The sequence below is a fragment of the Papio anubis genome, chromosome 11, assembly GCF_008728515.1.
Source record: "Papio anubis isolate 15944 chromosome 11, Panubis1.0, whole genome shotgun sequence".
Lineage (NCBI taxonomy): Eukaryota > Metazoa > Chordata > Mammalia > Primates > Cercopithecidae > Papio > Papio anubis.
The window spans coordinates 10764943-10831577 of NC_044986.1; the positions used below are offsets into that span (position 1 = coordinate 10764943).

General features: G+C 49.6%; 1 protein-coding gene across 1 annotated transcript; it reads right to left on the reverse strand.

The window, feature by feature from the left end:
• Nucleotides 1–7538: 7538 nt before the first annotated feature.
• On the reverse strand, nt 7539–60358 carry HTRA1 (HtrA serine peptidase 1). Its single transcript, XM_003904368.3, has 9 exons — nt 59726–60358; nt 33669–33768; nt 33039–33243; nt 15681–15875; nt 15171–15203; nt 13654–13768; nt 12281–12338; nt 10351–10446; nt 7539–8255 (listed from the first exon to the last, which is right to left on the reverse strand). The coding sequence occupies exons 1-9, from the start codon at nt 60327–60329 to the stop codon at nt 8087–8089; spliced, it is 1575 nt and encodes a 524-aa protein (XP_003904417.3). The 5' UTR covers nt 60330–60358; the 3' UTR covers nt 7539–8086.
• Between the last annotated feature and the right edge of the window lie 6277 nt (nt 60359–66635).

Consider the following 66635-nt stretch of genomic DNA (forward strand, 5'->3'; position numbering starts at 1 on the left):
TGACTTCCTTGGGCTTCTCTTTGTTGAGGTTCCTAGAGCCTGTTTATGCTCAGCATCCATGCAAGGCCTTTGGTGATGGTGCCCATTTTCTACACTGGGTATCATCTCAGACTTTGTGTCCGAATGTAATGACTCATCAGAAGAGAACACAATGGAAAATGCACAAAGACAGACCCAATACTCAAGAATTAACAGAGCCAGGCATCTGAGATGGGGAGACAGGTGTCCCCACGGGCTCTCCCTCTTATTGCCTACAGCATTGATGACCTTTCACAGGAGGTGATGCCCATGGAACGTGGTGTGAACTTTTCAGTCTTACAAAATTATTCTTACAAATCAACCACTAAGCTTGTGTCAGGCCGACTTCACCACTTCAGAGTTAGACCAGTAGAAAATTACACCATGGTGCAAAGTGGGTCTTCAGTCACAAACATCAATGAGCATCACACAAAGGGGAAAATGGCATGGGGGTTAAGAGAGAGGGCTCCAGAGCCAGACATCCTGGGTTCCAATGTGTCAGCCACCCCTCCTCCCTGCTGTGTGACTTTAGGCTGGTTACTTAACAGCTCTGTGCCTCAACATCCTCATCTGTAAAATGGCGATTCTAACACAATCTCATGGGGCAGCTGTGAAATGCTGTGTGTACATCACATGTCATGGTGGTTGGAGGTGCTGACAATGGTGGTGGGTGAGGCGAGGAGGTGGGCTGAAGGAGGACCAGCTGGCGTACACAAACGCTTACCTGACCGGGTGAGACACAGTTAACTGAACGCTGTTTCCAGACAGAGTCTGTGCCACTTTTTATCCTTTTTTAAAACTAAAACCGCGTTTGTTAGTGTTTATTTCATTTGATCCTTGCTGATTCTTGGCAGAGCCCTACACTGAGGCAATGTCTTTTAAAAGTTCTAAATGAAACAACTGCCCACTGGCAGGAAGGCCCCTCCTCTGTGTGTGCCCCACCCACATTCTGACGGAAGCAGCAGAGCCTCGGCCTCCAAGTTGGGAGCTGGCACTGGCAGCAGTGAGTCAGCGCAGCTGGACCCCCCGACACAGGATGCTGAGGGGGCGGGCAGCCCAGGTAGGCTCTCCCAGAACCAGGCCCAGTGCCCTGAAAAGACTGGGGCCCTACTGACGGGTTTCCAACCTGCAGACATGATTTGATTCCAAAACTGGCATCCCCTTGGCAGTCAGACTCCTTTCTGGGGGCCGTGGCTGAGCGATGTCACCCCTCGGGTATTTCCCAAGATCTCCAAACAACAGAGGAGCCTGGGACCCTGTGCGTGGTGGAGAAAGGTGGGGCCCAGGGAGAACAGTCCACACCCAGACACACCACGGGGTGACTTGAGAACTTTTTCATGGACATCTCTGAAGGAAGCTCATCCAAACAGATCAGATAATGACTGAGGAGGTGGGAGAAAGAGAGAGGCAGGCAACATAGTGTTGGAACTTTGAAGAGTCTTTGGGGTATTGGCAAATCAGCAGTTTTTAAACTCAAATGACCATGACTTTTATTGCCTTGTGAAATACAGGAGCTAGATAATAATTATAGGGACAGTAAAATAGACAGAGGTGAGTGTGGGACGGAACCTGGCCTGTCCTCCTACTAGCTCCAGGCACTTCTGTTTCCCTATGTGCTAAAATAAATACTTGATCTCACAGCAGACAGCCCCCAACTTCCAACGGTTGTGGCGTGGAAGTAATATGCTTTCAGCAGAAGCCACACTTTGAGTCCCAACACAACCATTCTGTTTCTCATGTTCGGAACAGTACTCAATAATTGATTACACGATTTATTCCACAATTTATTGTAAACAGGCTTTGTGTGAGGTGATTTTGCCCAGTGGAAGGCCAACGTCAGTGTTCTGAGCATGTTTAAGGTGGGCTACGCTGAGCAATGATGTTCGGTAGGTGAGGTGTATTAAATGCATTTTCAACTTACAGTATTTTCCTTTTACAATGAATTTATCAGGACAGAACCCCATCCTGAGTCAAGGAGCACCTGATCTGCTCACAAGGTGCCTAGAAGAAGTGATGTAAGACAGCCATGGTGGTACCACTTATGACCAAGATGAGCACACGGCCGGCGCCCACACACCGTTCCCCGGCGCCTCAGACCCGAGGAGGGGCTGACACCGGCCACTGGACACTTTTTACAGATAAGGACAAGGAATCTCAGAGAAATTAAGGGACTTGCCCCAAGTGTCATGGTCAGTAAAGCCCAGAGCTGGGACCGAACCCACGATGGGGAGTATTCCCTGCGCTGGGCCTTGCCCGCAGTGGTTTTGAGAGCAGCTGTTGAAAGCAGGGATGGGATCAATGGTAGACCCAGAGATCCCTTCTTACCTCCACCCGAGGTCCCCCTCCCTTCCAAGGTCAACGTGTGAGGCCCCCACAGGTCCTGTTGTTTATCCCTCACAAACCTCCCAGTTGCACTACTCTGAGAGTGAGGCCCCCTTGCTTGAGCCCCTGGGCACCCCACTGGCCTCTCTGTTCTGGGCCCCGCTCCCTCCCTCTCCAGCCTCACCCCCTCCTCACACCCCCACTCTCAATGTGCCCAGCACAGTCCTGGGTGCACTGTGGTTACACAAAAAGATGGATTCCATGAAAGAGTGCTTGCTAAGAGGATTCATTCCTCTAATGGCAGATGTGACCATCCAGGGAGGTGTGGGCCCACCTCAGCTGTCGGCTAATCTGTATTGATTGACACCTGCTTTCCAGGCTGGGCTTGGCCCTATGGCCTCAACAGTGGAAAGGCAAATGGACTTGGCCCTGTGGAGCTGCAGCCCCAGAGTGAGTCCCGACAAGGGAACGGGCAGTTAGGACAGCACATGGCCAGCGTGTGAGCTCCTGGCAGGCGAGCCCTGTGGGGCAGATGGTGAAGAGATGAGGAGGAGCTTCCATGCACAGGGCAGGGAGGGTACTAGGATTTAGGTGTAGAGACAAGAGAAAGAACAGTCTGTTCAAGGAATGGAAGTGAATTCCACACTACAGAGCATTGAGAGCAGGAGAGGAATGGAGAGGTGAGAGGGGAAGGAAAGTGGGAACCAAGTCGGGAAGGGGCTCAGATGTCCCAGAAAGGTGTTTAGACTTGTTCCAGGGAGCTGGGGGCGAGGCAGGGCTCAGTTGTGTGCTCCTGACCTGTCGCAGACATGGGAGCACTTGCCTCCTCTGGTCAGACACACCAGGCCAGGGGCTTGGGGCCCCCACTCCCATTCTTTCCCACTTCCCTGCAAAGGCGTGTCCTACCCCCGCCAGAGATGAGCTGGGTGGCCTTGGGCAAGTTACTTAATCTCTCTGAGCCTTCATTCCTTCATCTATAAAATGCTATAAAAATAGTTTCTGGCCGGGTGCAGTGGCTCAAGCCTGTAATCCCAGCACTTTGGGAGGCCGAGACGGGCGGATCATGAGGTCAGGGGAGGATCGGTGACCATCCTTACAATACAGTGAAACCCCCGCCTCTACTAAAAAAAAAAAAAAAAAAAAAAAAAAAAAAAAAAAAAAAAAAAACTAGCCAGGCGAGGTGGTGGGCGCCTGTAGTAACTTGGGAGGCGGAGCTCACAGTGAGCTGAGATCCGGCCACTGCACTCCAGCCTGGGCAACAGAGTGAGACTCTGTCTCAAAAAAAAAAAAAATAGTTTCTATTCCCTGGCATTACTGAGGGGACTAAGTGAGATATGTGTGTAAAATGCTTGTACTGTGCTTGGCACAGAAAGCCTTAGCGACAGCACCTGCTGCCACCTTCCACACCCTGCACGCCACATCCACACTCATTCTACGGTAGCATTTACTACATGACACTGCCATTCTATTGTTAACATCACTCCTCTCCCCTGTATGCAGCTCAGATATGACGCCCCCTCTCACCGGCCCTCCCTTTACCATGGCAAGGAAGCCTCCAGCGCCCAGCTGTTGGGCTCCAGAATGCTAACCAATGTGCGCACCTGTCCCAGCTGGTCCAGGGCAGCAGTGAGTGGGCCTCCAAGGCTGGAACGCTCACAAAGGTCATGAAAAACACATGTCTCTAAATGGGAATGGCTCTCCAAGAGAGATCTGATTGTTCTCATGCCTCAAGAATAGAAAAGAGCCCATCTCCTGAGCAAGTTACCTTTACCCTGGAGGTGGGGGCAGTGCAGCGAAAAGCAGCCCCCAGGGCAGCCTGCCTGCTCCCACGAGCATGTTCCAGACTGTCCTCAGCCTTGGCTGCTCCCTGGACTCAACCAGGGTGCTGATGGTGGACACACACCCAGAGCAGGGACCTCATCAGAAGGTCAGGGAGCTGAGAGGGAGACCCAGAGAGCAGGTCTCCATTTTTTTTTTTTTTTTTCTTTTTTTTGACAGGGTCTTCCTCTGTCGCCCAGGCTAGAGTGCAATGGTGAGATCACAGCTCACAGCAGCCTTGACTTCCCAGGCTCAAATGATCCTCCCAGCGAAGCCTCCCAAGTAGCTAGGACCACAGGCACACATCACCATGCCTGGCTAATTTTTGTATTTCTTGTAGAGACAGGGTTTCACCGTGATGCCCGGGCTGGTCTTGAACTCCTTGATCCACCAGCCTAAGCCTCTCAAAGTGCTATTACAGGCATGAGCCACCACGCCTGGCCACAGGTCTCTTTTAAGCTACTTCACACTGAGCCTCAAAATCCGCCTCAACCCAGTGCTCTAAATGGTTCCCACCAATGGATCAGCATTGGCAGGATGGACGACAGAAACCTATCTGCCCTCGTGGCACTGAGCCACTCTGATGCTGTCATACCTCTGACCTTACCTGTAACCACCTTCAGAGGTGCAACCTTGAACTGGACTGGCCCGTTCACCCAGACATATGTCCACACAACCTCAGCGAGGCCTGGCCCTGACTCCAGTGGTATTTGCTGAAATGGGCCAAGCATCCTTGCCAGCCCATGGAAATGCTACCGCCCAAGGTTCAGACCTGTCTAAAATATTAACCAGGTGGAGACAATCACTGTGCAAGTTCTGATAACAACGCGTGCCGCTCCTCACCACGCCCACCAGACAGGAGCATTCTTCCAAATTTTCAGATGGAGAAATGGAGTCAGAAAAGACAAGACCCCCCAGGCGTGGTGGCTCCTGCCTTTGGGAGGCCAAGGCAGGCAGATCACTTGAGCTCTGGAGTTTGAGACCAACATGGGCAACATGACGAGACCTTACCTCTACAAAAAATACAAAAATGAGCAGGGCATGACAGTGCAAGCTGTAGTCTTAGCTACCCAGGAGACCGAGGTGGGAGGATCACATGAGTCCAGGAGGTCGAGACTGCAGTGAGCCATGATCAAAGCAGTGCACTCTAGCCTGAGGAACAGAATGAGACCCTGTCTAAAAAAAAAAAGAAGAAGAAAAAGAAAGATAGAGGACCCTGTAGACCCTGTGTAGAGCTGCCCAGCTCAGATTCACTCAGCCGAGCCTGAAAGACACAGCAAGGAGGCCCCTGCACACCAGGCCCTCTCTCCTGGCCAGTGCATCAAGAGAAGCACCTGGCAGGGCAGGCTGGGGACAGTCACGTGATGCAGCGTGCTGGGGAAGCCCAGTCACGTGGTTGGCTCACAGTTTTGCAGAAGCTGGAAGCAGAGGACTAGAGCCGAGGGAGCCAAGATTGGAAGAGGCACTGTTGAGCCCACATTTGGTGAGCAGGAGTTCTCCAGGAGCCAGAACAGGGGGCAGGTGCTGGCTCACCAGCCAGAGGGCTGTTCGAGTGACCTTGAAGGGACCAGAAATGGCCAAGAGGAACTAGAAACTGAGCTCCATGGAAGCAGAGATGACAACTGAGGACATTTTATAGATGAAAAACAGGCAGAGAGGTTAGGGACTTGCTCAAGGTCACACAGCCGGTAAGATATATAGACACTGGATTTAAGCCCAAATCCATCTATAACTCCAAAAGCCACGCTCTTTCGACTCAGTGCTCTGCCTCCAGGCTTTAGGACTAATTTATGTTGCAAAATCCCGCATCACAGCCTAAAGCAAGCAGAAGAAACAACGATTCTGAAGGTCTTCAAATGTGAGGTGGGGGTTCCAGGACAAGCAGCCCCCATGGGACACAGGGTCTCACGGGTAAGTGCAACCATGTAACCAAACATGTAATATGCAACAAAGTGGCAAGCTGCCGCTTCTGTCCTGTATGGGACCACACATGCAGGCAAAACTCCAGCCCCGTCCAGTGTCCTGCAGAGATGTTGCAGAGGTTCACAGAGGCCTCAGGCCGGTCCGTCACCAGGCTAGTTTCTTCCAGCAGAACCATCTGTGATCTCCCAGACGCCTGACAGGCTGAACACCGATAGGCTCAGGCCAGGACTGGGTCTGACCTCAGTGCCACCCAGGGCATCCTCCCCACCTGTGGCAGCGCCTCAGCTCCGGGGACCACCCAGGAAAGCAGGCCCACATATAAAACATCTGAGAATGAACCTCTGAAGCCACAAGCCATTCTGAGTCATTATCTTTCATGGAGAAGGGAGGGAATGCAAAACACACTTCCAGAGCCGAAGGACTCGCTGGCTCCTTCCTGACTCTACTAGGTCATCCAACCAGAGAGCAGAGACACGCCAGTGTCGCAATGGGCCACAAGCTGCTCAGATGACGAGCACCAACACTGATGAGAACTGTGCTCAGCTGGACTGCCCCTGCACTTAAGTTGGCCCTTTGGCCTTCTGCAGCCTCCCCAGTTATGAGCTGGACCTTATACCTCTGTTGATGGAGGAAGGATTCAGCTCTCAATCGGGGGAACTGAACCTCCATCCGGTCCAAGGCCCTCGTTTTGACTGCTGACAGTTGGAAAGCTTTGACCCGCTACTCTTGGCGTAAACAGCATCCTCTCTGGTGTGTGCTCCCCACAGGGACATAGGTCTGTGCAAACTTCCAAGCTAAAGTTGTGCAAGTCCTCTTGGGTCAGCTTTCCACACTTTTGGAAAGCTTTCATGGAGATAAAGGTGCCTACAGCTGCTTTTGGTTGCACCTGTTTGAGGGCATGTCAAGGGGAGTCCTCCTCTAAACTCACCAAGGCTCAAGGCCTAGTTCTTATTTCACAACCCAGGACGAATGAGGTCAGCTGCAGCCTTGTGCATTCTGGGCCCATTCTGGGGTTGCATCCTGGTCTCCTGAGCTGTCTCCCTTTCAGAAAGAGACTTGGCTTCTGAACTGAAGCTCTAGGGAGGGAGAGCCTGTGTCTTTCCTGCTCTCACTGACCACACACTTAAAATGCCTGGCACAGAGCAGAGGCCCAGAAAATCTTTGTTGACTAATTGCATGCTGTATGATGTCAACAGACTGTCTTTCATTTGACAAGCTCCGGATGCAAGTGCAACTGTCCTCAAGTCCTGCTTCATAAAGCCAGGGGGTCCGAGCAGAGTTGTTCATAACCCCGGTAAATCCCATGGGATGATTTTGAAATAACTCATAAGACTAAGAGCTCAAACCTGCATGGACAATGCAGTTAATGAGGAGCCCACTAACATTAGAATCATGAATCATTCCAAAAAGACTGCAACAAGCTGCTCTTGGGAAAGGAAAATAAGCACTGCAGAAAGCAATGTGTAAGAAGTACTTTAATAGCTCAAACTCAGAGTCATCGTGCTCCCAGTTCCAAAGAGATTCCTAAAAGAGTCAACTCTGGCCATTTCAGAAGCCAGTGTTCACCCACCCGGGGTCTCTGTGCATTGACCTTTGGGTGCTGACTTGGAGAAAAGCACAAACGCGCCCCGTCCCATCCCGGCTCCCGTGGGGCTTCTTCTATCTACGCATTGTATCGACTGCATTAGTTGGTCTAAGATGATGACTCAGTTAAAGGAGGAGACAAATGCTGGCTGTCTAAGCAAGAATGGCCCAAGCTGGCAAGAAAAAGCACACTGCATACATAGGATACAGAAGGGCAGAGCTTCTGCCTGCGGATCTGCAACATTACATTTGTTTTGCCTGCAAACTATCAAGAAGGATTCTGTTGGCCAGGGAGTCTCCACTGAACAAACAAAATGGCGGTCAAAAGTCTTGAGTGTCCTATTCCAGCAGCCCAGAGTCCTCATCCGTCATCCACGGGAGAGTCTTTGAGGGAAACATGAAGTCCAGCTCATGCCTCTGCCTATGGGTCGATTTCTTCGGGAATCACTGTGATCATGATGTCTTCATTACCTCTACGGACCACCATGTTCAGGGTGCTTTCCCTTTTAATGACATCGCTGACGTCATTGGCGGAGACCACCGACTGTCCATTGATACTGATTATGACGTCGTTTTCCTTGAGACCACCACTGCAACACAAAGGGAAACACAATAGCAATGTTTCATGTTTCCATTCCTCCTGATCTGACTTTACATGGACAGAGGCACAGTTTAGAACCTAAAAGCCCAGAGCAAACAGGATTGGATGGTGGTGAACTTAGAATAATTCAAACCATCAGTGGGCCGGGCACAGTGGCTCATGCCTGTAATCCTAGCACTTTGGGAGGCTGAGGCAGGTGGATGACCTGAGGTCAGGAGTTCAAGACCAGCCTGGCCAACATGGCAAAGCCCTGGTTGTACTAAAATTACAAAAAAAAGAGCCAGGTTTGGTGGTAGGCACCTGTAATCCCAGCTACTCAGAGGCTGAGGCAAGAGATTCACTTGAACCCAGGAGGTGGAGGTTGCAGTGAGCCAAGATTTTGCCACTGCACTCCAGCCTGGGCAACAGAGTGAGATTCTGTCTCAAAAAAAAAATAAAATAAAATAAAAAATAAACCATCGGTAGACTGGATACTTATCAAGGTTTTTATTATTATTATTATTATTATAATGTTCTTCCCCCACCTTTTTTTTTTTCTTTGAGATGGGGTCTCATTTGTTGCCCAAGCTAGTCTTGAACTCCTGGGCTCAAGGGATCCTTCTGCTTCAGCCTCCTGAATAGCTGGGATTACAAGCAGGTGCCATGATGCTGGGCTCCTTTTGAGATTTTTAGGCTAACTCATCCATTATGTCCACTCTAGAAATGCCTACTAACACTTGTATGGCCTTATGACCCCAAGGAGATCAAAGGTCAAGATTGACCCCAAAGTGGGGAAGGATGTACCAGGTACTATCTGCCATGTAACGTGACCATGGCCAACTTGCTTATAAAGGGTATTGCAACTGAGAATGCAGTTCCTACAAGGGTGGGCAGAATGCTTCTGTTAAGAGGCACTTCCTTTGTGTGGTTGCCACTATAACTGTAGCTCTTATAGGTCAGCGTCAAAACGCTGTCATGGTCCTTCATATGGGCCAGCATAAGGGTCTGCAAACTTTTTCTGTAAAGAGGTCCATAGGAAATATTTTAGGCTTTGCCGTATATATAGTCTCTGTTGAAACTACTCAACTCGGCTGCTCCAGCACAAAAGCCACCAAAGATGTCATAAACCAAATTTCAGTGGACACTGAAATTTGAATTGCATACAAATATAACAAGTCACAAAATACCATTCTTATTTCAGGATTTTTTCAACTATTTAAATGTTCTCACTCATAAGTGGGAGCTAAACTATGAGGATACAAAGGCATAAGAATTATACAATGGACTCTGGGGACTCAATGGGAAAGGCTGGGACAGGAGTGAGGGATAAAAGACTACAAATTGGGTTCAGTGTATACTGCTTGGGTGATGGGTGCACCAAAATCTCACAAATCACCACCAAAGAACTTATTCATGTAATGAAATACAACCTGTTCCCCAAAAACCTATGAAAATAAAAAATTTTTAAAATAAGTAAAAATAGAAATAAAATGCAAAAATTATTCTTAGTCCACAGCTCCATATAAAAGCAGGCAGTGGGCCAGATCCAGCCCCAGGGCACAATTGCTGGCCCCTGGTCTAGCACTTTTTTCTGGATATTCCAATACAGGTAACAAACCCTGATGGATGGTTGAGCTACTTCTTGTCATGTTACTTTGATATCACTTGGGTTATTTTTCTGGAGGTGTTGACAGGTATGGGCCTAACTGTCAGAGACAATCTGGAAGACTCCAGGAGGAGAAGGGTCCCGAAGCCTAGAACAGGACCACCACATGAGGGCTTGGGGACACTGTTCCTGAAACCCTCTCTCTGGCCAGCCAGAGACTCATTATGAGTCTGCTATTGCTCTGTCCATCTGGAGGGTCCTAGTGGAGCAAGGACTTTTGAAGACAGAAGGCACCCTCCTATGGATGAGTCCCACGCCGAGCCAGGTCAGAAGGCCTGGCCAGCAGGAATGACCAGCAACGTCCGACCACGTCTGTCAAGGATCAACACCATCATCTGAGCCAGTAGAAAAGGAACAGCGCTCCCTCTTCCTGCTACCCCCACAGGAACAACAAGAATATTAGGAAAAGGGAAAATAAGGGAAAATGACTCTAACTCACGCTTCTGCTGGGGTATCAGGAATTACTTCAATGATATACGCTCCTGAGATCACGTCTGGGAAGTCCCGGTGCCGGTCCTTCAGCTCTTTGGCTTTGCTGCTCCAGAGAAAAAGCACCCGTGTTAGTGTGAAGAGACACCAGTCCTTCCTCAGGCAAAACTCAAGCTCTCACCAGTTCCCTTCTTCTCCCTGGGTCTAATGTAAAATTCCTCCAGGAGTTCTGATCCTATTTTAAAATTGCCTCTCTACCAGAGTCAAAGATTTACTTGGTAACAGCAAGGAAAGTGCTTTCATCATTATTATTATTTCTTTTCTTTTCTTTTTTTTTTTTTTTTTTTTTTTTTTGAGACAGAGTCTTGTTCTATCACCCAGGCTGGAGTGCAATGGCGCGATCTCAGTTCACTGCAACCTCTATTTCCTGGGTTCAAGCAATTCTCCTGCCTCAGCCACCCAAGTAGCTGAGATTACAGGTGCCTGCCACCAAGCCCAGCTAAATTTTTCATATTTTTAGTAGAGACAGGGTTTCACAAATTGGCCAGGCTGATCTCCAACTCCTGGCCTCAACTGATCTGCTCACCTCAGCCTCCCAAAGTGCTGGGATTACAGGTGTGAGCCAGCAATGCGCAGCCATCATCATTGTTATTATTTCTTAATTAATAGTAGCTATTACTAAGGAGTCCGTAAAGTATAGTGGTTGGCCTGGTTTGTAGCCCTAGCTCTGCTATTTGCTAGCTATGTGACCTCAGACAGTTGCTTAACCTCTCTGTGCCTTCATTTCCTTACCTGCGAAACGGGGATAATAACAGTACCCTACAACATGAGTTGTGAGGATCAGAAGAGGTCACCCCAGTAAAGCACCCAGCCTAGTACATGTGATACATAGTGGCTGGCATCACTGCGGCTGGTGATCACCGCTACCACTCCCTGATCTGAGCCTGGCCACACACCAGAAGCACCTGCGCTGTCATCCCCATCCTGAAGAGGAGGAAACTGAGGCACTCAGGGGTCATATCGTTCCCAAGGTCACAAGGCAGGAAGTATCAGAGCTGGAACAGGAACCCAGGAAGCTGGGCGCCAAGGGCCTACCATCTTTCCCTCCACTTTCTAGTTCCAAAGGCAAACAACTGAGGAGACACTTTAACCTTGACAAGTGGCTCCATCTTCTGGAGTGCTAAGAAAGGGACCATCATTCATAATGTGTATCAAAATATATTAATACTTTCACAGTGAGTGAATCATTAATTCATCATAGTAATGAACACATTAATCTACCTGTTAGTATATTTTAGTCTTTTCCTACTTTACCTCTGACAGTTTTAGCCATGCCAGTTGAGTCTATACTACCAGGACTCACGAGATCACACCAGAATTTTTCATCCAGGTTAAAACACCAGGATGCCGTGAGCCTGCCAACCACAGGCCGCAGTTCCACCAGCTCGGGGAAAACAAGCACATCAGTCATTCACTTCCCTGCACTGGGCCTGCCCTGGCATTCCTGCAGCCACGGCCCACAAGCTGCTGCAGAGCGACGAAAGCAGAGTGCCTAGAGCTGTGGGAGGGGCTTGGGGCCCTCCTGGAATGTGGGTTTCAACAGAATGTGGGGTAAGGAAGACATGAGCCAGAGTGAATCAACAGCCCCACCACACACGCACTGCTCAGGCCTGCCTTCAAAGAGGAGGGCAGAACCTTCTACACTGGAGGGCCAGCCGCCAATGAAGAAAACCAGCTCAGAATGCAGAAACACAGGATAAAACCAAACAAAGGGGCCAAGGCTGATGACCTGTGCTCTTTCCTGATGCTACTTCATTATAAGCAGAAACTGAGATGTCTTAAGGCTGCATAAGCTTTCTCTTTCAGGGGTGCCCGTGAGCACCTCCTGAAGTTCAGGTTTATTAACATTTAAGACACAGACACGCATCCTGTTTGCCCACCTGGACGTGAGTGACATCATTCGGATACCAATATACTTCTTCTTGGTGATGGCTTTTCCTGGTGAGACAACAAAGGGACGGCAGAAGGTCAGCCCAGTTGGTGGGCATGCTGGGGACACCAGGGGCTGGGGGCCCAATCCCCCAGGTTGCAGGAAGGGCCACAGAAGGGCACACTGAGGTTGCGGCTCGAATCCTGGTTTGGACCCCTCCCCTCTGGGGGACCTCGGGAAAGTCTCATCGTTCAGTTAATGGTCAGATACCTGGGCATGATCCTCAATTCCTCATGGCCTCATCCTGACAGCTGGCCCTTCCCCAGGCTTGCGCTACCCCCATGTATACCTGGAATGTGACCCCTCTGTCCCACCTCCACTGCCACCACCCTTGTCTGAGCCCCCAGCATGTCTCATCCAGATGACTGGGAGAGCTCCTTCTCCGGTCCCCAACTTCCAGCAACTCCTCCAGCAGACTCCCCCCAGCCATCAGAGTGTCCTTTCAGTGACATCAATCAGATCATGAACTTCCCTGTTCTTAAATGCGGTTAGGATGCAACCCAGGCCCCTCACCATGGCCCGCTGTGAGCCTGCTTGCCTGGCCTTGGCCAGCTTTCCACCCCAGAGACCTCTATGCTGTCACTGTGCTCCGGCCCCCAGGCCACTCCAGGGGCCTTGTGCTCACTCAGCTATGCTGAGTCCTCTGTCTTTCCTTCTGGAGTGTTCCCCCCACATCCCTGCCTGCTGGCTCCTCCTCACTCAGACCTCAGTTTGGGAGGCATTTCCTGGCCACACCATCTCCACCAACTGCCTGTCCAGTCACTCCCTTGCCAGCCACCCTGATCTGTTTTCTTGGGAGCACTAATAGTATCTAATGTGTCTGATTATTTACTGTCAGCCTTCCCATCCCCCAACAGAACATAAACATCACACCGGCAAAGGCCTCAGCGGAGCCCCAGGCTCCAGTTGGGCAGTCTACTGCCAAGCTGCCTGCTTGACTTAGGCAATAAATGTTTGTAGAATGATCTCCCTGAACCTGTTTTCTCATCAGCAAAATGGGACTAGTAATTCCTAACTGACAGGGCAAAAGAATTAAGTGACATACATAAATAAAGTGAAATAATGGACAGAAGTCACCTAGGATCATGTCTGGTACATATTAGACTGACTCAAGTGACACTGTCACGATCAGAGGACAAAAATGGCGCAATGTCTGTGACCTTCTACCAGGGATTTAGTAATGTTCATTCCTGTTCACTTCTGGATCGGAGACGGCTTGGCTAGTCTTAGGGGCTGCCACTTTTCCCTCCCCCAATTCCCAAAGGGCAGCTGAGCTTCAGGTCGAATTTCCGGAGTCCCCGGGGCTATGTGGGCCTTGCCTACCTTTGGCCTGTCGGTCATGGGACTCGGTGAGGAACTTTTTAATCTTATCAGATGGGATTGCAAAGGAGATTCCAGCTGTCACTTTCAAAGTGTTAATTCCAATCACTTCACCGTCCTGAAAAGCAAGAAGGACGCGGCTTGCTGAATCGTGAAGGCTTACCGGCAGGTACACACCCAAAGAGAATGTGCATGAAAGAAGTCACTGAAAAGCGGCTCATCCCAGATGGCTGTGGGGTCAAGTACATCCCCAATCGTGGTCCTCTGGACAAATGGCGGGCCCTGCACTCATGAGGGCTTCCAATATGCTGCCCCCACTTAATACTCACCAATAAATTCTACTTCCTGTCCAAAAAAAAAAAAAAAAAAAAAAGAAGTCACTGAGCTGTTTCAGAGATTGAAGCGGGGAGCTGCACGGAGGGGATCCCCGGGGGAGCAGGGAGGGAGGCATCAGGACACCCAGGCAGCGTAGGCCACGCGCAGCTGTGGAAGAATCGCACACACTCCAGGTCGCCACTGGGTGCTCACCTCGTGGTCAGCACAGATAGTTTCAAAATGCACGACATTATTTGCTCCTGTTTCACAAGGAATACGTTTCCAAAGGCTCAGAGTCCTCTAGGTGGCTGCCTACACCTTCCTGCTTCTCTCATTTCTAATGATCTTAAGATGACTCTGCTGACTTGAGGGGGAACAACCCTAGAGCTTAGGGCTGTCATGCTTCATTACCTGCAAAGCCGTCTCCACTCCATCCCCAGGGTGCTGCGGGGGAGGTGTAGGGCAGAGCTGGGAGCACAGCTGCCCCTCTGCTGGGAAGGGAACGCTGCCAAGCGGGGATACATCGCCCCGTGCGCACTTCCCACGAGTGCTGGGATGTCAGTACCTGATGCCAAGGCCTTGCTAAAGATGACCCCTACAAATGGCCCCGGAACTGCCCTCTATAAATGGCCCCGGAGCTGCCCTCTATAAATGGCCCCGGAGCTGCCCTCTAGCGCTGATGGTCTAGTTCTAAGGCTTCACTTTTTCTGCTCAAGTATTTAAGGGTAGACTTAAATGATATCTTCGTGGGTGGGTAACTCCTCCTCATTCCAGCCAGGCCTTAAGGGAGGATTCCTGGCCAAGAGAAAGTGTGTATGAGCCCAGCCAGCTCCTTCAGCAGCCCAGGACATTTAATTTGGAGGCACTTTGAGTGACCGGCCAGCACTTTTGGTGACCTTCACCTTACTCCTGCATTGGCCCTGAATTTCACAGTGTTTACCTGTAACTCTGAGACACAAGTGTGTTCTCTGGCATAACATTTCCAACCCTCACCTCCAGCCTGCCTTATACTTTCCAGAAAAGATCCATAGGGTCATTTGCAAGCATGCAGTACATTCACAGAGCTCATTTTAAAGAAACTTGATAACACGCTTTGGCAAGCTTATGTTTGAAAAGACCCCCTGCGTCAAAAAACAAAACAAAACAAAACAAAAACAGCGTGTACATAAATAAAAACAAACGACACAACGTTTAAAATACGTTACCAGGTTTACTAACGGGCCTCCCGAGTTTCCATACTGCAATTAAACAGAAATGGAAAGGTTACAAATTGTGTCATAACGTGGTCCAATCTATGTCCCTGCCTGGCCGTCTCCTGAGCACGGTGTCTACAGTGGGGGGCATGATTCTTCTCTGAGATTCATTCCCATTAACCTAATATTTTGCTGGAAAAAAATGACCTTAACAATTTTCAGAAAGTTTTAGAGGTGCCGTAAATGGGGAGATTTTCTCTCTGAAGCCCAGAAGCCAACTGCAATCACCCTAAAGCACCCAACACAACTTCTTCCTCCTGGGAGGAAGCTGGCTGTCCACCTGCTCCAGCGTCACTGTCCCCACCGTGTGACCCCTGTCGTGCTGCTGGCACTAGAATCCACATGGCTTGGTCTAGTTCCATCCTTTCACCCAGACTACAAGGAAGTCAGAGACCGATGCTGACTCCTCTCCTCTGGCAAAACCCTGCCCCAAGCCCCACCCGCAGAGGGACAGAGGCTCACGTTGATGATGGCGTCGGTCTGGATGTAGTCCATGTCTGAGTTCCGGAGCCCCAGCTCTTTGCCGCCTCGCTGGGTGGTGCTCACGATCCCGGTGGTGACTGTGTTTTGAAGGGAAAACGGGCTTCCGATGGCGACCACGAACTCTCCCGGCCGCAGCTCTGAGGAGCGGCCAAGCAGCAGGACAGGCAGCTTACCCTGAAACCACAATGGCTGGCATTGCTGAGTTTGTTCAATTTAACCAAATGGGTAAAAGCACAGATATCATGGAAAACCAAGCAGGGACAGTGCCGGGCCATTTGGAAACACCAGGCCCGGTGGGGAACTGAGTTCACGACTAACATCCCTTTGCTGCAGGCAGGACCGGACTTCCCTCCCACCCATAATCCACACATTACAAGCTGTGTGGGAGCCAGTGACCACTGAAGCCGCACACACGCCAAGGAAACCGTGGGGAGGGAACTGGAGGCCAAGTCGGGGTCTCATCACATCTTGAAGCTATCAGCACAGACTCACTCTGAAACCTTGAGGCCAAGAGACAGAGGAAGACAACATGAATTTAGGGTTTGGGGTGAGACTGCTTGGGGCAGCCTTCAAGAACCAAGCCCCGGGAAGGATCCCAAGCCACAGGCGGTGAAACCTGCCGGGCTCATCATGTGCACACCCATCCTGAGGCCTGGAATATTTGGGGTGCTCTGTGGACAGGGAATTGCACTGACTCAGGTGCATGCCTATGCTGAGTACAGGGCCACATTGGTCAGGGGCCCGGATGGAGCATGGGGACAGCAAGGCTTCCAGGACCCAAGACAGCAAGACCCAACAGGCGGGCCGTCTCTCCTCTCCTGAAAAGGCCCTCCATCAGACACCTGTGCTCCCTGGTCTGGGCGGGCTAATTGGCCAACTCCAGAAGCCCTGATCTCCAGTGGCCCACAAAGGCCAGGCAGAGCCAGGAGCCCCAAACAACTCTGCACAACAAAATGGAACAGAAGCCAGCTCCAGGGTCACCCAAGCCAAGGAGCTGGGGGGAACCACAGAAGGGCCTCCCCAGCTCTATCAGGGAAGGCATCGGCACCCCTTCCCTCTCTGCCATCCTTGGAGCTGAACAAACCTCCTGAGTTCTTTCAGCCTTTGTTCACTTAGAACGAGCAGCTGCCCTGGAAAACAGGGACCAGACCCAGAAAGCAGAGAGCCACCCCAGCCCTCGTGGGAACTGCAAATCCAGAGCCTCACGTTTGTCTATCTCAAAAAAGAAAGAGCCAGGGGACCAGTCGGGTGGGGCAGGTGGAACCAAGGGGTTACTTGAGCCATCTCCTCCACCAGGGATGGAGCAGACACCAGCTGATGAGGTGGGGTGACCACCATGCCCATTTAACAGATGAGGAAACTGAGCCTCCAAGAGTCTGGGTGACTTGAGACAGAGCAGGGATTGAAACCTGGGACTGAAACCGAAAAAACAGACTCTCTCATCCGCTACACAGCACCACATCATGCCACAAATATCCCCCAACACATACTAGATAAGGAAGGCACTGGGTGAGAGAGCTCCCGAAAGGAGATGTGAAGAAAGAGTCTAAGACCTAAAACTGACTATACAAGACTGAGGAGGAGGAAGGTCCCTCAGACCACAGATACCAAGAGGACCAGGAGAGCACTGTCCATGGTCAAGAGTACAGACCTGGGGCCAGGCTGTGTGATTTAGATAGGGGCCTGAGCTTACGACCACTCAGGTCCTCAGTTTTCCCATCTGGAAAATGGGACTAACATACAGCTACCTCAATGGTCCACTGTGAGAACGAAGCAAATGAAGATCTGAACAGCTCTTTGAATACCCGTTGGCTCCTATAAGCATCATCTAGGTGTTAGTTTTGCTGTAAGCATCTGGGCCTGTGCAAATCCAACAGGGGGAACCACCAACCCCCTTCCCACAGCCAGCCCATATCACCCAGCCATGGTAAAGGTCTGCCCTGACAGTGGGTGACCCTTTCCCTGTGGGGTTGCCTGAGGCTGGAGCGTGCAGGGCAGCTGGGGGGAGATGCAGGCCTGCTCGGCCCCATACTCACTTCCCACACTCCTCAAGCTCATCAGCATCCAGCAGCACACCAGCGAGCTCAGCGCAGCCTGTTTACTCTGGGCCCGGGCCAGCAGCCCCTGCCAGGCATGACTTCAGCATTCATGGCGTGCAGGCAGGGCAGGAGGCAGGGCTGGGATGTGCGCTACGCCATGCTGGGGGAGGTCCACCAGGGACACTGCCATCCCTTCAGGCCCTGGACTGGCTGGAAGGCCAGGCCTTTGAGGCCTTCGGGGCTGGGCTTGGGACAGGTAAAGGGACGGGATGGCACAGGTTGCTGGAGCAGGGTGGCCTGGCTGCCTAAGGAGACAGACAGGAGGCAGGAGATCAAGCTCAACTCAGGAAGGGGGCCCAGCAGGCGTCTGCTTCACCACACATTGAAAACCCATCAAAAAGTTATGAGGCAGGGCTTGCTGTGGTGATCCTCATTCACATCTCACTTATCCCCTATCCTTACCACCCATCGGCGCCTCCTAGAAAGGGAGGCAGGCCCAGCCTATATGTCTCAGGAGACCTCAGAAGGCAGACAGACCGAAAGGCAACTCTCCTTCCAGCTCTTCTTTTCCACCATCTGAGCTCAGGCCCAGAGGATGCGGCAAGGAGACAAACACTTTTGGAGAAGCTGCGAGGCTGGGGCGGGGGAGCCCCCGGGCAGGGAGGAGGAGATGGAGGCTGCGGGCTGCTTGTCCATGGGCGCTGCTCTCCATGCTCCTGGGGAGGGCCAGGCCTCCAGGGAATGCTGCCTGCTGCCAAAAATGGGGCCCAGAGCACCCCGTGGTTCAGTCACACTTGGGTGACCATATGGGCTTCGACAAGATAGACACCCATAATGTGAACCCAGGGAGTCTCCCCAGGAACCAGTCCTCACCTGAACACAGACGAGAAAATGTGGCTACGTAGTGGCCATTTAGGCAAAGGCTGCACCAATGGGCACTACCAGTGATCATCTCGTTTACGTTTTTATTCACTCAGACATTTCCTAGCTCATGTAGGGCAACCCTAAGACAGAAAAAAGCAAGCAGACACATGCGGCGAAGTAGGGAGGGGTCTCACATTGTAAACCTTGCATTTCTGTGAAAGGAATGAGCCTTTGCCTGGCAGGTGACAAAGTACTTTCACGGCACCCTTAGGAGTTGAGCTGTATTTTCCCCCCATTTTAAAGATGTGGAAACTGAGGCTCAGAGATGGGGGCACTCCTCACAGCCCATGGGCAGCCTGGCTAAACAAGAGAACAGGCTTCCCAGCTCTCAGACCCACATGCCCAGTACACGTTCACCCAGAATTCCAATCACAGGCAGAAATCTTTGCAATGGAATGATGTGTTGCAGAGATGTTGACCAGGTCAGATTTATGGCGCTCCATGAGATCAAACTGCCTTTTGGGGGTCACTGCCCCAACTCCCCACAGGAGCCACTGGCTGCAGGAGCATGGGGCCCCTCAGCTCATTCCAGAGCCAGGTGGGGCCCATTCTCAGCCGTGAGCCTCACCTCGAGTCTGTCTGCTCCGCAGCTATACCTCTGCTGGCCAAATTCCTACTCGGTAATTGAGCATTTAATTCCATAGCTGTCTAGACATCAGCTCCACAGGGGAATGTGGAGGAGATGCAGCACAGATAAGGCTGGAAATGCACAGCCACAGGCGCCGTGAAGCCCCGTGGGGCCCACGCACTCTGAGTCCAAGGCCTCTGCACTGCTGTCCCCACGCTGGTTCCTGCGCCACCCACAGCAAAGCATCTCTGAGTCTCCCTTTAAAGCAGCACTGGCCACAGGCCGTCTTGAAGGTGGCAGCTCCTCTCCTTGGCCACTTCACCATCTTCCTGGAGCCCCACAGTGAGCCTAGAAGTAAATGGGGCAAACATCTGTCCTCCACTGACAGATGAAAAGGCCAAGGGGAAGAGGAGAAGAAAGAGGGCACGTGAGTCCCACTCCTCATACCAGATTCTCACACTGCTGGGGAGCGAAGAAAATGCAAGTGAAGTGTGGGCATGACAGCAGTGAGGGGGCAGAAACAGCCACTGCTGCTCTCACAGAGCCCAGGCGGAGACCTCAGGCCCCGCTAAAGAGCTTGTAGCTCAAGTTTGGCACAAGACCTTTGGAGACAACAGTCTTTCTGCAGTGAGCCCAGCACGGGCCAGTTCTCACAGTCTCAGGAGCAGGAAGCCTGGGAGGCCAGAAGAAGAGAGGGGACATCTAGAAGGAAAACGCCCACTGGCCCCCAGCCTGCAGGGACTCACAATGCTAAATAGTGTCCTCTCAACAGAGCCAGAAGTCTCTCAACAGAGGGACTTTAGGAAGACACGAATCCCCTAATGTCCTAGACAGCCACCCAGGGTAGATGTAGAAACAGCTCCAGTGAGGGTGTCAGAGTCCTGGCCATGGGCTCCCTGTCTCCCCAGCGTATCTATGTAAATTACAAAGTCCTAGCCATAGGCAGGATGCTGAGCAGGTAGTGGGAGTCATGCTAATACCTTGGAAGAGGCTGGTCCACAGCATGATTAAAGATGGCTCTTTGCATTCATGCAGATTACAACCAACAGACAAACAACAAGCAGGCCTGGCAGCATCGTTTCACAAAACACCACCTCCGTGAAAGAGAACTCTCTCAACAACCATTCGTTGAGCGTCTCCTATGTGCTTGGTGCAAGGAACATCCAATTAAGAAAATCCGCCCTTGCCCTCTAGGCTTTTGCCTCATGGGCAGAGACACATACAAGCCACCAGGACACAGAGCAGTAAGAAGACACGAAGTCCGTCTCCCTCACCATGGGCAGCTCAGCCCAGAGTCTTCCATAAGGGCCAAACACAGACCCGCACTAAAAATAGTTTGTGTATATCAGTTAGGGTGCCTTCAACTGCAAGTGACCAAAAAACCCAACTCCAAATGGAGTATGTAGAGTAGACAGGTGTCTACTCCAAGGGCTGGGTGGTGCCAGGGCGATAACCTGAAGGCTCACAGACAGCGTCAAGAACAAGGATCCTTCCTTCCCTCCATCCAGTCAACCTCAGCCTGTTCTCACAGCCACAAGACGGCCACCACCATTCCAGACATCACATCAAGACGTGACTGCGACCGTGCTGTGGAAGCATCTCTTCAGAAGAGCAAAGTCCCAAAAGCGCCCTGGCGCCCTCCTCCTCGCAGGTCATCAGCAGCATCCAATCAAGCAGCGACCTCAGCACCCGTTGGAGGAGGGAACGTGGCCCCCTGACTGCACTGGACCCTGCGGATTTGCCTGAGTCAGGAATGCAGTGGGGTCGGGGGTGGAACGAAAACAAACCCAGGGTTCTGCCAGCAGGGAAGGAAGTTGGAGGGTGGGCAACCATGAGTGTCATCCAAAGCCTGGGGAATATGGTTCATTTTAAAAGAAGATCCCAATACCAGCACTTAACAGTGTTTAGAAAAGACTGTATAAGTTCATACTCCTTTAAGCACGTTTTTTGTTTGTTCATTTGTTTGTTTGGCGGGGTGGGGCAGGAGATGTCTGTTAACCTGCTTAAGAAGAAAGCAATGGTCACAGCAGTTCCGTGGTGGTGACAGGGAGGTTCAGATGATGGGAGCAGAGTCTGGGCAAGGCAGGGAAACCACTCCTAGTGCGCATGTCCAGCATCTTCCCAGAGCTTCTCCAGCTCTGCCAGGTATGCAGCTTTCACAACCCACCACCCTGTGGACGGGCAGGATGGCTTCACAGCTGTTCTGCTGATGAGGAGACTGCAGGTCCCACAGCAGGTGGTGGTGGTACCGGGACTGGGGCCCTCCCTGATCCCAACCTCCGCTCCAAGTGTTCTTCTCCCCAGCCCGCTCCCCACCTCCCAGATGCTCGGGGCACACAGCGGCCAGCAGTGAAACAGCTGCCCTTGTGCCCTGGATCACTCCACAGGGACAGGGGACCAGAGTGGGTATAACACAGAGCAGGGCAAAGGAGAAGTTTAGGAAGAATCCAAGCAGGGGCCCACCACGAGAAGGGAGGGGAGGTCTGTGCATGCAGCCTCGGCTTTGGGGGCGCTACGTGTGGTGTGGGTTCCATAACTGCACCACAGATGAACCATGACTGCTGGAACTCCCCCAGAGCAGAAAAGTTGGGCCTGTGCTGAGTGAAGCCCCCAGGCTGACAGCGCACCTGCGCCTCGGGCTCATTCTCCAAGATCAACCAAGGTGGGGCAGAAGTGAAAACTTAGGCAAAACACCTATGTGTATATGAGTACATGTACACACACACACACACACACACACACACACACACATATTACCCCCTCAGGCTCCACGTGTGCTGGGAGAACACTGTCCCAGACAGCAGGACATCAGGGCTGGGTCTTGGTCCTGTATGAACTCAGTCTACGACCTTGGCCCACTTGATCAGCTTCTCTGGGTGGCGGTTTTACCACCTCTAAAATTAGGAGTTGAGCCCAGTGATCTCCCGTGGTCATCTCAGCTCTGACAATTAGCTGTTCTTTACAGAAAACCTGGTTGCTTTCCAAAACATCCATTAGCAGACAATAGTTAAATTGGTAAGATCCAAACAGGCAACAGGGTCCCTACTAAATCCCTTTTTTCATACAACTCCCCAGTGGGGTGAGATGATTCCCGCAAACTTATACCGCTGCAAGAGGAGGGGGGATTCCCAGAATTCTCCAGATGCTGGCTTGGCCAGTAATCTTTCATAGAGGACTGTGAAAAGCAATGACCCATTGGTATTTCAGCCTCCTTCCACTCAGGGTTCTGCCTAGTAGCACTTGAGTGCTCATTTAATCTCATTCCCTGAAGCTTGGAGAAAAGAAAAAAAAAAAACAATAACAACAAAACCAAAGAAAAAATTGGCAACTCTTTTTCAACCTAATAAGCCAAGTCAATTACTTCTTTCTCGCCTTTGAAAATGACGAAGTGTTCCTGAGTTACAAAAATATTTTTGTTGCTGAATCTGCAGAATCCACTGCATCGTTTCCGGAGGCTGGGACTTCCAGGCTGGTCCTCTGTTGGTTCAAGTTTGCTTCAAAGGCTAACGCTGCAGCAACTGGCTGGGACTCAACTGAGTGATTCAATGTGCCTTCTGGAAACAGTTATGCTAACCTTTCATTTTCTTTAAAAAATATGCAATGGACAAAATAGCACATCCTCCATACCCAGCAAGAAGCAGTGCCATAGAACTTGCACGCCTCCTAAGGACAATCAAACCAGGCCGCAGAAGGGTTGTTTAGGGGGGATGTCAGCATCCAAAGACTCGCTTGAGAGAGTGAGCCAAGCTGGGTAAGGAGGGAAGTGAGCACATGGGCAGGGGAGGAACTGTGAAAAAGGGCGGGTCAGTGCACTGTGGACTCAGATGAACCAAAGATTTGCTGACTCGGGCTAGTAGGGAGCAGGACCAGCAACAAAATTAGCAGAGCTCAGTGCAAAATGCAAATGCAGGCTCCTTGTTCATAAAGCATACAGAAAGCACTGTTAAAGGTTCTAAAATATAAAGCTTTTCCCCTTCTTCCACATTCTATCTCTCTCAACCTATCACACTGGTTTTGGTTTGCTAGTTATTGCTGTGGTTATTTACGGGACAGTGAGTGCAGACGCTGGAGGCCTCACGACTTGACCTCGTGCCCACCAACCCCTGGACCTCGGATCGTGCCCTGGCTAGGGGTGGGGAAGTTGAGCCAAGCATCTTCCCTAAGGGCCCACTCCTCCAACACATGGATAATGGATGACACCAAGGACACTGCCACTTCTGTGTCAGGGTGCATTAGGTACCTGGATCAGGGTGAGAGCGGCTTGACCCTGCCCAGTAGCCCACAGAACAACCATGGCATCATCAGCCTGAGCTCTGCACCACTAAGATGTTATGTGGTGCCCAAGTTGGAACCTAGAACTGCCCTGTGCCTACACCCCTTCCAGGGATGGAGGGTAGCAATGATCGCTGCATAGAAACAGGGAAGGGAAGGTCAGGTGGGGCTGGAGGTCTCAGGGGACCAGGGATTGGGGAGGCAGTAGGAGGAATCCAGCCTGAACTAAATTCCCAAGTTCTCTGAGCATGCTCCATTAGCTCATAGGACTTTATTCACAAAAATACAAATTCAAAGATAAAATTAAAACAGCGAGCTCAAGGCACAGGGCCTGTGAGTACATGGGTCACATGCCCTATGCAGCTGGCTCTTCCAGCTTCTCCAGACAGGGAGGCGGTAGACCAGGAATTCTCCAGATGCTGGCTTGGCCAGTAATCTTTCACAGAGGACTGTGAAAAGCAATGACCCATTGATATTTCAGCTTCCGTTCAGGGCTGTCAACAGCTTCAGAACCCTTCCGTTCAGGGTTCCATTCAGCTTCCGTTCAGGGTTCGGAGCGGATGAGGAGGGGAGGTGGTGGGCCAGGACTGAGAAGCTTGGGATTCAGATTAGAGAAGGTGAAGGTTATCAGCGATCACAAAGTCAAGGATGGCTGTGGTGAGCAGAAGAGCCAGGGAAGGAGGGATCTGCCAGATGGGCACGGAGATCACCAACATATACAGACTGAGAAGAACGGTGTGACCAAGTCGCCATCATGTTTCTCCAACTGACATGTGATTACTACTGTCTAGGGAGGGAAGTAGAGGAGGTAGGATGGATGGGAGGGCAGCAGGGTAGAAGCGGTTCAGGTGGGAGAGATCAGAGAAGTGGGGAGATGAAGGGAGAAAAAAGGAAAAAGAAAAGGAGAAGGAGAACAGAGGATAATGTGCCATAACAGAGAGAGAGAGCACACAAATGAACAAAATGAAACGACTTTCCTCCTCAGTGTTTATGAACACCACCAAAATATTTAGTCTTCTTTACACTATATCAGATGTTTGCCATTTCCAACATTCCCTTACTTTTCAGTGTTTAAACCACAAAATGTCAACAGTCTTCATGGGGGCCCAACAGCTAATGACTGTATATATTCGTGGCATCCAGAGGAGGAATAAGATTGTCTTGGTCAAGTCTAACTTGTGTCTCCTCCATACATCAGCCCCTTTGATCTGTCCCCTTTCATCCACCAACTTCAGGGTGGCTGATGCTGCTACAACAGCATGTAGCACGGCAGATGCTCCATAAATATTTACAAAATCAATGAATAAGTAAATAAATGAAAGAATGAACAAGCCAGGTCTTAAAAGATACATTAGGATCTTGAAATTAGGTAATAACTGGGGTTAGCCAAGGCCTGGCATTTGGGTCTGGGTAACTGACGGGGTAACCGATGCAGCCTGCTTTTCAGCTGTCTATAGGCTATAAAGCTCAGGGCTCAGGGAGGCAAAGGGAACAGCTTGTATCTCCAGGCTGTCATGGTGGGCAGGGGCTCAGCCCTACTCTATTTAGTGGGATCAGAGTCCAGCACACAGTAGCCTCTCAGCATCTGCTGAACTACACTGAAGGCACTCTGACTCCGCCTTACCCATAACCACATAGAGCTTCTTTGAGCCCCATATGCGGGGAAGTTGCCCAGGATGTAGTATTCTTTTCAGATTTATTTTAAAATGTTTAAAACATGTATAACCTCTTCTATATAAGAATAATTTGATATGGTCCATGACAAAGGGCCTTTTATAATAAGTTAATTAAACATATATTTATGACATAAAACGGGAACACAGGGAAGGCCAGTGGTTTCGTGAGCTGCCTGGTAGATAAAGCAAAGAGGGAAATACCGTGAGTCACATGTTCCCATTATCAGATTCTGGTGCTTTGTTTAACCAAAGGAACTGTTAATTCACATGTTTATTAGGATAATTAGTCCTCAGTTCACCAGAAGGTCTTATTTCTCTCTTGCCACAGAAAGAGGTCTGGATGGCTTTAGGAAACCAGCTACGGAACTGCATTGATGCTGCTATGACTGAGAGGTGATCGTATCATTGTGAATCTTTGTGCTTTCAGACTCTTGGGAGACTGACTACTTAAGACATTGGAGCTTTCTGGAGTATGAGTAGGAACCCCAAAGAACCAGAACCAACAAGAAATGAGCAACACACAGAGAAACTAGCTAACCAGAAACTTGTTCTGGAGGGTTCTAATAAACTCACAAGGAAATGACAGTTTGCAATTAGTCCAAGATCTAGGTTCTGCAGGCTGAGCAGAAATGGGAAATTAAGCAATTCCACCTGCAACTCTTGTCACCCAGCTTGTTTCCTTGGCTGGCTCTCACTGTCCTTTCTATCTCAGCTTAGATGTCACCCCTCAGATAAGATTCCCTGCCTACACTATCTACTATCTTTGCAGCCCGAGGCCTTCTACCCCTTCACCTGTTTGCTTCATGCACTGTACTTATTGCCATATTTACTTTACTTCACCCGTTTCCCACGCTAGATCTTAAGCCTCATGGCTTTGCCCACTGTGGCTGCATCCTCAGCACTTAACAAGTATTTGGCCAAGACAGATGTTCAACACACATTTATAAAATCAGGGAATTAACAAGGAATCACTAAAAGCATGAACAAACTAGAACTTGAAAGATCCATTAGGATCTCAAAATTGGATAATTGCCAAATAGCTTGGAATTCTGACAAACTCCTTTCTACCAATGTCATAGAGAAATGGACAAAAATAAGGACTCCCTCTGCTATTGTGGCAAGACCAAAGCTTCATCTCTGAAAAAAAAAAAAAACAAAAAAACAAAAAAACAAACAAACAAACAAAAAAAAACCCCACAATCTCTGGCAAAAGAAAGCGCAAACAAAATCAGCTAATCAGCTTCTCTTCCTGCTCCCCGCAGCCACCTAGTGCTTCACCTCACTTGGTTCTTATGAGCATTCCTGCCTCCAGCCACTTTCAGCTCCTCTAGGACAAGGTGTAAATTGCCTACCACTGGGGCTGGCAATTTTCTTCCTATAAAGGGCCAGGAAGCAAATATTTTTGACTTCATGGGCCATGTGGTCTTCATCCCAACTATTTAACTCTGCTGGTGCAGAATGAAAGCAGCCATAGACTCTACCTAAATAAGTGAACATGACCAGGTCCCAATAAAACTTTATTTACAACAACAGATAGAGGGCCAGCTTTGGACTACTGGCTGTAGTTGGCCAACCCTGGACTCTAATACTCTGTCACACACTTGATAAACTGTCAAATGGAACCAATTTGTATTCCCCCCTCAATGAAGAGGACAGGAGACATTCCTAAACAAATCCAGTCCCACCAACTTGGGAACTGCTTTTTCAGAACCATAAATAATAGTCTTAATCCGATTCCCTGAAAAGAGAGTGCCAGAGTGAAAAAAGCCATTACCATATTAAGAGAAAAATATAGCCAAAGAATTTCCTTGACAATCAACTAAGTTCTTGAATCTGGGCCAGAGAACACACAGGGGCTCCAGCTCTGAGAGTTTGGGGAACTGAAGCGTTTCCCATGCCAGAAGGAGCTGCAGTCAAGAGCTGAGGAGCCACGTCCCCACCCGCCTCTGGACAAAGCCTGGCACAAAATAAAAGCCAGCTTCTACTTCACTGTCTGGCTTCACATGCCCTCATGAAATATTGATTCCTGTCCCCCTAAAAATGGTAACAATCAATACAGTAATAGAAGCCTCATAACATCAACACCGTCTGTGGCATCATTAGCAAATGCAATGGTAGCCCTCAGAGTTCTCGGAGAAAAAGAAGAGACCACAAAATGCCCAGTACAGAAGGAGTGGGGGGAAAGAATCCAAAATGGAAAAACACAGAAACAAGAGGGGAGCTGGGGCGGTGCGAAGTGCATTCCAGGCTCCCAGGCACTTCCTTCATGAGGATGAGTGACAGATGACTCCAGGAGAGGGCAGTGGGTGAGCCCAGGCCCTGCGTTCTCTGATTCGCTTTTGGACGAGCTCAGGCCACTGAGTCAGCACATCTGACCATCAGCTTGCCTGAGAAGAACCGGTGTGAGTCATGGCACGCACCAGCCCACTCCCATCCCCAGCCACTGCCACGTCCCGGGGGGCTGCCTGAACCCCCCTCACTCAGCTGACTCAGGAAAGATTCGCCACATGCAGGGCCAAGTTCCGGTGGCCTGGAGAAGAGCGGCCTGCTCAGCAGCTCCCAGGACATGTAAAAGGCCCCAGGCCCCTCACCCGCGGTGACTCCCCTCTGAACTTGATGAGGATCAGGGGTGTCGGCCTCCCTGCTGCACCAGCCAGCTCAGCAGTAAGAGGACCCTCTGCAAACACAGCGGCCCCAGCGCCCAGAGGGCTCCCTGTCCAGCCACTTCAAACAGGTCTGTGGGTGCCATCTGGCCTGAAGGTGGCCGGGGGGTTGGAGGGGTGGCGCAGGCCTACAGCAGAGGGAGGGAAACCACCTCACAAGCCTCAACAAGGCCGTTTCCAAATATTTACCTGGTTGTTGGCGTCAGAGAAAAGCACCCACAGGAAAGCTCACTGTTTCCCCAGCGCTTTGCATTACCAAAGACCACAGACCTGCTGCAGCCCTGACAGGACCACATGTCCATCAAACTCCAGGCAGGCAAAGCGGGATGGCAGGGGCATCTGCAGCCAGCCTGCTGCAGGGTCATTTCCTCATTGAATATAGGACGGAAGCTCGATGCAGGAGCCGCGGGTGCCTTCCCCTCAATTCCATCCACGTGGTGGGTGCCCTTGCTTCCTCCAGGGCAGACAGCTGTGAACGTCCTACTCGGGACAAAGTTGCCAAGCACCTCCTACCTGAGGACCGATCAGCCGGATGTGTCCCCAACCCCACAGTCTAGCTGCAGAAATGGACTTCATTTGACAAATGACTGAGAAATGAGTGAGGCGACTCTAAATTGTGATCAATAAACAAGGAGGGAAAAACCAAGAGTGGAATGCAGTTGTCCCTGGGGTGATGTGTCCCCAGAGTGACGCGGTGGGATTGAGGAGACTGGGGCATGGGGCGTCACCTCACACAGTGGGGTGGGGAGAGATGTCTAAGGCAGAATTTAATCAGAGGCCTGAAGGATGGGAAGGTTGGCTCCATGAGGAGCTGGAGAGGGGCGCTCCTAGGAGGGGAACAGCCAAGGCCCCAGGGGACAGCCCTGGCCTGTGGGAAGTAACCGAGCAGGGGGTGTCTGAGCAGAGCAGGTGGGGGCAGAGAAAGGAGGGGAGGAGGGGAAGAGGAGGAGGGCCAGAGGGAGGGAGGGTGCCCAATCAGATGGGGCCCTCAAGGCCCTGGTAAGCAGTTCAGATCTCTCTCAGAACCGCAGGAGATCTGCAAAGGCTATATACAAGATGGGAAGGACATGATTCCAGAGATGCTTTTCTCCAAGTTTCTTAATCAGCACAGCTGGACAAACAGCTGTAACCAAAGTAACTTTCCCTCCTACTTTCTTCAACACATCCCATTATCTCTACCTTGTACTCCAGCCTGAAGAAACCAAACTGCTCTCTTTTTACTTTTCTCTCTCCCTCTCCCCACCCCTGCCCCAAACTGCTCAGGAAAAAAAAACCCACTGGGACAAAATGCCACCATTGGATGAAAGCTTGACATATGCTGCACACTGGCAGTGGCTCATGTCAAACACATTTGGAAAGAGTTTGTAACTAAAGCTGAACTAGTTTGCCCTCAAAGCTGCTTTCTATTAACATGTTTACACGCACACTGTCCCGACTTTCTGCAGCTGGGATTCCCTCCCCAGGCAGGCTGGCCACGGTCGTGGGTCCCAAGGAAAGAGGAGTTTCAGATTTGGGCAGAAGCACATTAAGGGATGCCCAGCCAGGGCTTCTCCTCTCCTGCTTGGAGGGAGTCAGCAGGGCTGGCAAGAGGGGCCTGCTCCATGAGCGTCTCCCAAGAGCTCTTCCAGGTCCCAAGACTCAGCAGGCAAAGTGAGCGCACATGTGCCTGCTCAGCAGTGAGAAGCAGAAAAGGAGTCATTTGGTCACAAGCCCAGAAACATCTCTGGCAACTTCAAGCCACTGGAGATGTGAGGGGAGCTCCAAGAACGGGAGGAAAAGCAGATATGAAACTGGACTCAGAAAGTGCAAGAACTCAGACAGTGCTGGGGTCTCAAGAGCAGGGCCTACAGCAGCTTCACCATGTTAGTCTCTGTGGGTGACATCCAGCTTCACTTTGCAGTTCCAGGGGGAGCCTCTGCTTGCCCTAACTTGGTCATGTGTCCGCTCCTTGGCACCAGAGGGTAGGACACCATGACTGATGGGCCCACCTACGCTGTCCGATGACGGAGATGTGAAATGCTGGCTGCTGCTGCCAGTAAGGGGGGTAGGTGGGTGGCAAGTGGACAATGACCACAGATGTCCATGGTAATTTTTATTTCACTGAAAGTCTCAAGAATATCACATTTATAGCCACGCACAGTGGCTCACGCCTGTAATCCCAGCACCTCGGGAAGCTGAGGCAGGTGGATCACCTGAGGTCAGGAGTTTGAGACCAGCCTGGCCAACATGGCAAAACCCTGTCTCTACTAAAAATACAAAAATCAGCCAGTCATGGTGGTGCGTGCCTGTGGCCCCAGTCACTCAGGAGGCTGAGGCAGGAAAATCACTTGAGCCCTGGAGGTGGATGTTACAGTGAGCGGAGATTGCACCACTGCACTCCAGCCTAGGCAACAGTAAAACTCTGTCTCAAAAAATAAAAAAAATAAAATAAACACGTTTATGAAGGACAATGGAGGACCCTCCAAGTGAAATCAGGATGCCAGGGGAGGAGCTGGGCCCAGATGATAAGCCGCCAAGCTAGTCACTGGGCCCAGATGATAAGCCGCCAAGCTAGTCACTGGGCCCATGGACGCGGCAGGCAGTCTCACCAGCTTCACTGGGTTACTCTTCAGTGGCTTTGGGGGAGGCTGGGCCACAGTCTCATACGACAAGGAGCCATGTAGGTGATTTTCATTCCTCAAGCACAGTTTCTGCTGGTTCTGTTCTGCCTTCTCTGTTTTCCTGATCTCTTTCATCCTCTTTGTTATCCCTAAGGTGACACAAAGCAAGGCCAGCCAGAGCCTCCCCCGAAATAACCCATCATCAAAACAAGGGAACAAAAGAGAAAGAGCTGGAAGAGATGCTGTTACTCTCCCTACTTCCAACTACTATCAGCAAAAAAAAGCAGTTTAGTCAGTGGAAACCAGTCTTTTGTGTGGTTGTCTGCAATTTAATATCCTTTCATTTCCAATTCCATTTAGAAAAGCCACATCAGTTCAATTTTAAATTTCAAGCACCTTTTCTTGGGGGACTTGAAACACATGTCAAACAGCACGCTGCTGGCTGAAGAGCTCAGCTCCCAGGACAGCAGGAGTCAGGTCAGACGCACTCTGCAAAGCTTGTCTATTGAGATCGTTCGTGTCTTGCCAGGACATGCCAGGGATGACACGAGGAGACAGTCTCCACCTTGGCTCAAAATTGGAAAAGAATATCCGCCGGCCAGAAGCAGCTGCACGGTATGTGCCCACGCATTCCAAACACGAAGTTACTCAGTGGGGGCGGTGTCCAGGCCAGCGCCTTGCCTGCACACAGCTCATGCCCTGCTGCTGGCTGCCTCCCAAAGGCTCTGTGAGGCTGAACAGGCCCCACGCGTGGCCACAGGCTGTGCTATTCTGACTGGCTCCTTCCGGTGAGACTACCACATCCTGGATGCCTTTCTAGCAGCCTGTTCCTAAACCAGATGCACCCACCTTTCCATGGGCTGTTTAAGGTCAAGCTGTCCCATCATTCCATGGGGCCAGCCTGTATCCCTCCAGCAATAGCCATGGGCTTGGACACGTTGGGAGCAGTAGCCTGGCTGCCTTAGGAGGGCAGGGTCATGACGTGTTTGCTGTGTGGTCTCAGACAGGTTACTAGACTTCTCTGAGTCCCTGTTTCTTCTTCTCTAAAATGGGGATAATACAGCTATTATGCAGATTAGGTGAAAAAGAACGAAGGCAGAGGCTGGCCCAATGATCCTGTGACCAATAAACACACTTTGAAAGATTAGTTGTTGCTAGAAATTCCACAGTGACCTAATAGAAATAACACACAACTGCAGCCTCACTCAAGGCCAGTTACACACACCGGACACAGACCCTATATCTACCCTGAGCCTCTTTGGCCGTGCATGGCCACCCGGCCATAGAGAGGTTATAGGAACATCGGGGAAGGAGGGTTGTAAATGTGTTAGCTGGTGGTTTTCTGAAGACTGGCCGTAAAGGAGCCTGGGCTGGGCAGCAACTTGATGCCATAAAAAGACAGAGGAGACCCAGAATCCTACCACCCAAACAGCACACGCAGAGCTGTTTCCAGAAGGAGATGTACCCAGCATGCCATCCAACAGCACAAATAGCCTGATTAATTCTACGTTTGTCTGGAATTACTCAGCCCACACCCAGGTAAAGGGTCCAAGCAGAGGGCTGGACAAGAGACCCCAACTGGCTCAGTCTCTGGTCTTTTCCTTGGCCAGAGGCAGGATTCCAACCTCCTCTGATTGTTCCCTCCATCTGAAGTCCAGAAAATTACAAGGATGTGAAGAAACTAGAAACCACGCTTTCACTGAACATGCCACACAGCAAACAAAACCTCTCTCATCAAAGTGTCGAGTGGGGGTTTTTGATGAGTCAGTAAGAAATGGATATTGTCCCAGACATGAAGACTTTGCTAAGCAAATCAACAGCAAAAATGATTGCAAAGAGAATATTTAAATAGAAAGCATTTTCAAATACAGCATTTGCCAGATTGATCTTGGTATGGCTCAGTTCTGCCCCTCCCCCCTCCAAAAAAAAGCTGTATACTCAAATGATTATAATTTGGGCAAATAGTTCAGTCAACACCCTTTTGTAGGCAAGCCACGTGCACACTAGCATACTAAAAGCTCTGAGAAGGTCTGGGAAGAAGAAATCCATTAGCTCTGTTTTAACTCAAGGTTTCCAAGACATATAAAGTATGGAATATTGTTCTGAAACACACCTCATTACCCTGCAAAACCCCAATTTGGGAGAGCTGGTTTGTTTTCAAAGTAACTGTTGACAAGTTAAGGATGGCTCAGTCTAAACCCCAGTAAATTCTATGTTCACTGTGAATGCATGACGTATCTGTGGAGGATAAATAAAATCTGTAACAAGGGTTGCCACAGGATCGGGAATGGGAAGGAGACTCAATTTTCACAACTTACCTACTAATTTCTTTACAACTCTATTGCTTTCTTTGATAAACATTTAAAACATTATTTTAAAAACTTTTATCTGGCTCCTTACAGAAGCTCTCCTGAGCCCCTGCCTCTCCCACACGCCCAGGCCATACTCAGCGTCTCCTCAAGGCCCTCCTGTGACTGGTTTAGACTGGCTTCAGTGCCCCCTGAGAATCACCCGCAATCAGAGAGCTCTGGTGCCTTTGCCAAGGGTGTTCCAGGGCATCTGAGAACTCACCTCTGCAGGCGAAAACATACTCACCTGGTGGTCAATTTTGATCAGTGCAATGTCTGCTTTCTCATCCACATCCTTGATTTTGGCTTCATAGGTGGCACCATTCTTCAGCTCAACTTTGACCCGGTGCTTGTTGGTCACCACGTGGGCATTTGTCACGATCAGTCCATCTTCCGACACAATAAACCCAGACCCACTAGCTACTGGCACCTCTCGTTTAGAAAACGGAAGCCTAAAATCCAAAGGAGTACACACTTAAGCCTGCAGCACCTTAAAATGAGCGCTTCAACACATTGATTAATGAATGGGTTCTGCAACAGTAACACACACCTAGCAATCGCTCCTTTATATATCGGGCTTAACATTTAAAAACTCAACAACCTGCCAATTTTTTGCATGCATCAAACAATTCCACTTACAAAATATTCTTAGGGAATCTCTTCAGAGCCCGAGGTTCTTTAAACATTTAGAAGGGTTAAGACTGTAGATTCATAGAGTCGAATAGGGCAAATGTTCGAAGGGAGACACACTTATCTTAAAGTAGGAAGATATTCAGTGACACTTTAACACTTTAATGTATCTCGAAAATAGCTCTCATGTTTTGCTAGTGGCGGTGAAAGCTTCAGAGGTTATAGGAAAAAGGAAGGCTCTCTTTACTTGCGAAACAATTCAATATGAACCACGGCAGGGGCGATCTTCTCCACCACGTCCGCAATAAAGTTATATTTATGGCGCAAACTATTGGGATCTTCCTGCCCTGAGAACAAAAGCAAAGAATAGATACTTAATGATACTCTGCTGTGGTCACCTAGAGAAAGACATGGGTTAGAGGAAGCCAAAATGCATGCTCAGCCTTTGGAATTCTGAAGGCGGAGTGAGCACAACTCCCCCACCTGGGCTCAGCTGCAAATGTCCATCAAACTCCCAAGGGAATGCCCACCCAGGTAAGGCAGTAAAATCCACTCATGATAACCTCTTTGCTCAGGTTCTCTGCTCTCAACAGAGTCACCACAAAATCACCTCTGCTCTGGTGTCGAGCAGAGGCACCAGCAAATGCTTCTACCTCACACCAGCCTTTCCAAGAAGCTGATGGCCCAAGTTTTTTTTGTTGTTGTTTGTTTGTTTGTTTGTTTTCTTTTTGAGATGGAGTCACGCTCTGTTGCCCAGGCTGGAGTGCAATGGCGCAATCTTGCCTCACTGCAACCTCCACCTCCCGGGTTCAAGCGATTCTTCTGCCTCAGCCTACTGAGTAGCTGGGATTACAGGCACCCACCACCATGCCTGACTAATTTTTGTATTTTTAGTAGAGACAGGGTTTCACCATGTTGGCCAGGCTGGTCTCAAACTTCTGACCTCAGGTGATCCACCTGCCTCAGCCTCTCAAAGTGCTAGGATTATAGGCGTGAGCCACCGCACCCAGCCAAGGGTCCCTTTGTGATGTGGTATCACCCTCTGCCTGCGTCCCTTCCCTGAGTCCCCACCATTACAAAGAAGGAACCCTCCTGAGAAACACCGCAGGAGCGAAGGAGCACCGGGCTTTTCTCTAGGAGAGGCTCACCAGATGGGTAGATCTGAGATTATTACGAAGAAACATGAAGGCAAAGGGGCAGCTCCTATCTTTCCCACTGACACCCCAAGGCAAGCTGAGGCCATCGTCCGTCCCCAAAGCAGTTTCCACCATGCCTTAACCACACATTCCAACCCTGCCCGGGACATCCCAGACAAAAGGCATAAGAGGTGCCTTAAGACTGTGGGTGAGAAAAAGAGGAAAATCAAACGACCATAATGCTTTATACCTACAGTCATGCACCACATAACATTTCAGCCAACCGCAGACCATAACGCCATTGTTTTTACTGTACCTTTTCTATGTTTGGATACACAAATACTCACCATTGTTACATCTGCCTACAGTATTCAGTACAGTAACCTACTGTACAGGCATGCAGCCTAGAAACAACAGGCTCTACCATCTGGCCTAGGTGTGTAGTGGGCTATGCCATCTAGGTTTGATAGGCGCACTCTGTAACATTCCCACAGTGATGAAATCGCCTAACGATGCATTTCTCAGAACGTATCCCTGTCACTCAGTGGTGCATGACCGTTTATACTACAGTGAGTGGCCCCACGTGGTGGGCGTTTCCAAAGCTACTTTCAACAAAGCTGTCACATGTCCCAATGTGAGGCTCTCACCCAGCAGGGCTAAAAGTTAGTTTCCGTCGACCAGAGGCACACACCCAAGGTAACTGATTCAGAAACAGGCTGCTAGAGATTCAGGGTTCTGGGCTCCCATTTTGGTGGCACGGGTGGTGGCAGAGGCAGTGTGTCCCTGGAAGTGCACCCTTAGCCTACTACTCCAGCTCCTAATCTCTGCCACCTGCTGCTACCTCTTAACAAGTCTGCTCAAGCAGGCTGGAGGGCTTCCAGGATGGTCTGCAGCTAAGAGCCATGCACCCCATTCTTCCCCCTTGGAGTAGCTCAGCGCTGCACAAGCAGGCTCCAGGGACCCGCACTCCTTTGTTAGCTGCTCGCTACGAATTGACAGGAAGCTTTTGGAAACTTTCACAGCAATTTCACATGGTAATCTTATGTCTGTTGCGTTGAAAAATGAATAACTGTGGCTTGTATTTCCTGTCTCATATTTTGCATTTTGTAGGTATTTTGTGTCTCATTTACCAACAGGCCTGTGTGCCTGCCCCTAACACACATGCATATACACACAGAGATGCACAGGCACACACACACAAACTCACACATACACACTATGCATACACACCCACACACGTACACACATAAACACACCCACACATACACCCACACTCATACACAGACTGTCACATAAACACCTATACACACTTCCACACAATTAATATACTCACAGATGTGCACATACACACAGAGTCACACATATATACATACAAATGCACACACACAAACACACACACACACTCACATACGTGCCTCTCTCACCACTAGGGTGGCAGCTCTTCCCCAGGCTCTAGGCTGTAAGTAGAAGCTGTGAGACGTCCCAGCCCTCTTGTGACCCATCACAGTTTCATACCCACTGGCTCCCACATCCCTACCACGCTGGGTCACGAGGGGCCATAGTAACCCAACTTGACACCACGGGGCACAGGGACATCTGGAGGACCACCTGCCTCTCCCACGCTTGCTTTCTCGGAAGTGAGAGCACATCTGTGAACAAAGGGCCCCCTTCTGTCCTGGCCCCTGACCTCTGAGCTGCTTTATTTAAAGATTGGAATCATCTCTTTTTACATAGCATGGTTTTCTAAGGTACAGAGAAAGATCCGCAACTACTAGGAGGAATAATTTAACAAATTCAGGACAGTATCATATTATTATTTTTGCTTTCAAAACCCTTTCATCAGCTGCCTTAATTTAATTTTTTCTACCTTCCTGTGGAACAGGAAAATCAGGTATCCTTCCCATATTATATATGGGGAAACTGAGGCTCGCAGACTTTAAATAACTTCTCCATGGACACTAAAATTTCTTAATAGAGAGTATAAGTAACAGGTAGATCCAGGCAAGCCCTCCCAAGCCCACAGTGTCACCAGATTTACAGCTTCTCGCTTCAACACTGGCCCCCTACAGATCTGCTACCCTCCCAGGTTTCTAGGTAGTTGGAAATAATTGGTGTGTCTCCTCGAGCACTCCAGTGGGAGGTGTAAATAAGGGAATGGAAATGTTCCTTCTGAACACAGAGCCTGGCGAACGTCACCAGAGACAGCTGTAAACAAACGCATCTGGGCTTCCTCAGACCAGCTTCCTGGGGAAAGGCCAAGAAGAGGTTTAACTCTGGCCGGGCCAGCAACACAGAGACAGCGTGGTGTTTCAGAAACTCACGAGAAGGACCATTACTAGCGCCTTCCCACCAAGGATCATTAACTGACTTCCTCTTTCTGGCTTCCCGAATTAGGTATGGGAGAATCTGCCCACGCCAGAGGCAAAAATGAAGATGGATTGAAGATGGATTTTGCTGGGCAGTTGCCTTCTCATACAGTCACAGAAAGTGGCTCCAGGGTCTGCCCACCAGGAAAGCAACAAGGGAGACCAAGGAGGATCTGGCCTGGCCACTGGAAGGCCCAGTTCCAGCCTCAGTCCCCTGGGCAGCCTCCATTTCCTCATCTGTAAGATGGACCAAATGCTTCTAGAATGAGCTGTGAAGATGGACCAAATGCCTCTAGAATGAGCTGTGAAGTCTGCTCCAGCTGCAACCTTCTGTGATGGAATCCCTGTCTCTCCCTCTCCCCAGCGTGCTACAGGAAGATAAAGAACATGTGAAATTTGAGATCAGGTCCAGGACTCTCCAAATTCTGTAGATGAGGAAACAGAAAGAAGGAGCAGTGGGAGCACAGACCATATGACAGCCTGACTGAGCCTTCGTGACGCATCTCAGATGAAAAAGCAACCATTGACTTCCATTCTTACCATCCCTGGGTGGACCAGTGGCAACAGGAAAATAGAACAGAAATAACTAAACAGAAGAAACATCAACTAACTGTTCAAAGATGGACAAAATGTCAACTGAAAGAAGAAGAAATATTTGGCTTGTCCAAATGCCATTTCAGAGTGAGGAATAAAAGTGTGTCTAAAAGCAGCTTGGTTCAGTTAGATTCCCGTTCTATTAAAAAGGCTCATCCATGAAACTAGATGGAGTGGCCACTGCCTGATGTTCTACAGAAACGCTGGCTGGCCCATCTGCTGTGATCTTAACTGTGGGTCAACTGTCTTCCTTCCAGACGGGTCAATCCCAATGGAGAATCCCCATAGATGGGCCCAGGTTGGTTCTGCCACTGCCCACTCTCCAAGGGGTTCAGGGGAAAGAGGGTGGGGGCGTCCAGGCCACTCAGCATGAGGAGAAGGCTTTGCACAGTCTCTGGCCTCAGATGGACCAGAGTGTGACCCTCAGCATGGTGCTCACATGGTGTGGCCTTGGACGTGTTACCTCACTTCTCCAAGTGTTAGCCCCTCATCCATAAAATGTGGTAACACCATCTACCTCAATGTGTTTTCTATGCTGATTTCATGATCTACTGTATATGAAATGTTTGATCAAGCCATGGCATACAATTTAGAAAGAAGAAAATCCACAGGACTGGCCACGGTGCTGCTCAGTGGCAGCTCTGTATAGGTGCAAGCACGTCACACATCAGTGGCACAGCAGAGAGGTAAAGGGAGGTGTCTGGAGACCCACTCAGCCACCTCCGCTCCTCCTAACAGTGTCGTCATATCACTGCGAGGGTATGATCCAGGGAAGCTGTGTGGCAGGCTGGTTTTTCCAGCCTTCACCTGTATCTCTTCTCCCTAGCTTACAAGGGTACCCCACTACAGAAAGGAGACAGGGCAAGGTCAGCAGATAATCTAGCCTGACTGCAGCCCAGGTGAGCACTTAAACCTGATGAATCAACCAACCTGAAGAAGGCCATTGTAATGCCCTAGTAGGTAAGGATCATGCCTCCTCCCCACACTGTTCTGTTAAGCCAGAACTGAGGAAGCAGAAGGCAATGAGGATGGGAAGCCTCCAGCAAGGTCAAGGCCTGGCCCTTTTAACTGCTCCTTTATTGAACAGAAAGCTGGAACTGGCTGCCGTTCAGTAATGGACCACACAATGAGGGATGAGAAAGAAAGAAAAGGCATCGAGATTGGAAAGGAAAATGTAAAACTGTCTTTATTTGCAGATGATATATATGATAGTCTATGTAGAAAAATTCTAGAAATCTACGAATATATGACTGCGTTTGTCAATGTCACAGGATAACAGGTCAATAAATAATTGCATTTCTATGTATTAGCAATAATTGGAATCAAAATTTTTAAAATATAACTATAACAGCATCAAAAATAAATATCGAATAATTAGGGAAATATTTAACAAGATATTTGCAAGATCTGTACACTGAAAGCTACAAAACGCTATCAAAATAAAGAAGACCTAAATAAATGGAGAGAAATACCACACTTGTGGATCAGAAGATTCGCTATTGTTAAGCTATCAATTTCTCACAAATTGACCCATAGATTAAGCATACTCCCAGTGAAAATTCCGAGCAGGATTTTTTGTAGAAATTCACAAACTATTTCTAAAATATATGTGGAGAACACAGAGCCTAGACAATCCAGAGTAATTCTCCAAAAGAAAAAACTGAATGACTTATACAGTGCTACATGATTTCATTTTTAAACAGAAAAACTGAGTAACTAAGATTCGTAAAATGGTAAGTTACAACAATTTATAGAGATGGATCTTTCCACTTACCTAGTAAATATTTATCATTACTGATATTTAACACAATAAATGGCCCGTTAAGAGTAGCCAACATTTCCTGTAACTTTATAGTTTAAAAATTGCCAGGATTCAATCCCAATATAATAAATGATTCGTCTTCCCTCTTTATAAACTACTAGTCAAGCACACAACTTCATAGATGTTGCTTCCTTGAAGCACATCATCCCTGGAGTTTTACACATAATACTTCTTCACAACTTTCAACAACTTCCTTCAAGGAGGAAGAAAAGAGACACACGCAGTGCAGGTAAGCTTCAGTCATTACTCTCCAATATTTCATGTTACTGAAAAGAGCAAGGCGTTAAGTGTTTGACATTCATTATCACACTTAACACAATTTGTTGCAGTAAAAATGAAAATCACAGTATGGGGAGTATGAATTAAAGGATAGACTTTTATCTGTGTTTCTCTCAAAAGAATAAGCACAAAGTGGAATATGTGCTTTTTTTTTTTTTTTGAGGCAGAATCTGGCTGTGTCCCCCAGGCTGGAGTGCAGTGGTGCAATCTCGGCTCACTGCAACCTCTGCCTCCTGGGTTCAAGTGATTCTCCTGCCTCAGCCTCCTCAGCAGCTGGGATTACAGACACCCACCACCACACCCAGCTATTTTCTGTATTTTCAGTAGAGACGGGGTTTCACCATGTTGGTCAGGCTGGTCTCGAACTTCCGACCTTGTGATCTGCCCGCCTCACCCAAAGTGCTGGGACTACAGGTGTCAGCCACCATGCCTGGCCGAATATGTGCTTTAGATACATCAAAATGTATGCTGCTTTCATCTTTAAGGCAAAAATGCCAGGTAAAGACTAGATCTGAGGCAGGAAGAAGCCAGAATCGTGTCCTTATGGTTCTAATGCCATGGTTCCCATAGTCTGCCCCAAGGGACCCCAGAGTACCACAGAAAATTCATCGATATTTCAGGTTTTCTGGGGAAATACAGTGATACGGGATCACTGTTAGACACCTTGTAAACTAACTCTAGATCAATCATAGTTTCGAAATCAGATCACACTGCATCTCTTTTCATGAGTCCATATGAAGTTGGATTTCTGGCAGTCACTGTGACAAAAAGAATGTACCACACAAAAATCAGTGTTGAACTGGAAATGGGGATGGTGGTGTCCAAACTGATTCCAAGATTTGAAAGGTCATGTGACACCCAACAGGTGCACACATCCCATTCATAAGTAATCATGCTTATTGAATAATGAAATTAAAATGTCTTTTTTTAACGACCACTGTGTTGTAGGGACACAAATACTTATCAAATTGTTTGGACCTCACTAATTGATCAACGGAACTGTTGGGTATTTTTTGGCCTTACGGAGGACCATGAAGAAATGACTGCACTACTGTATTCGTCCATTTTCACACTGCTGATAAAGACATACCTGAGACTGGGTGATTTACAAAAGAAAGAGGTTTAATTGGACTTACAGTTCCACGTGGCTGGGGAAGCCTCACAATCATGACAGAAGGCAAGGAGGAGCAAGTCACATCTTACATGGATGGCAGAAGGCAGAGAGAGCTTGTGCAGGGAAACTCTCCTTTACAAAGCCATCAGATCTTGGGAGACTTATTCACTGTCATGAGAACAGTGCAGGAAAGACCTGCCCCCATGATTCAATTACCTCCCACCAGGTCCCTCCCACAACATGTAGGAATTCAAGATGAGATTTGGGTGAGGACACAACCAAACCGTATCAACTACTAAAGGTGCCACCAACCATGACAGTTTGGGAGCCTGATGCTCTTGGGCTCTCTGCAGTGGTTGGGCCTGAATCCCTGCATAGGCACAAGGAGCAGAAGTGGATAGACAGCAAACATCCACAAAGCTTCAGCATGGAGCCCTCCATCTGCCCTGTGAGGGGCCCTAGCAAAGTGCTATCATCACGGCTTGTAGAGAGTATGTAGAATTGAAAGAGTGAAGCTGCAGCTGGTTGAGGCCACGGTCTCCTGCCCTCTGTCACACATCTATCCCATCAGGGTGGCTGCCGGCATTTGGGGGAAGAGGCTAAGGGAAAAGTAAAACTGGATAATCATTTTGTTTGGGTTAAATGAGATACATTTGTGTGCTTTGAAGTCCCTTCTGTGTCTAGTTAAATTGCTGTGTCTATCCTGCTATATGTGTGGTCTCCAGGGACACCCTACTGCTCACCCTGCTGGTTCCCCTGGTGCAGGCCAGAGGTTGTACAGAAGACAGTGAGTGTGTGGGTAGCAGAAAAATATTGACTTGATCATAACAATAATCCAAAAAATAATAAAAGTAATAATAAATTATTCTATTTTCTCTTTAGGAAATATTACAAAAGCATTGTCATGTGAAAAGGTGAGCAGAGTTCACAGCCAAAAAATAGAGGAGGAGATAGGGACATTTTCAAAATGAAGGAGTGTTCAGCAGTTAGTTTTTTTTAATCTTGTTTTTCTGGATTTTGTGATGTTTGCAGTATTGGTATATTTTCTGAAGTTTGTCATTTTGGGCATTTTCTCTTTTCAATCTATATAAATAATAGTTTCATCCCTAATGTTATATTCATAATTTTAAGGGTTTTTTTTTTTTCTTGAAGAGAGTATCCTGAATGGTACAAGTTTCAGATTCCATAAAACCTGGACCTGCCAGTGGGAGAAGGTGGCAATTCCTGCTCAGGTGGCAATTTCCTACTGTCCCTCCTCCTCCCACCACCTCCCTCCAGAGCACAGGGCTGGCTCTCAGCATGAGGGGCACTCACGCCATGCCAGCAGGACACCAGAGCTACACCTATAGGACACACTGCCTTGGCCAGACAGCTAGCAAGGACCCTCAGTCACCAACACTCCGTGGCCAGCATGGGGGCTTCACTTTAGGGGACCAAGGCAGCTTTCCCTGGCATTCCCATTAGACTCCCAGGCCAGCTCTCTCCCCACACTGTCCAGCAGCTAACCCACGTGTGCCAACTCCCTTCATTGTCCCTGCACGAGACCCTGGGGCCCTGCCCCCATTCTTGGCTCTGTCCCTTGTCCCTTCTCCCTGTAGAGCTTCCTGCCCTCGCCTGCCCTGATGTGGCAACTTGGGTTCATAAACGCAGAGCATCTGGGATGGGTGGGAACACCAAATTGTACTCCAATCCACACACATGCCCCGTGGGGCCAGCCACCCTAAGGAAGGTCACACCTTTCGGCTTTAAGTTAATGCCTCCATGCCCACTTCTGCCCCTTACAGCTGTGTGACTTCAGACCGTGCCTGTCCCTGCTTGAGCCTCAGTCTCCCTTTCTGTAACACGGAGCTTATATCACCTACTCCACAGGGCTTGGGAGTCCTAGGTGAGACTGCACATAAAGCACTAAATATCATGCCCCATCTTCAAGGCCAAGGCCACCTGGGTTACCGTCTCCCAGCTCTCAGACCAGAGCCAGGTCCCCACATCCCTCCCAGGTACATTTCAACACCTCCAAGTGGCTCTTCTCAAGCTTCTGAAGCTTCCAAGAATCCCACTCCGCGCTAATTCAGGCAGGCCTCACCTCTGTCTTCAGTGTCTCCCCCTAACTGACAATGCCACTTTGGGGCACATAAACTTCCTGCAGGATCCCCACAGCCATCTCCATCTCCTCGGGCCCACGATTCCCTCTCATTTGCCATGTGGCACTGATGCCTCCACTCTCCCCAGAACTGCTTAATGCACACTCCCACCCTGCAGACCTCTCCCCACACCTCCAAAGTGCTTCACCCCATCCCCCTGCATTCATGCCTCTTTTCCTTCCGGCCTGGATGATCTCATTCTCCTCCCCCCCAGCTAGTCAAATCCCACCCAACCTTCAATGTTGACAATAAAATAATATTATCAATAAGAATAACAGGACCTATTTATTGCATAGCATCTACTATATGTCAAGCCCAATAATAGGCACAAATGTTATCTCTAATTTTTCCTGCAAGCCTGCAGGGTGCATCTTATCACCAGTCTACAGAAAGATGAAAAAAACAAGGATCAGAGAATTAAATCATGTTGCCCAAAGCCTCAGAGCTGGCGAGTGGCAAAAGCGAGAGCCTGACCCCATCTGTCTGGCTCCCAGGCTGGCCTCCCTCCTTGGTCCCCACCTTCTCAGCCAGCCTCCAGCCCCCTGCAGCCCACATCATTGTGGGAACATGCTTCACACTTTGTGAGATCAGGGCCAGGACGCAGGATTAACAATCTAACCTTCCCTTCCAGCCAGAACAATCCCGCCTTCCAATTTCTCAGCAGAGTTGATAAGTAGAGCTAATTTGGAAAACAGAACGCAGTGTATTCGAGGGAAAAGAAATGAATCCTCCTTTATTCACAGGGAACAGCATGTTCCCAAAATTCAAATCAGTTGTAAGAGCAGATTGATCCAATCAATGGCATTTTAATGCACTGTCCTAGATTCAAGACTAGCTACATAATATGCAGTGCCCAGTGCGAAATGAGAATGTGGGGCCCTTTGTTCAAAAATTATTAAGACTCCCAAGGGAGCAATAGCAGAGCATTAAAACAGGTGCGGCACCCTTTTGAACACAGGGCAATGTGTGACTGCATTACAAATTCATTTGATTTAATACCCAAAATCCAGATTTAGCACAGAAAAGCGTCTCAGGAGCTGCTCCGGTGCTACTGGAGATGCTGCCTTAATCTGGTCAAACCCAGGAGCCCAGGAGCAGTCTGCAGGGGCTGACACAGTCCCCCACCTGCAGGGAGGCAAGGTAGCCATCCTCCCTGCAATGCCAGAACAGTGCATGCTCCAGGCAAGGCAAGCTGTGCAGCCCAGGCAAGCCCCTCATGCTGACGCTTCCTCACATTTACATTCTAATGTCTCTCCCAGCTTGCAAATCACTTATGACTCTTCACCTGATTTCCTCCACTTTAAATACCAGCAAAGGTACTCCTACTTTAAAGATTACAAATAAGAATACAACCCAGTACCAACAATTGCCAGGATCCCAGGGAAAGGATGAGATGTGAAGACAGAAACTCAGCCAAAAATATGGCTGGATTGGGCCAGTGTCTGCTCACCAGGATGGAGGCCGGGATGAGCTAAGAAACTGGGCAGGTCCGTCAGCGGCAGCTCATCGCCTCCCCTGTCCCAGCCTCCCTTCCTTCTGCCATGTGGGTTTGGGCATAAGTGACAAGAAAATAAAAAAGTTCTTTCAAAGGCAAGAGCACAAAATGCATCATGCAGAGGTTGGAAATTAAGGCCCATGGATAGCATGCTCCATCCTTGCTTGAAAAGCCAGGCAGCAACCTCCCGACCATGTAAGGACAAGGAGAAGTAACTGTCCAGGAGACTGCCTGCTGGGCCCCCACCGCTATATGCTCAGTCCTGCCCTAAAGCCTGGGACATTTCTCCTGGTCGCCTGCAGACACACTGCCACTCTGTCTGGCAAGGCTTCTAGACACCAGTCAGAAACTGTAAATAAAGAAGGCCAGCACCGCAGGCCTCCAGTGCGGGGCCAGGAGAACTTGAAATAATCTTTGGGAATGGCTCAGTAAAGTCTGGGACGCACTCCTCAGCTGCCATCAGTACTTTCCCAGACCAGCAACCCAGCAGGAGTGAGGTCCAGCCTCGGGGCCCCATCCTCCAGGCACCAGCAGCTTTTGGTAGGTCCAAAATCCAGTCACACCCAGAATTTCCTGGGGTATATGTTGGGGGGTACATGCTGGAGGCCTCATCTTCACCTTTATGCTGTCTGAGGGGCTCATCGTATATTTCTTTGGCATCCCCTTCAGCCCCGAGCATGGCTAGATTAAAAGTAACTACAAAGAGGCTACTTGCTGAATAAATAAATCCAGAACCAAATCCAGATGGGACTCCCAGGAGAAAATGACACACCGGGAAACTTATCGGCAGGTGCCCAGGGCCACTCTCATCCACTTGGTTCCACTCACAGCTCAGCACCTTTACAGAGAGGCGGGGGAGAGCGAATGCAGTCAAGGCTGGATGCGAGCTCAACCATCCCTCTAGTGCTCCTCTTACTTCCCAGCCTCTCACTTCCCAGCGGAAGGTCCCCCAACCTGCATCTGTGATGGGGCAGGGGTGCAACAGCAGAGACAAAGCAGAGAGAATGCAAGGGCTGCAGGCCCAGGGCAACTGGGACCGAGTGCCTGCAAACGGCCAGTCTCTGGGTGGCAGGAAGAGAGGACCTGGAATACTGATCTTTACACTGAATGCAGGGTCCTCTCCGCTGAACTTTAGCTGTCAGGACTGGAATGTGGGCTCCACCCCTCTGAACCAGCCACAGGCACCTGAGGGCAAGTCGGACGCCTGCAGCAGGTGTGAGTAGGCCTGTCCAGACAGGACCCAGATGGAGGCAGGTGGTTAACTAACCTGATGCTGTGCAGCTGGGGAGAGGGGCTGGTCCACGTTCAGGAGGCCAAGGATGACTTTTCCCTAAGAAAAACTCCCTTTGTGAGGTTTCTCACTAAATTTGAGAATGATCATGAGAAGCACAAGGGGAGCAGGCAGAGGAGTGGGGAGAGACAGCACGTGGGCTGCATTTAAATGAGCCGTGAACTGCAGAGAAACACAGAGCGCTTCCTCTTCCTCCAGGGAACTTGGACTATGTTCTCTCAGAGGGTCAGGAGAGAAATCAATTTTAAAAGGTTCCTAATGGCCAATGAGGCATGAAGCGAAAGGAGATGGGGCCTCCTGTCTGCAAGAGGGGTTGCCTGGGGAAAGGAAAAAGAAGCATGTACGGCCCAGAGAATGCAGCAAAGCTGCCCCAGAACACACATTTCTTTCCCAAGTTTTCAGTTTGAGTGGCTGCATGCTGTCTGCCCCGCTCCATTAAATTCCAAGGAAACTTGTCAGCCATGGCTGCAGCCCAGAGCCCGGCCCAGCACTGGTCCGGGGCATGGAGGCAGCAGAAACAGAAGTGAGACCTTGCACATTCCGGGAAACCAGACCCCCATTCTAATCGCTGCTGCTGGTACTGCACATTCCAGGGCGCCAGGGACATGGGGGCAGAGGGGCCTGCGCGACTGGATTTCCTCGAACTCTGCAGAGAAAATGCACAGGAAAGGCAGTGGCATTGCTAAGTGGTGGCACAGGCAGCCAGCTGAGGTCTAAAGGAAACCTGAAACCCTATGCACCATCAGGGCCACTGTCTGCAAATCTAAGGAAAGCCAGCCTTCGGTGTCTCCCATGGCCAATGGCCCTCAGACCTATTCTTGTTAAAATACACTGAATTCACAAGCAGGAATTATTATTTGTCTAAAAAGGTTAAAATTTGAATGATGAATGACCACGCTCTGTCTTTTGTATAGAAATAAATGAAATACAGGAGAGTTTCGTGTGGCTTCTTTCTTTCCTTTTAATGAATCAAGGAGGAAGAGGTGGGGGAGCCGGGAGCCTGTCCTCAACTTTCAGTCCACATTGGCACTTCCAAGTGTTGGCAGCCCTTCTCTTTCCGGGACAGTCTCCCAGACGGCTCCAAGTGGGAAAAGCTTGCCGGACGCCAGACCTCAGGCTGCTCCCCCGTCTTGCATGTCCCGGGTGCCTTCAGCAGTAACTGTTGCAGGGACTGGGCCAAGACTACAGCAGATGGTGCCTGGAAAAGTCTGTGGCAGGTGAAGTGAAGGAGGAAGACTTTCCCAAACAAGGCTAAGACAGTCTCTCTCAAATAGAACAGATTCGAAATGCGCTTTCGGGGGGCACTTGGCCAGCTGGCTGTGAACCCCTCTCTGTGCTGTCAGTCACAAGCACAGCCTAGATCTGCATCTTTGGCTTTACTGGGAAAAGATGCCTTCTCCAGAACAACTATGTTGTTGTTTATGTTGTCTATGTTTAAAGGCGCCTGGCATTGAAAATCACTTTTCAGACTCACTGGCGGAAAAAAAAAAAAAAAAAAAATTCGTGTTTTTCAGTCCTTGCTTGGATCTATGGTGAGTGCTTGGGTTTGATCGGTGCTGTTACATTTGATAGTCTTTTCTGGCCTATTTTATGTATTAGGGAAAAGCTTCCAATCAATTCCACTGCACAATTTTTTTTTAGATGCCTCCTGAATGCCCAACATGATGTGTCTATTATTATCTTCAGGGAAACAGCTGACTGCTCAGTTCACAAAAACACCATTAACTTTCCTCTTGATAAGCGTCTGGCTCCGGTCCTGACCTTCGCAGATTTCTCAGCTGGGTTCGCTTCCTGCACCGACTCCTCAACATAGGTTGTTATGTCTGGAGCTGCCGGGGCTGTTCAGTCTCCCCAGCCTCCCAGCCTCTGGCCGCAGACTAGGAGGCAGTGCCCACCCGGGTTGAGTCTGCCCCCCTGGTGCAGGAGGAGGGCCTGGGGCTGCAGAGGGGCAGAAGAGACGTGAGGGAGGGAGGTGACAGTGAACGAGCCCCTGTATCAAGGAAGAGGCCAGTTCTTCCAAGCAATACCCAGCACCCATGCAACGGGAACTTGGGAAACAGAGACAGACAACAGAAGGAAGCTTTGGCTCAAATAAGAAATGAAAAGTGGTCCCGGACCCAACACAAGCCACTTCCCCTTCCTGGGCCTCAGTTACCTCAGTGGTAAGACGAGGGGGTAGGCTAGACGGTTTCCGAAATCCTTTCCAGCTCCAAATAAGTTCTATGATCTAATACATCTGAAAAGTGCATTGCCTCATGTTTTCCTTTCAGTGCGTAATCCCCGTCCGTATAGAATATTCTTGGTTTTAATGCTGGCTTCCTGAGTCAGGTGCTACAGTTTCTTCCAGTGGAACCAGTCAGTATCACCTGTGCGTTTAGACTTTCACAGTGACCTTCCGGGCTGAAATTAGGATTCCCCATCAGGGAGGGGAGATAAAATAGAAGTCTGGTCTCCCTGTATCCATAAAAAGACATATTTCTAATCATAAAATGGAATGAAATAATGATCCCTGCTACAACGTGGACAACCTTGAAAACATTATGCTAAGACACAGAAGCCAGTTACGTATTGTTGGATTCCATTTATATGAAATGTCCAGAATAAGCCAATTCATAGAAACAGAAAATGAACCGGTGGTTGCCTAGGGCTGGACAGAGGAGAAGTACGTGGTGGCTACTAATGGATACGGGGTTTCTTTTTAGGGTGATGAAAGTGTTCTGGAGTTGGTAGTGATAGGTGCATGATTGTGAATACATAAGAACAGCAAATTGTACACTTGGGGTAAATTTTATAGTATGTAAATTATCTCTCGATAAAGCTGTTTTAAAAAGAAAAATAATAATGTTCTTTGTTTCTTTTTACTTTTTTAATGTGACTACTAGAAAATGATTTTGTATATGCAGCTTCTGTTATACTTCTGCCTATGTGTACAAAACATTTGAATAAATATTTTCATCACTTTTCAAAACAGACCAAATCAGTCTGGCCTCCTCCCGCATCCTGGACAGAGCTGGCATCCGAGAGGCTTACTGCAGCGAGCCCTGGGCTGGGCTTCCTGAGACCTGGGTTCTCTGTCACCTCCTAGTTTGTGACCTCCAGCCCTCAGGTCGCCTCACTGGTCCCAGGCTGCTCGCCTGAGACACGAGTGTTGGAAGGACAAGCTGACAACCACCCAAGCCCCTCCCAGGTGAGACTGCCTGTGATCACAACTCAACCAGGTAGAACCAAATTGGAAAAGTGCTCATTATTCTACCCCAAACATTGCTCAACTGTTAAGAGCAATCAACCTGAGAATAAAAGTAACCTGTAAGACCGAAAAAGTAATCTAACAGTGAGCAGAATGGCTGGGTTCGGCACCATCTTCCTCCATTATTCCTGAAGGACTGCTTTTGGGATAATTTCTTTCAGTGACTTACGAGGTTGAAATTCTAGAGCTGATGGCAACAAATATGGCTACAACCTTTCTGGAAAATAATTTGGCAATTTACACCAGAACCATAAAAATTCCATATCCTTCTTTCCAGTTTCTGTACTTCTTAGTACCTCTCCTAAGAGAACGACCCTAGATGCAGAAATAGCCATAAACATGAAAATGTCCATCTCAGGATTGTTTAACATCGCAACCTTGGCCTAAATGGATGTGGACAGGGGAACAGTTAACCAAATGGTGGCAACACTTGGGACAGAAATGATGGAATTAGGCCAGGCATAGTAGCTCATGCCTGTAATTCCCATACTTTGGGAGGCCGAAGCAGGCCAATCACTTGAGGCCAGGTGTTCGAGACCAGCCTGGCCAACATGGCAAAACTGTCTCTACTTAAAAATATAAAAGGTAGCTGGGTGTGGTGGTGCAGGCCTGTAATCCCAGCTACTGAGGAGGCTGAGGCATGAGAACTGCTTGAACCTGGGAGGTAGAGGTTTCAGTGAGCCAAGATCGTGCCCCTGACTCCAGCCTGGGCAACAGAGCAAGACTCTGTCTCAAAATAATAATAATAATAATAATAGTATTTCTGGAGAGATGGTAATGGTGAAATATGAATCTTCTTTTCTTAATTTTTCATAGGATTAAATTACGTTTATAATATTAAAGAACTGAGATAGTACAATATGTCATCAAATGTATAAATGCATTTTCTGTCATGTCTAAACAGTAGAGAGAAAAGATACAAAAAAAAGTCTTTATGCTAGGAGAGGAAAAACTTGTATACTCTGCTCAAAGAAAATCTAACCACAGCTGAAAAGACATGAAAGCATTTCAGTCCTCATTCATCAGTGAGTCCACCATGATATTTATACTGATATTTTCCCTTCAGCAAAATTATGATAATTACCATTCAAAGGCATTTATATGTGCTTATAACTCTTGAAGGGAGACATCAGTCATCAGATGAATAGCTTTTTAGTCATCTTCTAACCCAAGGAAATTATTTTAGGGAGAAGTAGGGAGAAGGGTTTTCTGCAACCTCATTTTGATTAGAGAGACTAAGGGAGCAAGGCCTGTTTCTCCAGCTTTACAGGAATACCATGAGTATGGACCATGGCCTCTCCCAAACACCTAACTGCTCCAACAGGAGGATGTGGCTGAGATGGGGAGGGCTCAAAGACTCAGCCCTGGGTCTCAAGATAAACAGACTCCACACTGGCCCCTACAGATGAGCTGTGCGGCTTGTGAGAGTCATGTTCCCATTGGCTCCCTCAGTTTCCCCACCTGTGAAGTGAAGGGTTGGGCTTTAGGACCTGCCAGGACCCTTCACCCTCAGGTTTCATACTCTGGGATTCTGTCTTCTCTACAAGTCAGTTGGTGGCTTTGGGAAGCCACCAGTGTCCTTACAGGTAAGGTGGTGTCCTCATCCACAAGATGCATGAAAACAGGGAGTTGATGTGGTCAGAGATGGTTGTCAAAGGTAGGAGCAGAATGATACTTTTCAGAGGACAGAAGGACTATATGTTTGGCCAATGATGGGACTTCCAAGGGAACAGACTGTAAATGAGAAGTGTCACACAATCCCACAGACAGAACAATATCCACACACATGGTCCATCCCAGATGCTCTCAAATCCTCACCCTTCCTCCTACGCCTCCTCTGCTATTATCAGACTTTTCCTATTGGGTTTTATCCAGTGGGGCTAAACCACACTGGGCTATATTTTTCAGAGCCAAAAATGCTAGTGGAGAAAGGTCAGGCTGGGATCTGAGGAACCTCAGCTCAGGCCATTTCCTGACCAGCAAACATTAAACAGAAAGTCGGCCTGAGAAGAACACAGGATGCAGGATACAGGATGCAGGCCACCCTGGGAGGAGCGTGCGCTCTCCACGGTGCAGGCAGAGATTGCAGCTTGCTTGGTGTAATGACTGGGATGCTGATGTTCTGGACCAAAGCATCTGCCCTTGGACATGACGGTGGTGAGCCCTGCATTTGGCCTTCCTGAAACAGAGGGTCAAGTTCAGTCACTTTGGCCAAGAGCTATCATGTCTCAGTAGGACAAGAGAACATGCCCAGAGGAGACCCACACTTTGACACCCAGGAGACATATTACTATTTGCATCCTTCCGGCTTCACTATTCTTGGTGTTGGCTCTATCAGGAGTCCTGGAAGAGTCTGGAATTGTCAACTAGAGGTCCTAATCTCTTAAAGCTTCAATGCTTTAGGACTCCTGAAGCACTGAAGTTTTAGGCATTGACAAAGCTCCTTCATATTCCTTATATCATTGGACTTCAGTGCTTTAGGATTCCCAGTACTGAAGCTTTAGGAGTTGACAAAGCTCCTTCATATTCCTTATATCATTGGACTTCAATGCTTTAGGATTCCTAGCATTGAAACTTTAGGAGTTGACAAAGCTCCTTCATATCCCTTATGTCACAGTATCCTGTTGATGTCTCCTGGGAAGCATCATTGTCCTCCTGTTGTAGTTGAGGAAACTGAGGTGGAAGGGAGTCATCCCAAAGGCCCAAATGGGGCTAGGACTCAGGTTTTCTAACTCTAGTGGTTCATCATGGAGACCGCAATCCAGTGTTTCAGAATAGACTCAGGAGACGTCAGCACTTCTCTTTCAGGAACTGATAGATCAGTAGGCAGAAAATCAGGAAGGATACAGTTGACCTGAATGGCACTATCAATCCACTAGACCTAAGTGACATTTATAGAACACTCCATCCAACAACGACAGAACACACATTCTTCTCAAGCACACAGGGAACACTCACCAAGACAGATCACATTCTAGACCAGAAAATACCCCCTAACAAATGTAATAGAATAGAAATCATACAAAATATGTTCTCAGCCCACAATGGAATTAAACTAGAAATTAATAACCGAAAGATAGCTGGAAACATCCACCAAATATTTGACGAATAAACAAAACATTTCTAAATAACACTTGACTTAAAGAAATCTGAAGAATAGTTTGGGAGTGAGACAGACATGGGCTCAAATCCTGGCTCTGCCTCCTTGCACTGGCTGGCCTTGGACAAATTACAGCTAACCTCTAGGAGCCTCTTCTGTAGTCTCAGCTAGGAAGCAAGGCTAATGCCCTACCTCTCTGGGTGGCTACAAGGTAAGAACAAAGCAAGGCCCATAACACAAAGAGCACAGTGCCCAGCTCCCACAGAGCACCCAGTGGCAGCAGCTCTTTGGGTCACTGTTCTGTTTGGTGACATTTCCCACTGCCCTAACTGTCCTGGAGAATACAATATTCCTGTATAGCTCACTCTGCCACAGAAAAGCAGATGTGACCGCTGAACATTGAGCCTTCCCTCCCCTATGTCTGGTTGGCAAGACTGCCCATCTGCCTGGGCAATCCCGACTGTGTCCATCCGTCTCCACCAAGTGGTGACTGTGCTTACAAAACTGGCACCAAAGAGACAGCTCTTCTTAGTCACAGGATATGATATGACTCATGTGTTGGAAGATCGGGTAAAATCTTGCCCAAGACTATGTGAGAAGGAATTCTACAGCGAATCTCATCAAACTTTGAGAAAAAAAAAAAACAGCTCATCACAGAGATAGGCCTACCATCTTTATTGCACAGCTAATGAAAAAGATGTTCCTGAGGTTTGAAAATATTGCACAAGCTTCTGACTCATTAGGACTGAGGTTGTTCAATTTGGAAATTATCAGAAACTCCAGCCACAACAATATGCCCTCGGAGACTTTTGTGTGCACAAGGAGACATAATTATCCTGTGGCGAGGGACCAGCTGCTGTCACGGGATGCTGCGGAGGATTGTTTTTATGAAATGTGCTTATTTGACAATTTGTCCTGGAATCTAAAATAATAGGGTATCCATGGACTCCCAAATTTGCCTTTTTTTCCTTCCTTAAGATGTGACAAATCTTTCCTTGTGAGGAATTCCCAGAGCATGGAAACCAAACCAAGCATCATTCAAGAAGGTCCCAGGGCTTCTATAAACTGCCATCTTCTGGGTGTCACAAGCTCCAGGAAGAGTTAACGAGATGACATCTGTAAAATCCCAGGCAGTCCAGACATGCAGCTCTTAATTCAAGAGAAGCCACACACTGGTCACATGATATAGGCAACAACTGGGACCTCAGAGGGTGATAGTCAAGGCAACTTTGGATACCTCTGCCCAGAGAACCTTTTCCAACATAGTAGATGGCAAATTCCGAGTCAGCTCCCAGACACAAGTCTCACATCACCCTCCTTCTCTATGAAGGTTTCCTAACCCACCCACCCACCTCATCCCCAGGGAGACAAGAGCGTCTCAGCACTCTTCCCATACAGCTGACTCCTTTGTCAGTGTCTTGAAGATGATGATGATGATAATGATAATGACAACATGCTAATATTGCCTGAGTTCTAGCAATGCATCAGGCACAGTGCTTTGCGTTTCATGTAAGGAGGTCCTTCCATTCTGCAATGCCCTAAGAGCTATGTATGTATCTGCTATTACTTCTATTATCTTACTGATGGGGAAACTGAGACTTAGAGATGAAGTCACTCAAGAAAAGCCACACATTCAGAAAGTGGTAATCCGACTTCAGAAGCCCAGCCCTTAAGCTGAGCATCACACTATCTACCACCAGTACCTTGAGATCAGGGGCCACTAGTCCTTACCTCTGAGTCCCCGTACCTGGTACACTTCGAAGCACACAGTAGGTGTTAAATAAATGCTCTGAATGAATTTAGAAGTGGAACTCTTAGCATTGACTCCAAAAGCTGAACTCTGCGCCTTTTTAGCAGTGACGGACATGCCTCTTCACAGCCACTTACTTCTGTCCTGAGGCGTGTTGTCCTGGCTAATGTCCCCCTATGGTTCTAGGCACACGTCACCAAGTAGCGCTGAATCACTCCAACTTCCATGCCACTTCCAGGAGCCTTTTGGAAACACATTCAGAATGGCTACACTTCTCGGTTTCTCTATTAATAGGATTTTTCTTTCCTTTTTTTTTTTTTTCAATGGCAGAGAAGGTGGAGATGGAAAAGATGAAATGACACAAAGGCATCTCACTTCCGACTACCCAAAGGCCTTGAGGCTCCAGGGAAGGAGCAAGAGGTATGAGGCTCAGGGAAGCTCATCTCTTGGGGATGAACATGTCACCCCTGTGGTCTCCTGGGGACTTTCAGCAGCCAGTACAAAGCTGAAACACAAAGCAACCAGGCTCAAGATGGATCACATCCATTCGATGCCAGCCTTGGCTTTAACCGTCAATAATTTAGGAAAAAGAAGTAGCTCTTAAGGAAGCCTCCCCAGCCTTTAAATTAGGAATGAGGCGACCACAACCTCCTCAGAGACTTGTTTTCTTACAAGAATCACAGACCATTCCAGTTAAAAGGAGCCTCAGAGATCAACTGGCCCAATCCCCTTACTGCCGAGGCTCCAAGAGGTCGAGGGAGCCGTTACCTGATCAGGTAACAACCCAGGAAGGGCCAGAGCCACTTGTCCTCAGCCCCTCCACCCCAGCTGGCCTTCCGAGGAACCCTCACCCACTGCCAAACTCACTTCTTCTTCAAATTAAGCCTGACCAGAGCTATTTATTCACTTGAAATATAAGCTCATGGAAAGTCTGATTTCTGAATCCAAGGCATGAAACTCGTCCAAGATCACACAGCTCCAAACGGAGAATCCAGCCCCAAAGCGGAGGCTGTCAGGCTTCTGACCACAGTTAGCTCATGGTGCCCGCCACCATCGCTTACTCAATGCAGTTATTTTAAGTTCCAGTGCAACCCATTTACAGCTCTCTCAGTGGAATGAAGTAACTCAGACACTTGGTTTTTGAGCTTGTTAACGTCCTAATTTCACGAAACCTTAATATTTTAACTCTTTAGCAAAACCAACAGAGCAATAAAAGAAGGCAGCTGACCAGAGCAGGCAGAGCCTCATAAACTGCTCAAAAGACTTCCAAGTTTCCAAGTTTCGGGTGACTAAAAACTGGAGACTCACAACTGTTTCCACCCACCCTACCCTAAGATGAAGCTCAGGTCCCAGCACACTTGTTTTTTAAGTGACAAAAGTTGTATTTGAATTGCCAACAGTGGAAATGACTCTCTAGCAAACCGCCCACTCTAACAACGGAAAAATGCAACCTGGGGAAGCAGTGATTGTACTGAATGTATTGAATGTAAGTTCCCTGTGGGCAGTGACTTTGTTTTATTCAACCCTGTCTCCCCAGAGCTCAGCACAGGGTCAGCACTCAGCTAACAACGATTGCTTGTTTGAGGCTCCCATGAAAGAATCACCTAAATAAAGTACATTTTGGGCCGGCGCAGTGGCTCACACCTGTAATCCCAGCACTTTGGGAGGCCGAGGCAGGCGGATCACGAGGTCAGGAGATCAAGACCATCCTGGCTAACACGGTGAAACCTCGTCTCTACTAAAAAATACAAAAAAAATTAGCCGGGCATGGTGGCGGGTGCCTGCAGTCCCAGCTACTTGGGAGTCTGAGGCAGGAGAATGGCGTGAACTCGCGAGGTCTCAGAGCTTGCAGTGAGCCGAGATCGCGCCACTGCACTCCAGCCTGGGCGACAGAGCAAGACTCCGTCTCAAAAAAATAAATAAATAAATAAATAAATTTTACAAACCATCCAGGCCTCCAAGAAGTAAAGCAACCGTCTAAGCCCTTGGTTCTTCACCAGGTATGTATGTACAGCCTCTGCCTTCAGAGGCTCTGGGGTGAGACCAGGGGCAGGCAATACTAAAAACCACCAGAGGCGGAGTTTCTGGGCACCCCTGCAGCTTGCAGACCTCCAAGCTTGTCTGGGCTCCTGTCAGGAGTCGGGTGGGCTTTCCTGGAGGATGTACTAGGAGGAGAAATGGATGAGGCTTCTGCTGTTTGGGAAGTCTGTTTCAGGTCTTGATCCTGGCTTCTTGTCCATGTTTTAGCAGAGGTCCGGAATCGTGGCTGGTCTTTTGGGACATGGGGGAATCCGGAAGGGCTTTTTCTCTTCAAGAGCAGTTTGCTGTCTGGATCTCTGGCATGGAAACAGCTTTCCTACAGTCCCTCGGCATTTTTTGCTTTTCTTTAGTGAGGGCTGCACTGACGGCAACTGGAGGCAACCTTGTCAACCTGAGCCTGCTGAGTGAGGGCTGTGATCTGTCCTGTTTCATCTCAAGGCCACAGCCATCTGGAGCTCTGTTGATTTCAGCTATTAGCTGGGGCTTAGCTGGGGGTGGTTTATAATCTCTGTTGCTCTGTCAACGGCACGGCATGCTGGTTATGAATGAGACTCTGGATCCAGTTGTGTGGGACCAGCAGTGCTGAGCAAGGTACTGCTCTGTGACTTAGTTGCCCAGCTGTAACCCAGGGAAGACTACAGCACTCACTCACAGGACTGTCAGGAGGATCAAATGAGTTAGTATGCACCCAGCACAGAATAAGCACAACATATATGTTAGCCCTCATTATTTGTATCTTATTAGTATTTCAATCCCTTTCTTTTTTGTAATCATCTGACCAGCAGACCTGGAGATGACAGATCTTTGTTCTCTAGTTGAATTGTATACTTTGCCATCCAAACCCTGCCAGTGCATTGACTTCTGAAATAGATGATTTGCCTTCATTTCCAGAGCGGTGAGCAGAGATGTTCTCTGAGGTCTATTCATTAAACAGCTTACAAATGAAAGTACCTTCCTTTGAATGGTGACACGTTCCTCTATCCAAAGATCTACCGTGACCCAAAGTACTGGTCACCTGCCTGGAGACCCCTGATCTGATGACATTTCTACCTCTCATCCCCTTGCATGCTCTGCCCCAGACAAAGCCTCCTTATAATATTTGAAATCACAGCACCCGCTCCTGCCTCGAGAGCTCTGTCTTCTGATCCGTGTGTGACTTGCTCCAACTTCAGGCCTCTAGTCAAGTGGCACCCCTTGAAAAGGCTCATGTCCATTGCAGCTAAAGTAGCTCTCCCGCCAATCTTCGAGCCAGAGCAGGCAGCCAATTCACCTCATTTAACAGTGACGTCAAGTGACCTGCCCGTAGGCACCAGCTGCTAAGTCCTGGAGCCTGGCTTGGACTGAATGAAGTCTGCTGGCTCCCAGGCGCCTGTCCTCGGAAACACCTCCGGAAAGTCAAGGGTGGAGAGTGAGATCCAGAGAGGGGGCGCAGCAAAGCAGTGCCTTCCACTAAGGAAAAACAGAATGGCTGTATGTCGAAAGCGCCTCCCATTTGTCTTCATTCATTCATTTATTCATTCACTAATCCACTCGTACCAAGTGCCTCTGGTGTGCCAGACAAACATGCAAACGGTGTCAGACACCCTACGGAGCTCAACAAATATTTGCAAAAGAAGGAGGGAGGGATAAAAACAGCATTGTACCCACTGTGTCTCTCCCTCCCTTCAAAGCCACCATGCTTATCCCTCTGTGGCTGTCCCCTCACTGGTACACCGGGGCCCGCCGTGAGCCTGATGGCCAATGGGGGACCTGTTTTCCTCCACACAGGGACTCAGCCAACTCCAAAGCTTGTTAAGCAACTTGCCTCACTAGCAATAAATTAGGCGACTCGCATGGTGCCAGCAACTCAGGACCCCGTGCAATGAGACCACAAACAGCGAGACCAGTAACAGCTGGCTTGTTTTGGACAAAAACATGCTTTTTCAATGTTGTTGCCTCACACCCAGATTATTGCAGTAGTCTAAACTCTCCACCCTGGATGCATTCCGCACACCACTGCTAGGTCAGCCCTACACTACACTAGGCTTTGAGTTGCCCCAGTTCAAGAACATCTGCACACAGGGCCCGGGGCACAGCCAGCCTCTTCAGCCCTGGGACTCTGGGCCACCAGCCTGGCTCACTCCTGCTGCCCTCCCCAAACGTCCCCCAGCCACACTGATCTATTCACCTCCAAACAAGTCTTAGGCTTTGTGTATGCTGTTCCCGGCTCTGAGGGGGATGCACATCCAACCCACCAGGAAATTTACAGCACCTGACCCCTCTCCCACACCCTTGGAGTTAAGTGCTGGCCTGACTCCTCTGAATGAGGCTATCTGGGTTTAAATTCCAGCTGAGTGACCTTGGGCAAGTTTTTCAACCTTAGTTCCGCTATCTGTAAAACAGGAATGAGAAGCTGGGTGTGGTGGCATCTGCCTGTAGCCCCAGCCACTTGGGAGGCTGAAGCAGGAGAATCATTGAGTCCAGGGGTGGGAGGCTGCAGTGAGCCATGATCACACCACTATACTCCAGCCTGGGTGACAGAGGAGACCCTGTCTCTTAAGAAGAAAAAAAGAGAGAGAGAGAGAGAGGAGAAACTCCCTCCTCGTGAGACCAAATGAGGTCACAGAGGTAACACACCCGGCACACAGACTGAGTGCTCAATAGGCGTGTGCTATCATCATGCCCATTCTCTAGTCTGCGGGATCACTTGTCTCCGGGACAACTCTCTACTGCCTAACTAGGCTGATTTTCCCGAGGGCTGTGCTCCTGCGTTGGTGAAATACACAATCTCGAATTTCACCCAATTCGGCTCTGGCACCGTCCCGTCCATGTAAGCCAAACTATGCCAAGTCCTAGTTGGTCATACTGAACCATATTCCTATAAAGTAAAATCTAGACCAGTCCCTCTGCACTGTGCTCTCCTATGCCCCTCTCCTGGCACTGCCCGAGTTGAGGAGGCAGCGCTGGGGTCGGGCAGCAGCCGCATGGCTGCGCCTAAGCGCACTGCCAAGCCCCGCTGTCTGGTTCTACACCGCGGGACTGGCCGCCGCTGAACTCGATATTATTCTTCCACATGGCCTCTGCCTGAAGATGAGAAGCATCTCTCCGGAAGGTCCCGCGAGAGAGTTAGACATTGCTCCCCTCCACTCCTGCCCCCATCACCACCATCTCCCTTGCCGAACGGGTCCTGTGTGCGGCAGGAGGGAGGGGTAGGCTCCTTCCTCATTACTAACCCGGTCCCTTCTACGCCTCTGCAGATTTCGTGATCCAAAGCCCGATTCAGCTTATTCAAAAGGAGCCACTTTCATTTTTGTAGGGCTGGCTCAAAACGAGGAAAGCAACACAGGCAGCAACGCCGCCGAAACGAGTGCGATGCCAAACCGTTCCCTGCCCGGGGTAGACTTTTTGGGGAAACTCCGGCGGGGGCCGGCAAACACTGTTCCTTTCCAAAAGAGTTACATACAGTTTTCACGGAGCGGTCCGGTGATCAAAGTAATGCATTTTAAAGGGGACGGAGGAAGCAAATAGAAAAAGCAACAGAAATGACTTCTTGTGGTCCTGAAGCCGCTCTGCAAGGCTCCAGTTCCTAGTCCTGAACTTCTCTCCTCCCTTTATGCCCCCACTCCTCTTATTTGTCCTCGGCTCCCCGCGCTGTGTGGCTGCCCTCAGGGCGCTCCGCAGCAGGTCGCCAGGCGTCTGGAGCCCCAGAGTGCAGGCCCGGCGCACCGAAATCGTCTGGGCGCAGAACCGGCCCCGGGCTGGGCGCGAAGCTCGTTTCCGAGGCAGCCCGCGGAAAGCCGCCACCCCGGGGCCCACCTGCCTGTCCCCGAGAGTTGCCCTGGCCACCCCGCAACGCTTCACTGCCCCTCGGTCTGCCCACCAGTCCCGCAGAAGCAGGTCCGAGCTGGGATGGAGAGAATGGGGTGCTGCCCAGGAGCGCGGCAGAGTACCTTGGCCGCAGGCGCCGCGCTGCAAGACGATGACCGGCGGCCGGTGCAGCCTCTCAGAGCGGCGGCTGGCGGCGCGCAGCTGGCACAGGTTGGCGTAGGTGTTGGCGTCGCTGCCGCACACCGGTTCGTTGCTGGCGCACACACAGAGGCCAGCCTGCGCGCGTCGCCGCACCGTGGCCGAGGCTGGCACCCCGAAGGGCACCACGCACTGCAGTCCCTCGCCGCACGGGCCCTCCTGCAGGCCGCACGCGGCGCCCTCCGGCGCGCCGCACACCTCGCAGCAGCCGCACGCGTCCCGGGCCCGGCCGCCCTCGCAGTGCTCCGGCTGCGGCGGGCAGCGCGCCGGCTCGCAGCGCTCGGGGCACCCGGTGGCCAAAGGCGCCGAGCGGCCGGCCCGGGACAGCTGCGCAGAGGCGGGCGCCGCCAGCAGCAGCAGTAGCAGCAGCGGGAGCAGCGCGGCGCGCGGGATCTGCATGGCGACTCTGGCGGCGGCGGCGGCCGTGGCGGCTGACAGGGCGAGGGCCGGAGAGCGGCACCGGGGAAAGTGCGGGAGGGCCTCGGGGGCAGCGGGTGCGAGTGCGCGCGGCCGCGCGGCCCAGCCCATTGGCCTCGCAGCGGTGACGAGCCGCCTTGGGGACGGGCACGGCGCCCGGGAGGGGGGCCGACCGGATGGCGGGAGGGCGGGCGGCTGGACCGGGACCGCCCGCGGCGGGGGTAGGGCGGGCGCGCCCGGGCACGGCGGAGCTCGTGGGGCGCGGGCGGGGCAGTGCACAGACCCGCCCTCTCGCGGGACTCAGTTTCCCCGTCTGCGCGCCCCACATATTCGCCTTCCGCAGGTTCTCTCGCTGCGATTCGCGTCCTTCAAACTAAAGGAACTTTGCAAGGGGGCCCTGCGGCGTCTCCCCGCGGGAGAGCTCGGGAAAGTTCCTGCAAATCGCCCGACTGGGGGCCTGCCCGGGAGGCTCGGACTGGGCCAGGCAGGGACTGCAGGGGCCTCTGCGCAGACCCGGGGCGTTGGCGGCACCGCGGACCTCGGTCACGCGCTGGTTCTGCCCCCGGTACCCCGCATGCGGGACCCTGACCGCGGGGCCTGTGCGGCCGGACGAAGGCAGCGTCCGCGGAGCTGGCCAGAAAGCCCGCGCCCGGACCCACAGTGAAGTGATAAAAGCAGAGAGCAGAAGTAATTTGAACAGAATCCTTCACACGTCTGATTCTTTTAAACAGTTGTTGTGGGTGGCACGCGTGTCCGTACTCGCAGAGAGCTCAGGAAGCAGCTGGGAGGCTCGTAACTGGAGAGGGTGCAGCGGTCTCAGATGGGAAAGGGGTTTTCTCCTGTTTGAATTTTTCACCACGTGCGTGATTATTTCAAAACACTTTTGTTATCAAAAATTTGATTTCCCACTGGAGAATCTTTGGTGCAGCCTTTGGGACAGATGAGAGTCTGAGAGTCATCAGGAGGGCCGAGGGCGACCCTGGAGGTGGGTCTGGGTGCCCAGGCAGCACCAGGCCTGTGGGCAGTAGTCCTGGGTCCACACTGAGCAGATGGGTACAGCTCGCGTCCAAGGACCTGAGAGGAGGCGGTTCGCCCAGCCCTCATCCGGAACCCTGAAACCTCCAACCCTACCCTGGGCAGAGGCACCCACGGTTGGGTGGGCCGGCAGAGCTGACTTTGGGATAGAGTAGCAAGGGAGGGGGCTGGGGGCTTGGAGATTTTAATATTCTTCTGTATTTGGGTTGTTCCCTTGTGCATACGTTACTTTTCCAATACAAATAGTTTAAAAAGTAAACTCCAAATACTTATAAGCCCCCTCAAAGCACCTTCCAAATATGAACCTTGTTAATGTCCAAAGTCCAGAGGGGTCCCTCAGAAAGGCCCAGGAGCCTGGGGCATGGGAAAGCTGTCGGGGTCCCCATGCTGACTCCCTGGACTCCAAACGACATTCCATAAAGCCAGGGCCTCATGGCTGCAGAAGGGAGGCCTTTACCCAGAATCCCTTCAGGCCTGGATCCTGGAGAGGCAGAGGCCTCTGCTGATGAGAAGCCCTGAGTTCTTAGCTAGCTGTGGTTAACCATAAAAAGTGCGGGGTGGGGGTGATGATTTTCAAAGTCCATCAGCAAAGAAAGACTCTCCCCACTGCAGTCCTGGGGCAGACGGAATTAAAAGGACACGTGGTGGTGAATAAATTGGTGACAACTTATTTTTGTCGAATTCCCTTATTTTACAGAGGAGAAAACTGAGGGCCAGAGAGGGTGACTTCCCTGAGTGTCAGCCACAAGTTGAGTGCTGGAGCCAGTACACCTTCCAAACTGGCCGTGCCTGCCTGCAAGCCCCATCCTCCACCATCCCTCTGAGCAGCCAGACTGCAGACGGAATGAGCCCACCGAACACAGTGTGGCTGCAGCTTCCCCACTGCTTTGCGGGAGGTGGAGGGAGTTTCTAAGCTCTTTCCCTGTCGGGGAATTAAGTAGCTGGGGGTCCCACTGAGTCTCCACAACCCTCTCACCCATTCTCCACCCCTTCCCCACCACACATACACTCTGCTCCCCCAGTGCTGAATAACTTGCATTTTCTGGAACATACCTTTCCGCTTACGGTCTCTGTGCCTCTGCCCACATCTCCTCTCTTCCTGAAACACCCCTCCTCCCCTCCAGCATGAACTAATGTGACCTAGAGAAGCACGTAGGAACCCTGTCATCTGGGGGACTTGGGTTCAAATCCCACTTCTGGTCCTTAAGTCTGTGACTCTGGGCCTTTAATAACCGGAGGAGTTTCATTAGGAAAATGGCAGTGACTGCATCTCTCCCTGGAGTGACTGATGTGCCACCCACAAGCTTCTATTTGGTCAGTGCTGGGTCCCGTCGCCCCATCTAGCATGCTCCTCTTCCATCCTCATGCCCCCACTCAGTGCCATTTCCTCTGCCTCCCACCCTCTGTGCTGCTGTTCCTCCCCTCATCACCTCCTCCCCAGGGCAGAGGCCCCATCTTCTTCACCCCTGAATGCCCCAGTGCCAGCACCGTGCTTTGGCAAGTTATTCAGCACTGGGGGAGTAGAGTGTATGTGTGGTGGGGGAGGGGATGGAGAATGGGCAAGAGGGTGATGGAGATTCGGGGGGACCCCCAGCTACTTAAAATCCCTGAGGAAGTGTTGGCTGAACTGGACCCACTCCTTGATGGTTCACAGCCTAGAAGAGGCATTTGTAACCACAGTAACCAGTAAGTGCAAGCCATGGGGCCACGTGGCTGTTCTAGAGAAGGAAGACAGCACCACCCTGAGAGCCATGCTGGTGGCTTCACCAGGAAGGGAGTCAGCAGGGGGAGGACTGGGGGACCAAGCGGTCCCTAAGAAGCAGAATTTGCAATACCCAAGGTTTTAGAAAGAGCAACCTGGCAGGACCACTGCACAATGAGATCACAGGATCATCTCCCAACTGTTCGTGCAGCTCACTCCACCTGCCCTGACCCAAGCACGGGTCGTGAAGAAGACAAGCAGCTCTACAGAGGGGCCTCAAGAAATCCTTTGAAACAGAGAAATCAAAGTCTTGCTGGAAGGGTTGTGGGCACCCTGGACCGTCCACATGGGAGGCTGTTGGTGTGTGTGCCTACGTGTGTCCATCGGTGGGCACACAAAGAAGGAAATGGTAAACCCATTGAAACCCGGCCTCGTGGACCCATCACTGACCTTCCCTTAGTCCTAACGTCCCCATATCTGGAGGTAATGCTTTCAACCTGCAAGCATTGCTCTTTCTGTCTTTTAGATTCTTCCCCGCCTGCTGCCATTTATAAAGACATTTTCTTAAAAGAAGCATTTTTCTTTTGATACATCATGAAAACTCATTTCTCACTCACCAAGCCTTGGCACAGTATTCTAGAGAGGATTTTTCCAGAGAAAAGGGGGCAGTTTTGAAGCCAAACAGGCGAGTTCCCCAACATCCTCTCTGCAGCCCTCATTTGCAGCATTGAAGCTTCAGTTTTGAACAGGGCCAAGTCTATTCATGAATAATGAACAATGAAACACCACAGCTGCCAGAGCCTTAATCAGGAAACGAGGCTTCTGAATAGGAATGGAGCAGCCATGTCTGTGCTGCCCCAGAGGAGGATGATTTCCCACTTTGGGCCTCTGTTCTCCCAAATGTACAAAGGACCCAGAATGCTCAGGGGCTCATATTGCCTTTCCTAAGTCACAAGATCTAAGATCTAAGGAGCTGTATTAAAAATTTTGGTTCCTCCTATAAGCTTATCCTATCACTCTACTGCTCATTAATTTCCAGGAGCTCTCCATGCCAGTAGAATGAAGTCCAAGTTTCTTACCCTGACTTCCAATGTCCCCCATGCCCCTCACGCCAGGTTGTCCTCTAGATCCAGGGTGATACAATCCATTCCTACTCATCCATTCTCCCGTAGCAACAGAACCCTGGCTGGGGCCATGCCAGCAAGTAAAGGATGACTTCTCAACTGGTTTTGCCCCCTTTCCTCCGAGTGCCAGGCCCACTCCCATCCCCTCTGGTCACCCCAGCATCAGAAATCATAACCTCCTTTAACAGAAGGTACACCCTGATGACAAACCCACATCAGTTCAGTTAGGTTCGGTTCAGGAAAAATTTCCTGAGCCCCTGCTACAGGGCAGACACTGCTAGACACTGTAAAGCAGTGTCGAACGATCAAGCCCCTGTCCTCAAGAATTTCAAAGTCTAGAATTTTCTGCAATGTTGGAAATAATCTCTATCTGTGCTGTCCAAGAGGGTAGCCACTAACTACATGTGACTGCCGAGCATTTGAAATGCACCAAGTACAAGGATGATCTGAATTTTTATTTAATTTTAATTAATGCCTATCACAGGAGAGAGAGGAGGGTAAGAAAACAAAGGCAGGATGACAGGAGGGAATGCAGTGACAGAGAGGAATCCAGATGTTAGGAGGAGATTGGGCTGCATCTCAAGGGTTGAGAAAGATTTTACCAGCTGCACAGAGCAGAAGATGCATCCAGTTGGTGATGACACGATGAGTCCGTGCAGGTGGGGAAATTCCAAGTTGTGCAGTGTGGCCGCAGGCGGGAAGAGAGTCCTCTGGACAGTCCAGGCAGCTGGAGGGAAGGGGACCGGTCTATGTTGTGAGGGACTCCCTCTGTCCTCCTAAGGATTTTTGGCTTCACATTGATGCTGATGAGACACTCCAGTTGGCTTTTAAGGAGATATGTTTTGGCAGAATCGCCTTGCTGCAGTGTGGATGATAGATTGAAAAAAAAATAGATTTAATAATATGCATTTTTAAATATGGACACATGACTATATTTTAGGTTGAGGAGCACTTTAAATTAAATTGAAGATGCAGTTAATGTAACTCAATCGGGTAAAAAGTAAAGACATTCCATTCGTTTTGTAACAATTAAATTATTTCTGTATGATCTCTTTAATAGTAGACCCCTCCTTCAAAAATAGGACAAAGGTGAGGAAGTTCAAAATATTTTTGAGAACTTTTTTTTTTTTTTTTTTTTTTTTTTTACAGAGTCTCACTCTGTTGCCCAGGCTGGAGTGCAGTGGTGCGATCTCGGCTCACTACAACCTCCACCTCCAAGGTTCTAGCGATTCTCCTGCCTCAGCCTCCCAAGTAGCTGGAATTACAGGCACCTGCTACCATGCCTGGCTAATTTCTGTATTTTTAGTAGAGATGGGGTTTCACCACGTTGGCCAGGCTGGTCTCCAACCCCCGACCGCAAGTGATTTGCCCACCTTGGCCTCCCAAAGTGCTGGTATACAGCCGTGAGCCACCATGCCTGGCCTATTTTTGAGAATTTCTGAAGCACTTTAGAATTACAGTACCAGCATTTCTTTTTTTCTTTTTACTTGTTTTTTAGATAGGGCAGCCTCTCGAGCCAGAGTAGGCTCAGAGGCTCCAGTACTAGCATTTCTAATATCAAATCAAAACATTCATGTCTATTTGTTAAATAAGGATACTTAAAAGCCAACCCCAGGCCTGCTGCTGCCCAGTTTCCTTTTAAGCCTTTAAATTCTACATATTTGTTAAGATCTATAATTCAGATCTTTTATTAATTTAGGCAAACCCTTCCCCTAAATCAGTTGCATGAGACCAGCAGTCCATCTTTGCATTAATTGGCTCCTTTCAACATATTTGCTTTAGAAAATTAAAAGCATGGCATGTGATCAAATTTTTCACTCTCCATGGCAAAGTATCAGACAGATACAATTCAAACAGAGCCCCAGGCAGCTACCAAAAGGTCTTGAATGACAGCTTGTCAATTTTCTGTTATTCAGGAGCAGCTTGAAAAGCTGAGCGCCCTCACATTTAAAACTTGCTGTCATTTAGGCAAAATGGTTTAACATTGAATCAAGGACATTATGAGCCAGAATTTTAAATCTGCTTATAAAAAAAAAAAAAAATTAAGAGACAGAAGGGGCTCAACCTTTGAGTTCTTTCATTTGTCTAATTATATAGTACTACAGCAAGCACAAAGCGCCACAGTTCTGTAAGCATTAGAAAGCATTTACTAAGCTTATTTGGCAACATGGTGTCTAAGGTGCTTGATGTCCAAGTTTTAAACCAACGTGACCTAGAAGGCCCAGATTCTTTCTCTACAAACTTGCATGGTGGTTTTCTTACTCATACAGCCAAGGCATTTTTTTAATCCAGAAATGAGCAGGAAAAATGAGCGTTGGAAAGTAGTGAGAATATTGAAAGAATGGTACAGCTTTCTAAATGACTCCTATAACAACCCAGACAAGAAGCAGGCTGAGGTTTCCACTTCCTTCAGTAAACCCTAAAGCCAGTTCACCTACTCGAGGGGCCACTCGGATGGCCTTCTATGGGCTTTGGGTTTCTGCTCACCCCATCACTTTCTCAGACCCACTGTGTCTTCTTGTTCCCTTTTTCTGGCTTGTAGCAGGTGCATTGGAA

What these genes read in the sequence shown, in the direction of transcription:
- HTRA1 (XM_003904368.3), bottom strand. Translation starts at nt 60,329, where the DNA reads ATGGGCTGGGCCGCGCGGCCGCGCGCACTCGCACCCGCTGCCCCCGAG. An exon ending in AGACCGACGCCATCATCAAC is followed by an intron (nt 15,204 to 15,680) that starts GTGAGCCTCTGT and finishes GTTTAATTGCAG; the next exon opens with TATGGAAACTCGGGAGGCCC. An exon ending in ATGATGTCACTCACGTCCAG is followed by an intron (nt 10,447 to 12,280) that starts GTGGGCAAACAG and finishes TCTCTGGAGCAG; the next exon opens with CAAAGCCAAAGAGCTGAAGG.